The following is a 72,089-nucleotide window of genomic DNA, read 5'->3' as shown; positions in this document are numbered from 1 at the left end:
TTTACTTCAGAAAAGGTGTATTAATTCATATGCTCTGATTCTCTCAATGTTTCAACTTAATGGCAGTAATATTTTAAAGGTATCCCTGACTTTTCCTTTACTTTTCCCTTAGTCTGTTCAAATAAGTACCTGAGTATTTGAGAGGTCTGGCAGAGGCAGAAACACAGAGGCATATCAGTGTTTCTGCTGTTACACACTGTGCAAATAGCTTTGGAAGGAGTTTCGGAAGCATACCCTTATGTAGGAATACAACACTGAAATACAAATGGATGTAGCCATGTACTGGTAGCAACCAACTGTAACAATGCCATTGCTCTATTGCGGAAAAGATTTGTGTGGTGTACAGACAAAAAATAACAGGCTATTCTCTGGCTACCATGTGGATAGGTCCACAGTTGGGAGTTACGCAGACAGACTACTTGCCTTGATAAACTAACATGTACACAGCAACCCTGTAAGTCCAGCAAGATAAAATCCACATAATAATACTTACACTCTCTGTACTTTTGCACCCCCTACCCAAATGTAGAATATACCTGTGTGTGCAGGGTCTACCAAGGATGTAGGTAACTATACTCACAGTACTGAAATGTGCCCAGTTTTTCTGAGCAGCTTGTGCTAATGTCAACACTAAAAAAGCACAAACTGTTTAGAACTGAGTAAATGAATATTCACAGTATATTAGTTCACAATCAATTCTTGTGCCAAAGGAATACATCTCAATAACTAGCTTTGTATGGCAGTTAGTTGTAAAAGTTGAAAAGAAAGTAAATTTGTCCATGTATCTTGGGGTAGCATTTTGAGGGGTGAGTACATTTCTACACTGACAAGTGGGTACTTACTGGAAGCAGCAACATTAGGTCTCAGTACAAAATGTAAATCTCTAGCTACACCCCTGGCTTCTGATATAAGAACTATACCAACCTTCTGTCTTAAACAATGATGTCCACACCAAACAAGGATGATCTCCATCTTGGAAAGCTGAAAGGGCCACGCCTACATGAGTCAGCAATTTATAGTACTGGGTTGCTAAGACAGTGATTACTGCAATTACTACACAGCAGGCTGCATGCAATTAGCAAATGGTGGCCACTAATTGGTGCAGAGGCCATCACATGCTCATGTGCAAATACCTACAAAAGCAGGCTGCAATCTCTGCCAACAAACTCAATCACTCTATTGCAGAGACTGACAGAGAGAGACAGAGAGAGAGAGACAGAGAAAAGGAAAAAGAAAAAGAAATATTACCAAATCATACAAATGAAAGGTATGTGACACATATGTATTTACTGGCATGTAGTAGGTGTCATTGAAGAATAGTCTACATAATGTGAACCATTCATATGTGGCAGCAGTACTTATTTATGCAGAGATGTTCTGCTTAACTACTACTATGGACAATACAGTGTGTACCTGTGGGCAGTGGGACATACTTGTGAAATGTATAGCTCAGCATTAAATGTCAAAGATCTGATCCATGTTATCTGTGTTCTGTACAGTAGTGTGGCCAATGGCTGTTGGGGGGATTAACGCTGACATTATATAAACATGGGTGTGACAGAACAACACATGCATGATAGTCATATTAAAATGTAGCTTAGCACTGGCAACTGCTGTAACAGTCTAGTATGCTTATCTAGCATTTGTAGCCATATATACCCCCCCCCCTAATGTTAGTGTGTGTTCATATGTGACACCTGTTTGTGTTGCAGCAAGGCCCAACAGTTCAGCTGTGAGACCACACACATATGGAGAAATATATATGTGTCATATATATTAACATCTGTATATGTGCATAGAGCAGGGGACATATTTGCAACTGTTTGTGAAGGGTGGAGATATATATGTTGGTGAAGGTTAGTATGTGCATATTTGTATGCAGGTTTTAGTGTGTGACAAACAAGACAGCATACAGTGCTGGTATATGACATGTGGTGGTTAAACACTGTGTGTGGTTTGTTCAGTTTGCAGTGTTGAAGCCAGTAGGGCCTGCTAAAGCTACCTGGGCTGTGAACACCTTCAATGCATTTATCCCAAGACTGTGTGATTTTATTACATTACTGTACACCTCACATCCTTTGTATAATTGATATTATCACTATGAAAGGTGAAATGTATATGTGCCTACATATATATGTATATGTACACCAATGGATGTGTGTGTATATATATATATATATATATATATATATATATATATATATATATATATATATATATATATATATATATATATATATATTTATATATATCGCATACACACCTACATCTACTTGTTGCAATAGATTCTCTGTACTGTTAACTGACTGTGATGGTCAATGTGTTTGTGAATACGTCAAAGATATGTATCTGTGGGATAACTTAGTGGGAAACTGTTTATGTCATGGTATTATGGGTCCTTGCTTTGACCCTAGCAAAAGCTGTGTATTCTGTTGCTAGGCAGAAAACGTGCTATTGCATACAGTCTGATTAAGTCCCTTGGTTTTAACTAGGGTGTGTCATTGGAGGAAAAGCACTACATCTATGATTATTGATTGGTACTGATGTTGAATCCAAATCCTTTGTGTACTGTAATACTACTTGAAGCTCTGGGCCTGTACAGCAAAGTATGGCGTATGTCCACATTGCTTGCATCCACTGTTTTGTGTGGTCCTTGTATTCATCAAAGATTACATTTCTCAAGATTAAGGTTGTGTAAGTATTGACACACAGTACTGTATAGTACACACTGAACGCTTATCTGGGTTGTCATACCTTTGTATCCTGTAATTATGTCTGATGTGTGTATGGGTATGTCTGTAACATGTCCTTTGACATATGTGTGGTAAAACATATAACTGCGTATTTAGCAACATTCATAGTGTACTACAGCAGTATGAGACCTATATTCCCAATTGTGCACATATTTTGGACACAGGTTTGCCATTAACAAGTTGTGTGGTATAATAGTAATACATTTACTGGACCTTACACTCATTGTGATGGATGATATATTTCTTTACACATCAGCTTGATGTATTTCTGCTGTGCATATAGTGTGCCAGGTACTCTTGTATAGTCTTATATAGTGATTTTATTTTGTTGCTTTGCAGAAAATGGTTCATTAGACTGAGAGTGAGCCATGCACTTCCAAGCAGTTGTGGGATGAGCAGTGATAAGTGGCAGTTAAAGTGTTTCACTCTCGGTTAGCTAATAGGTTGCTATATATGGCAGTTCAGTGATATCTGTACTGTATAATGTTAAATGTGCCATATGACTTGCTCAGACATATTTTTGTATTTATGTCTTCCAGTAATCATGCCGCATCACAGGAACCCCAGTTACAGTAGTGCTGAAGATGACATAATTACTACCAGTATGATTCAGAAATACAGTCTCATGTTCTCACGAACCAGCCAGGACCAGCAGGAGCGTACTGCAATGTGGCAAGATGTTGTCCGCAGGGTAACTGAAGTAGGCCTGCATAACCGGACATATGAGCAGGTACGCCACCACTGCAGTGATCTTCTCAGACATGTCCATCAGCATGCTGCTGATGTGCGGAGACAACAGTTTGTAACAGGAGGTGGTGTTAATATCCATTCCCCCCTTGGAGGAGCTGCTCCTGAGCCTGGTGGCACCTGCCCAACAACAACAGCAGCAGACATACACCATGATTGAGGTTGGAGCCACCCAGCAAGCACACATGGAGCATGCAGGTAACATGGCATATCTGTAGACTACTGTTATCTGTATTGGTAGATCATGCATATTATTTTTTTAATCCAATTGCACAATATAAGGACATTGGGTAGTGTAATAATACATGTAAGGGACATATAATTGCAGTTAATAGGAATGTAGTGAAAACTAGAAGGATATATAAGCTGTTAATTGAGCTATCCTTTTCCACCCTACTGTATGTGCATAAAAAATGCAATTCCACACCTTAGTCGGTATGTCTAATCTCAAAACATTTCTTGGGAATATGTCCTATTGGTTTATAAATATTTGCATTTATTTCAATGCATGTGCCCTGTTAAAATACCACAATATTGGTGGCCTGTTGCCATCAATTCAACCTGCATGCTGTTGTAATGTCCACTATTGTTCTATATATGCATGTGTTATGCTTGCTTTTCAACTGTTGAAAATCTGGTGTGTTGGGTTAATGGGAATACTTCTGCATGCTGTTATAACCAATTGGGAATGCTGTTGACTGTTACTAACCCATATCTTTATTAAACCCTCCAAAACATAGTTTGTATGGGAAGGCCGGTCCCAGCGGTCCCACCTGTCCCACCTCAGCTGGCCATGGCACCTGGCACCAGCAGGTCCGGTGCCCAGCCTGGGACCTCTTCCTCCATTGGCCCTGTGTCACCTTTGGGTGGAAGTGCTGCAGGGGATGGGGCTCAGACCCCATGCAAGCGTGGGCAGAGGAGGGCCACCTATCACCCTTCGAATGGTTCGGGCTGTGGTGCGTAGAGAAATTGAATGTTCTGTTGCAAAACTTCTATGCCAGCCCGAGGCATGAGTGGCGCAACTCCTGGGTCAGCCTGTCCCTCCTACACAGCCCCCAGCACAGCCACCCTCTGGGCTGTAAAGGTGCAGTGGTGACTGCCCATGGGTGGGGACCTCAGTCCCACTGTTTCCATCTGTGGGCTCATGGGCTTGCGATTTCCAAACATCCCTCCCCATCAAAGGTGATCACCCCCTACATGTGTCATATACCGCCCCTGTATGTGTCTTGTTTGTCTTGTCTGTTTACCTCCCCAACCTACCTCACCAAATATACCTACTTCTCCTACCCCACATTCCACTCTCACCTGAAAAAAAAACAAAGGGCAATCTGCTCCCAAAAAGAAAAATGATGCCCCATACATAGCTGCCCATTTTGCACACATGTCCACTGGACACATACAATGTAATTTAATTGGCATTACAACATACTTTGTTGTCCTCACCCCTCTCTCAGGGGTTGAAGGTTTCATATCTACCTCCAAATTTATTCCATATGCACAGCTGTTGCTGTTAAAGAAATGGGCAGCTATGGAACTTCCCTACACCCATCCTGCACAGCCCAAGCTACTTTCCCTACTGCCTTTCCCTGTTTGTGCCCCTTTTTCACCACTTTCCTATCTCTCCATTTTTCTTTTCTTTCAAAGAAATGAGCGCAGAGGTTAGTGGGAGTAAGCACTATTAAGCAGTAGTTAGCTGGTTTGTCTGAGTGTGCATTTGTTGCGCTTAGCTAAGCATTGCTAAGCATCGTGCAATCCCACACAAACCCGCTTACAACTGCCTAAAAGTGCCTTAGTCACTCTGTATGTGACGGCCCTTGTTCTGCTCAGGAGCAAAATAAAACACCTCTGTCAGTCTCGAACCCCAGACATTGTACACATTACACAACATGAAGTACCACTAAGCCACAGTAAATATACAACAAGTTGGTGCTGAAATAAATATATCATGCATCAGAATGAGTGAATGCAAAGGAAAAATAGGAATGCCATACCACACAACTTGTTCTGCGGATCTTTACCAACAGTTGTTGTGGGATTACATTACATGACTGTGATAAGAGAAGCAGCCATTCTAGCAGGAAATAATGTTACACCATCACTTTACATCCCCACACAGTATCACAGCAGGACAAACACTGGCATATCTGTTTAGGGCAGAGGCCATACCTCCCAACTGTCCCTAATTTCAGGGATGTCCCTGATTTTGACACAAATTTTATCTCTGTCCCTCTGAATCCCTCCTAAAACTACTGACTTTGGCCAGAAAGGTGGTGAATTACACTTAATGAATAATGAAAATAATTAAGAGTTTAGACACTTCTTTTACTTCAGAAAAGGTGTATTAATTCATATGCTCTGATTCTCTCAATGTTTCAACTTAATGGCAGTAATATTTTAAAGGTATCCCTGACTTTTCCTTTACTTTTCCCTGAGTCTGTTCAAATAAGTACCTGAGTATTTGAGAGGTCTGGCAGAGGCAGAAACACAGAGGCATATCAGTGTTTCTGCTGTTACACACTGTGCAAATAGCTTTGGAAGGAGTTTCGGAAGCATACCCTTATGTAGGAATACAACACTGAAATACAAATGGATGTAGCCATGTACTGGTAGCAACCAACTGTAACAATGCCATTGCTCTATTGCGGAAAAGATTTGTGTGGTGTACAGACAAAAAATAACAGGCTATTCTCTGGCTACCATGTGGATAGGTCCACAGTTGGGAGTTACGCAGACAGACTACTTGCCTTGATAAACTAACATGTACACAGCAACCCTGTAAGTCCAGCAAGATAAAATCCACATAATAATACTTACACTCTCTGTACTTTTGCACCCCCTACCCAAATGTAGAATATACCTGTGTGTGCAGGGTCTACCAAGGATGTAGGTAACTATACTCACAGTACTGAAATGTGCCCAGTTTTTCTGAGCAGCTTGTGCTAATGTCAACACTAAAAAAGCACAAACTGTTTAGAACTGAGTAAATGAATATTCACAGTATATTAGTTCACAATCAATTCTTGTGCCAAAGGAATACATCTCAATAACTAGCTTTGTATGGCAGTTAGTTGTAAAAGTTGAAAAGAAAGTAAATTTGTCCATGTATCTTGGGGTAGCATTTTGAGGGGTGAGTACATTTCTACACTGACAAGTGGGTACTGGAAGCAGCAACATTAGGTCTCAGTACAAAATGTAAATCTCTAGCTACACCCCTGGCTTCTGATATAAGAACTATACCAACCTTCTGTCTTAAACAATGATGTCCACACCAAACAAGGATGATCTCCATCTTGGAAAGCTGAAAGGGCCACGCCTACATGAGTCAGCAATTTATAGTACTGGGTTGCTAAGACAGTGATTACTGCAATTACTACACAGCAGGCTGCATGCAATTAGCAAATGGTGGCCACTAATTGGTGCAGAGGCCATCACATGCTCATGTGCAAATACCTACAAAAGCAGGCTGCAATCTCTGCCAACAAACTCAATCACTCTATTGCAGAGACTGACAGAGAGAGACAGAGAGAGAGAGACAGAGAAAAGGAAAAAATAAATATTACCAAATCATACAAATGAAAGGTATGTGACACATATGTATTTACTGGCATGTAGTAGGTGTCATTGAAGAATAGTCTACATAATGTGAACCATTCATATGTGGCAGCAGTACTTATTTATGCAGAGATGTTCTGCTTAACTACTACTATGGACAATACAGTGTGTACCTGTGGGCAGTGGGACATACTTGTGAAATGTATAGCTCAGCATTAAATGTCAAAGATCTGATCCATGTTATCTGTGTTCTGTACAGTAGTGTGGCCAATGGCTGTTGGGGGGATTAACGCTGACATTATATAAACATGGGTGTGACAGAACAACACATGCATGATAGTCATATTAAAATGTAGCTTAGCACTGGCAACTGCTGTAACAGTCTAGTATGCTTATCTAGCATTTGTAGCCATATATACCCCTCTAATGTTAGTGTGTGTTCATATGTGACACCTGTTTGTGTTGCAGCAAGGCCCAACAGTTCAGCTGTGAGACCACACACATATGGAGAAATATATATATGTCATATATATTAACATCTGTATATGTGCATAGAGCAGGGGACATATTTGCAACTGTTTGTGAAGGGTGGAGATATATATGTTGGTGAAGGTTAGTATGTGCATATTTGTATGCAGGTTTTAGTGTGTGACAAACAAGACAGCATACAGTGCTGGTATATGACATGTGGTGGTTAAACACTGTGTGTGGTTTGTTCAGTTTGCAGTGTTGAAGCCAGTAGGGCCTGCTAAAGCTACCTGGGCTGTGAACACCTTCAATGCATTTATCCCAAGACTGTGTGATTTTATTACATTACTGTACACCTCACATCCTTTGTATAATTGATATTATCACTATGAAAGGTGAAATGTATATGTGCCTACATATATATGTATATGTACACCAATGGATGTGTGTGTATATATATATATATATATATATATATATATATATATATATATATATATATATATATATATATATATATATATATATATATATTTATATATATACGCTTACACACCTACATCTACTTGTTGCAATAGATTCTCTGTACTGTTAACTGACTGTGATGGTCAATGTGTTTGTGAATACGTCAAAGATATGTATCTGTGGGATAACTTAGTGGGAAACTGTTTATGTCATGGTATTATGGGTCCTTGCTTTGACCCTAGCAAAAGCTGTGTATTCTGTTGCTAGGCAGAAAACGTGCTATTGCATACAGTCTGATTAAGTCCCTTGGTTTTAACTAGGGTGTGTCATTGGAGGAAAAGCACTACATCTATGATTATTGATTGGTACTGATGTTGAATCCAAATCCTTTGTGTACTGTAATACTACTTGAAGCTCTGGGCCTGTACAGCAAAGTATGGCGTATGTCCACATTGCTTGCATCCACTGTTTTGTGTGGTCCTTGTATTCATCAAAGATTACATTTCTCAAGATTAAGGTTGTGTAAGTATTGACACACAGTACTGTATAGTACACACTGAACGCTTATCTGGGTTGTCATACCTTTGTATCCTGTAATTATGTCTGATGTGTGTATGGGTATGTCTGTAACATGTCCTTTGACATATGTGTGGTAAAACATATAACTGCGTGTTTAGCAACATTCATAGTGTACTACAGCAGTATGAGACCTATATTCCCAATTGTGCACATATTTTGGACACAGGTTTGCCATTAACAAGTTGTGTGGTATAATAGTAATACATTTACTGGACCTTACACTCATTGTGATGGATGATATATTTCTTTACACATCAGCTTGATGTATTTCTGCTGTGCATATAGTGTGCCAGGTACTCTTGTATAGTCTTATATAGTGATTTTATTTTGTTGCTTTGCAGAAAATGGTTCATTAGACTGTGAGTGAGCCATGCACTTCCAAGCAGTTGTGGGATGAGCAGTGATAAGTGGCAGTTAAAGTGTTTCACTCTCGGTTAGCTAATAGGTTGCTATATATGGCAGTTCAGTGATATCTGTACTGTATAATGTTAAATGTGCCATATGACTTGCTCAGACATATTTTTGTATTTATGTCTTCCAGTAATCATGCCGCATCACAGGAACCCCAGTTATAGTAGTGCTGAAGATGACATAATTACTACCAGTATGATTCAGAAATACAGTCTCATGTTCTCACGAACCAGCCAGGACCAGCAGGAGCGTACTGCAATGTGGCAAGATGTTGTCCGCAGGGTAACTGAAGTAGGCCTGCATAACCGGACATATGAGCAGGTACGCCACCACTGCAGTGATCTTCTCAGACATGTCCATCAGCATGCTGCTGATGTGCGGAGACAACAGTTTGTAACAGGAGGTGGTGTTAATATCCATTCCCCCCTTGGAGGAGCTGCTCCTGAGCCTGGTGGCACCTGCCCAACAACAACAGCAGCAGACATACACCATGATTGAGGTTGGAGCCACCCAGCAAGCACACATGGAGCATGCAGGTAACATGGCATATCTGTAGACTACTGTTATCTGTATTGGTAGATCATGCATATGTGAGATGTGGAGTGAGTCGTTAAAAGATGTGGAGACTGTTGTTGTGCAATACTGATAATTTGGAACATAATCTGTAGCACTGTGAATGTAAACTGTTGTACTGTAAGACTGCAAGATTGCAAACACGCAGTAGCAATGCCACAGTTGTGGCCACTGACAAACTGTCTCATCTCTATGTAGGTCCCTCTGAGGTGACATCAAGGCAGCGGACAGATGCTGGTGAGTGTGTTCTACATTTATTATAGTAAATAAAAAGTGCATGTCATAGTTAAGGTGCAGGCCATGTACACATGTAACACACCTACCCATAATGCATGCTGTGAATGTTTGCTGTAAGACCACACACATCTTACTAATGTGATTAGCTGCCTCAAACACATGCAGTACCCAGACCATCTCAAACAAATGTGGCTAGACTGTAGTGACCATTGGATAGGCACAGTTGATACTCAACATGCACATAACATACACATCTATGTCATCCACAGAGCATTTTAACATGCTACACATAAAGGATTCCCGAACCCTCTGTAAAGACACACTCCAGTATCCAAAATCTCATCCACACATTACACATACTATACCTGAGGGGTAGAGGCCTATCATGGGGCATTTAAGCACTCTGCAACACACTACACATTCATGTCAGGGATTGCTCCTTATTGGTCTCCTTACAAACTCATGTAACAACTGGTTGTGAAATGGTGAATTTAGCCAAGATAGTACAGTTCCGGTACAGCATGAGTAGTGCTGGTTTGGGAAACATTTGTAGCCTTGAGTGACTACATGGCGCTTCATGATGATGGCATATGGTACTATACTCCATCCAGTTATTGTAACCACAGCACTACATATAGCTTTCATTGCTATACACCTTGCTATACACCTTAATGTTGTGTGTGTGCACACATATGCACATCTAAACAATATGCATACCGATCACCATTTGCACAACTGACATATATATGTCTTGTGATGCTATTGAGTGGCTAGGTCATATGACACACATTGGGTATGTGTAGTGTTTAAATATGCAGTTGTGTTTTAGCATGCCATGTCATGGATGACACTGGCATGTCCACAATATGATCTACACTCACCATAAGTACCGTACATTGGGTATGTGGCCGGATGGTATTCCATCAATTATCCATGCACCACTGATGATGTTGTGTGAATACTCATCATGCATATGCTAAATATGTGTCTACAATTATTTGCTAAAGACACAGAGACTGTAATCAGCATTGGATACCTATATGACACACAGAAACACATCCAGCCATGGTATGTACACCTGTTTGTTATGGTGCACAGTACATTACAGAGTTTTGAATACCTGCACAGCAATGTTGTGTCCATGTATGCATTGTGTTCCAGGTGGAGGCCCATCACCTAATAACAAAACACATGCATCAAAGCCATGTATACTGTTAGTAACAAGGACTGTCTACACATGCACTGCATGTTGTTGAGCAACAGTCCTGCATGCTGACATTTGTGATATGTTTTGCTTGCGATACTGTACCCACCTATCACCTGCTATTGTGTATATTCTGAGATTGCTGGTGTTGTGTGTGTCTGCTTTAGGGAGGAGTGTATTTTTGTGTGTGTGCATGTGTGCATGTGTTAATGTGTGCATGTGCACATGTGCGCATGTGTGCATGTATGCATGTGTGCATGTGTGCATGTACGCATGTGCACATGTGTGCATGTGTGCATGTGCGCATGTGCACATGTGTGCATGTGTGCATGTGCACATGTGCGCATGTGTGCATGTGCGCATGTGGTCTGACATCATGTTCAGGTCTTAAAGTGTGATTACTGTTTTCCTCTCACAGGTGCCGAGGTGGGGCTGGTTCAGTACAGCAGAAAACCTGATGTCACTGAGACAGACAGTGATCATGAGGATAGATGTGTTGAGGCACAGGCAGGTTTGTCAGGGTCTGTTGTTGGGCCACCAATTGACAGTACACAAGTCTCCACCCCATCCATGCACACAGTCATACTGCCTGTACATCCATCATCACCATTCCCCTTAGCTGAGTGACAGTTTATGGTTGGCACTGGCCAGGACAGTGTGATATCTATGGCACATGTATCAGGACACAGCAGCCATAGCCAGATGTCTGGAATGGTACCACATAGGCAGATGCCCAGGGGTTCTTGTCAGAGCACTGCTGGTCATCATGCCCCTAGCAGACGTGCCACACCTCTTTCTAACAGATGCATGTTCCAGGCTGTCATGGAGGCACAGACATGAATGGAGCGGTACACCAGACAGGGACTAAGGGTACAGAGGGCTCATAACACCTCTGTAAATGACAGTATCCATGATCTAACATGTGCCATACGTAATTACACTGAGGTCATTGATAGACGTTGGGGTGAGACATTGGATGTCCTCCACAATGTCATGTCCAGGTGTCAGGACAGTGCAGGATGGTTGAGACGTCGACGTGGATGTATGCCAGCAACATCAGCAGCTGGAGGTCGTCATGGATGTCCAGCAAGTCACAGCCGCTCCCGTAGTGCCAGTACCAGCCCCAGCAATGTTGGGGGGGCTGTCCATAGACCATCCTAGAATACCACATGCCCAGCAGGGACCTGGATCCATTGGACATATGTCAACCTCTTCAGATAGTACCCAGTCTGGATTAGTACCTGATACTGTCTGTAGCACCCCTGCCAGGCACAGGTTCTGTATCAGTGGCCAGAGATGGTGATCTGTAAAGCCCAGCAGGTACAGTCTGTAGCTGTCTCACAAATCCCAGTATATGACAGCCACATGGTGGAACTGTGTGCATGCAGACACACATTCATAAACCAGAAACCTTTGGGCAAACACATACCCGCACACATTACATCAACATTGGCCCATAACAGTACTCATGGCCCTTACACACACACACTCACACACACATGTCGATTGTATGGCTCAGTGTAGGCCTCTGGCAAACCAACAACACACCCTGTGCATATAATGAAACCTGTGCCACCTCCTGGCATCTGTAACATTGATGCAGGAACAGGCTAACATGGTGCTGATGCACAGGGTGATTTTAATAAAGTATAGCAATGGTTGAATGTATAGCATGTTGTCAGCAGTAAAGTGTAATGATATTCTTGAAGGGGTAGCTGAGCAGGCATGATGCATTAAAGCTGTAATTAGCAATGTTGTATTGTTTCCACCAGTGTTTATTCCAATTGTGTTTTGTTTGCCCATGTGCCACTTGGCTGATGTGTGTAGTTGTGTCAGCATGTGTTATACAGTGGACAGTAAGTGTGGGGTGTGTGCAGCACAGGTTTGCATGTGTACATTTGTGAACATGGTGGAGGTGCACTGTCTGCATGTACGTGCATATTGGACACATGGGCAGGGTGACATGCCCTGTATTGGCCAGTGTTAACACTCCATACTTTCTATTGGTGGCCAGTATGCATTGTACTACACACATTTTGGAACTTGAGTACCCATGTGTGTGTATGCCATGAGTTGACACTGTGCTTTGGGTGATGCTGTTGTTGATATCTGTCATTGGTTTGCATTACTAAGGTTAACACTGTCCTAGCTGCAGAATCCTTTATTAATGCACACTGTTCACCTACAGGGTTGCATGGGCCGTGCTATCACAAACTCAAGAAATTCTCACTTATACAGTAAAAGCGCATTAGTCTCATGGACCCCTGCCATAAACTAAATATATAATAGAAGGTGTGAAGTTGTACCAAAAAAAGAGTTACATACCAAGAAGGGATAACCTCTCTGGTCAGTATCATTGGGGAAATACAATCCCTCAATAAACATACAAGGCAAGCTTCAAAATACAAAATGGCAAGGATTCCAAAGACAACACTAAAGCTTTCTTCAGTGTTGTTCATAATCTACAGGGGAAATCTCAGATCGGGTCACAGTTAATGTAAATGGTCACAAAGTATACTTATCTGACTGACATTACCAATTCCTTGTCAGACAGTTTGAATGCGGATTTCACCACCCTGTCATTACACAAGGGCCACATTTACAGAACTGAAGAATGTAAAACCTGATGATTCACAGACACTCTAGTTAAAACATCTCTTTAGCAAAGTACACACCACAGTGGCAATGGTACTGGACAGTGTCCCTGGCTGTGTCATACACAAGCTGACATATGAAGTCACCACTCACCTAAATGCTCTGTCCAGATACAGCCTCTATACATGTTACATACTTGAGGAATGACACACGGTAATGGTGTTCACAGTCCATAAGGGTTGAGCTACGTCTTCTTCTTCTTCTCCTTTCAGATGCTCCCATTAGGGGTCGCCACAGTACATAATTTCTTCCTGCCCTCTGCATCTTGCGCTGTCACACCATCCACCTGCATGTTCTCTCTCACCACAGCCATAAACCTCATCTTAGGCATTCCTCTTTTCCTGTTACCTGGCGACTTCATCCTTAGCATCTATTTCACAATATACTCTGCATCCCTCCTCAGCACATGTACAAACCAACTTAATCCTGCCTATCTGGCATGGTCTACTAACCTTCAAACCTGGCCTGACCCTCTAGTATACTTATTCTTAAACTTGTCCACCCTCATCACACCCGGTGCAAATGTTTACATAAATTGATTAAGGGTAGAACTACAACAGGTCCTGGAAACTCTCACCCTATAAGCCAGACCAATGTTATCTGGAAGGCTATGGAGCACAGCATTATGAACTTATTAACAGAGACATTATGAACCTGAAATGACTGCACCATACCCACTTAGGTTCTCTAAAGGCCAGATCATGGCTCCTACACCTAGTAGACTTCAAGCCAGTCAACAAGACTATAGGTGAGGGAGGGGAGGTCAACACAGCCAAGTTATAGCTTACCAGCAGTTCATACCCATCACACATACTGGTATTATACATAACCTCAACAGACTGACCATAAACGATTGTTATATGATGGCTTGACAACTGACGCACAGATGTAGGACACACAGTAACATTTGCAGCCTCCATGTACTATTCTATGCCAGTAACAAGTGGTATTCACCTGCACTCAGTCCTGGGACCACTCCTGCTTGGCATATAGCTTTCTTAGGTACAAGCAGACACAGTAGGAATATGTCTCTCCATGTTTGATGACAATTCATACTGTGGGCTATACTTTATTCTCCAGATGACACACACATCCTCCAAAAGGGTATCATACAGACAGATACCTGGTGTCAAACTCATGCTGTAAATCTATAAGCCAAAGAAAGCATAGTTATCCACATTTAGAAAACAAAATATCCCCAGAGTACCACATAGGTAGTAGCCCCCAAAATGTGGAACAGGTATTAATGTATACATAGAGCCATTTGTTAAGTCATCTCTCCTTTGATAATCACATTACCAAAGTGTTTTGGAAATCCCTCTGTGGAGCACATAAGCAATAAAGGGTTTGCATGCAGATCCACAGAGGTTGTTGCACACCTATAATGATTAGTCATCTTTGCCAGACTTTACTTGCTTTGGAACAGGTTTCAAATATACCTCAAGCATAAACCCTCACTCACACTCTTCAATAGAAACTGTGATGAGTGGATGTGAAATGGAAGATGTAGCCCAGGGATCACAGCAGTGGCTAAGTTTGTCACAAGCATACAGAAGTGACCTAAGGTCTGGAAAGCATCAGCATGCTCTGGCAAACATAACAGATGCGTTCATGGAGAAAGCAGAGTACCCACCTATGAAATACTTGAGGTCACATGTATGTATATGGATTTGCCCTACAGCTACCTTACATGTGTAATGCACAACACAGTTGTCATTGTGATATGTCATACACTAGAAAAATCAAAACCCACTCCACATTGGCCAACAGTGTCACACACCTGGAGAACACGCACAGTCAGCAAGTGTGAGATTCAAACTCTTTCCTAACTACATTATGATACTACAGCAGTATGTATTTATATGACACGCTATAAACATTACTGAGATTTCACCTTTTCACAGGTACATTTGTAGGATGGTGACATCATCAGACTTGACAAAGATGGGTATATAACTTTTAAGGGGTGTGAGTAGTCTCCAAAAAGATTGCTCCTTCCCAGGGAGACACATACACAAGTGCAGGATTCAAACCCCTACCAAACTACATTCTGATATTATAGCAGCATGCATTTACACAACACACTATACACATTACTGAGATTTTACCTTTCCACAGGTATATTTGTAGGATGGTGACATCATGAGACGACAAAGATGAGTATACCACTTTTAAGGGGTGTGAGTAGTCACCAAAAAAGTTGCTGTCTCCCCAGGGAGAGACAGACAGACACACACACACACAGTTGGCAAGTGTGATGTTCTTAATTCAAACTAGGTACGTCTTTACACTTCAGCAAACAATATGGAGATACAGGGTGCAATACAGACATTACTTGCTGACAGTTTGCACAAAGGTTTTTTCACATTTGCTAACCTCAGCAGGCTTATCATACCAGGTATATTGTTAGTGTATTGTATGCATAGGTCATGACCATATCATATATGGGTTGATGCACCACATGCTGGCACACACAGGGTCAAACCTTGAGTAGCATCTTACCTTCACCTACATGATACTGAAATATAACAGAAATATGATAAACTTCAACAACTGGCTGAGCTTCTGGTGTCATTCAAAGGGGATCCAGTCTCTGTCTGCCTGTGATGGCATGAAAGACAAGCCTTGTTGCTTCGCTACAGATGGTTTGCACCTGTCACCCCTATGCTTCTGAATACTGGCCAAGGCTCTTGCTGTCCCCCATATTACCTTTTTAGGCAAGGCTCAAAAGTTCATAGGTTCATAGGTAGGTACTAGGCTATCAGCCCTGGGGCCTATACAAGCCCAGCCAAAAAGATACCCTGGCTTTTGCCACCCAAGAAATTTATTTTCCTGTGCCACTGTCGAGCAGAGACACAGAAGTGATCCCCAGGGTGAATTTCCTGTTTCCCATCCAATCATCAAGATTTTTCTTGAAGAGTGCTAATGAGGAGCTTTGTTTGATATAGATATGTAGTTTATTCCTGAGTATGTGAAGTCTCTGGGACAGGAATATATCCCTCTGGCATGTTCTGTTTATTGTGGTGACAAGGTTTAGGTCCCTAGAGCATGTAGGTTCATAGGTTCGTAGGTAGGTACTAGGCTATCTGCCCAAGGGCATTTATAAGCCTAGCCAGAATGTGTTGGCTTTCGCCTCCCTTTTAAATTAGTTTCTTGGGCCTCTGTCTAGCAGGGCCACTGAAGTGATCCCAGGGGTAAATTTACAATTTCCCATCCACTCGTCAAGATTCCTCTTGAAGAGTGTCTGCGAGGGGCTCTGCCTAACATCAACTGGGATTCTAATCCAGAGCGAGGGAAGTCTCTGGGACAGGAATCTATCCCTCCAGCACGTCCTGTTTATTGCTTTGCTGAGGTTTACTTCACTGGAGCGTGTGGCTCTAAGAGATTTCTTTTTCTTGAGGTGGAGCATGTCCATTAATTCTGGGTTGGACATGGCCTTATATGTCAGGCATAGATCACCTCTGAGCAGGCAGTAAGCAACCGAGTAGAGCTGGAGTTTATTTAGTCGAGCTGCATAGGGCATCTCTTTGAGGCCCATGATCCTCCTGGTGAGGTACTTCTATGGTCTTACCAGCTGTTGCATGTGCCAATTAAGGTACATACCAAATGGGGCATTGTACTCTATTATGGGCCAAATGAGTGATGAGTACTCGGGGCACAATGACCTCTCTTGATCTAGAGGTGAACCCTTTCGTGATTAGGTGGGCTACATAGAAGGAATATCTAACCACTTTGGCAATGTGATTATCAAAGGAGAGGTTACTATCTACCTGGGTCCGCAGGTCCCTAATTACATTTTCTGTACCTAGTAGATTACCACCTATGTGGTAATTCATGGGCACTTTGTTTTTTCCAAAGGGGATGACTATACATTTTTTGGCATTCAGCTTGGGGCCATGGTTTTGACACCAGGTATCTGTCTCTGTAAGTCCCTTCTGGAGGATGTCTGTGTCAGCCGGAGAGTCGATTATGGTCCCCAGTTTGCAGTCATCTGCTAACTTGGTCAGCCATAGTCCTCCCATGCTTGCCTGTACCTCAGAGAAGTATATACTGAACAGGAGGGGTCCCAGGCCCGAGACCTGTGGAATGCCACTTGTGACTGGTTTAGAGTCGGACATGGCACCTGCAACTCTGACCATGTGTGATCTATCCGTGAGCCAGTTGGCCACCCATCTTGTGACATAGGGGTTAAGGTTCAAGCTGGTAAGCTTGTCTATGATGCCAGAGTGGGGAATGGTGTCGAAGGCCTTAGTGAGGTCCAGGTAGGTTGTGTGGACTACCTTCCCTTCATCTATGGCCTTGGTAACTATTTCAAAGAAGTCAACTAGGTTTAGGAGGCAGGATCTGCCTTTAACAAAGCCGAATTGGGTAGGGTCCAGTGTCTGGAGGTTCCCAATGTCTCTGTTTATGAGTTCCATGATAATTTGCTCCATAGCTTTGCAGACCAGGCTGGTCAGGCTTATAGGGTGATAGTTCCCAGGTTCTGTTGTGGCACCACCTTTGTGGAGCAGGATGGCTGTTGCTGTATGCCATTCTTTGGGTACATAGCCTGTGGTAAGGCTGAGTCTGAACAGTGAATTTAGGTGAGGGTTTAGTTCCTTTTGGAGCTCATGTAAGACACATCCTGGGACACCATCCGGTCCCATTGATGCTGTGTTCTTAGCTTTGGAGAGGGCTGTTTTTACCTGCATATCCATGATGCCTGGGGCTCTGGCCCTTTTGGGGGTAAAGGGGGGGTGAAGTTTGCACTAAACTTGTTTGCCAGGATGTTGGCAATGTCAGTTGGTTCAGTGTAGTTTTTTTTGCCATTTTGCAGTAGCTCAAAGCATATCTGAGAGTTGCCACCTAAATGTTTGATATAGCTAAAGAAGGCTTTGTGGTTATCTTTAGATTCCTTGGCAATTTTTCTTTAGAAACTGGCCTTGGATGACTGTATGAGCGATCGTAGTTTCTTGCCAATAATGATCAGTGATGCCTTTCCTTTTTGGAATTTTGCTCTATCATGTAGTAGTTTCCTCCTTCTGTTGTATAGCTTATTTATGGCCAAGGACCACCAGACTGGTTTCCTCTTTTTGGAGGAGTGAGTCTTGGTTTTCTTTGGGATGGCTCGATCCATGCATCTCTGTAGATGCTCATAAAATGCACTTGTAAAGGATTCTGCAGATTGGATAGCATTATCCTGTAGCAAGGGGGCTTTGAAACATTCCACTTTGGTCTTGAGAAGTGTGAAGTTTGCTTGTGAAAAGTTTTTCACAGTGGTTTCCATGACTGGGGATGGGGTTGGGATGTAGATGTCTAGTGTGATTACTTTATGATCTGATCTTACCAGCGAGGGGTTTGCCTCTGGTGTGGAACACTGATCCCCCATGTTGGTGATGATCAGGTCCAGTATGTTGTCACCTCTAGTGGGCGTAGTGACCAGCTGTTCCAAGGCGTTTGAGTTTATAAACTCTAGGAAGCATTGGGCAAAGGAGTTTGTACTTGAGTAATTCTCCCAGTCAATGTTTGGGTAGTTGAAATTTCCTAATATCATGGTGTTTGGTAGGACCTTTATATTTTCCAATGTTCTCGGGAATGCTGAGTGAGGGTCCTGAGACAAGGTAGGTGATCTGTAGCAGGCTACACTCTGATAAGCAGCTTTGCCCACTGTTAGTTGCAGTTGGATGGTCTCTGAGGCCTCGTGCTGTGCCACTAACCTGGAAGTGTGGGTATCCTTTATGAAAATGGATGCACCCCCCTCCTTTTGTATTTCGGTCCAGGTTTTGGGGCCGAAGCTCAGAAAAATTGGGATTTAAAGTGGAGCATGTCCAACAGCTCTGTGTTTGACATATATTTGTATGTTAGGCAGAGATCACCTCTGAGTAGGCGATATGCGACAGAGTAAAGCTGGAGTGTTTTGAGACTGTCTGTGTAGGGCATGTATTTGAGGCCGCTAATCCTCTTTGTGAGGTATTTCTGCGGGCTTTCCAGTTGTTGTAGATGTCTTGTGAGGTACATACCAAAAGGAGCGTTGTACTCTATAATGGATCTAATGAGTGATGAGTAGAGGGGAACAATGACCTCTTTTTTTCTGCATGAGAAACATTTTGTGATGAGGTGTGTCACGTAGAAGGATTTCCTGACTACTGTGGTGATGTGATTATCAAAGGAGAGTCTACTGATCACCTGTATCCCAAGGTCTCTTATCACACTTTCAGTGTTGAGTATACTACCACCTATGTTGTAGTTCTAGGTACAGAGTTTTTACCAAAGGGGATGACAATGCACTTTTTGGCATTGCGCTTGAGGCCATGGCTTTGACACCAGGCATCTGTCTCAGTGAGGCCCTTTTGTAGGATGCCCACATCATTAGTAGTTTCGATTATGGCTCCTAGTTTGCAGTCATCTGGGAACTTCATTAGCCAAAGACCTTCTGTGTTAGCCTGTACTTCAGGGAAGTAGATACCAAACAGGACAGGACACAGGACTGAACCCTGCGGTACTTCACTTGTCACTGGTCTGAAGTCGGACTTGGAGTCTGCTACTTTTACAGTGTGGGTTCTGTCTGTGGGCCAGTTGGCAACCCATCTTGTGACATAGGGATTTATACCTAGTTTAGTGAGTTTATCTATAATTCCAGAGTGGGGGATGGTGTTGAAAGCCTTGGCAAGATCTAGATAGGCTGTGTGAACCACCTTACCCTTGTCTACGGCTTTGGTGACTGCTTCAAAGAAGTCTATCAGATTTAGGAGACATGATCTGCCTTTTACAAACCCAAAATGGTTGTGGTCCAGAGTTTGGAGATTACCAATGTCTTTGTTTATAAGTTCCATGATGATATGTTCCATGGCCTTGCAGACTAGGCTTATCAGGCTAATGGGGCACTAGTTCCTGGGGTCCATGGTGGCTCCCCCTTATGTAGTGGGATAACCGTTGCTGTGCGCCATTCAGCAGGCACAAAGCCTGAGGTGAGGCTATGATTCAACATGGTACTTAGGTGTGGTGCCAGTTCATTCTGTAGTTCGTGTAGAATGCAGCCTGGGATGTAATCTGGTCCCATGGATGCTGTGTTCCTGGCTTTGGAGAGTGGTTTTTACCTGTGCAGCCGTGATGACAGCAACTTTGCATTCTTCCGGTATAGAGATGGGCTCTTTCATGGGTGAGAGGAGGGTAAAGTTAGCACTGATCTTATCTGCCAGGATGTTGGCAATATCATTTGGGTCTGTATATTTAGTGCCATTGTGCTGTAACTCAGAGCAGATCTGAGTGTTGCCATTGTGATTATTGACATAGCTATAGAATGCTTTGTGGTTGTCTTTAGACTCAGTGGCGATTTTGTTTTCGTAACTAACTTTGGAGGATTTTATCAGGGATCACAGCTTCTTACTGAGGCTGACCAGGGAGCTCCTCCACTCATGGGTTTTACCCTCTTTTGCAACAGTTTTTTCCTTCTGGTGTGCAGTTTGTTTATGGCAGGGGACCACCAGATTGGCTTCCTTTTCTTGGAGGATAGCATCTTGGTTCTGTTTGGGATAGCACAATCCATGCACTCATGTAAGTGCTTATAAAGTGCAATTGTGTAGGATTCAGTAGTCGTAACTGTATTGTCCATCTGCATGGGTGTCCTGAAGTTCACCACTTCTGTCTTAAGAATCATGAAATTGTCTTTGGAGATATTTTTAACATGGTTTCCTTAATGGGGGTGGGGGAAGAATGTGGATATGTAGGGTAATTAGCTTATGGTCAGATCAGACCAATGAGGCGTTGACTTTGGGTGGGGAACACCGGTCACTCAGGACAAACCAAACCCCATAACCAACACAAATAACCACAAAGTGAGCTAAATGCTACTCATTGCCAGATGTCTCAGCCTCCAGATGCACACACTCAAGGCACTTCTCCGTATGGAGAATATTGATATCTGTGCAGTAACAGAAACCTAGTTCAAGGCTCCAGAGAACACACCAGCACTACCAGGATACTACTCATTCCATACCTTCCAGCATCAGAACCTGGATCATAGCACACAGGGTGGGGATGTATCCATAGTCGTCAAGGATACCTACACCTCTCTACATGCTCTCTACAGGATATGTACCCATAGAATGTTGCACAGAAATGTTCTTCCCACTCCACAGGGGTGGGGCCACAAAAGACCCTTGACATTCACACTCTATGAACCTGACAAGTTTGATCTGCAAGGCAATGGAGCCAATCATAATGGAAGTCAACAATAAAGACGTTGGGAACCTTCACACAGTTGAGTACACCCAGTTTGGCTTCATCAAATGCAGATCACGCCTCCTGAACTGGGTGGATTTCTTTGAGACAGTTACCCAGGCTACAGATGATTGAAATGAGCTCCACACAGCGTATCTATACCTCGCTAAGGCCTTTGACACCATTCCCCAGTCAAGTATCATAGATGAACTCACCAACCTGGACATGAATCCATACATCACAAGATGGATTGTAAACTGGCTCACAGATAGATCCCACAAATTAAGAGTTGCTGGCCATATGTTAGACTCTACACCAGTAACAACTGGTGTCCCCCAGGGTTCAGTCCTGGGGTCCCTCCTGTTTGGTATAGACTTCTCAAAAGTACATGCCAACACAGGAGGGTTGTGGTTGACTAAATTTGCTGGGAACTGTAAAGTGTTTGCCATAATAGATTCCCTGGATGACACAAATATTCTCCAGAAGGGACTCTATGAGATGTGTGGTGTCAGAATCATGGCCTCAAGCTCAATGTGGAAGAATGCATAGTAATCCCCTTTGATGAAAACAAAGTACCCACAAACTACCAGATAGGTGTTACCCCTTAAAACTGACAAGGTAATAAGGGATCTGGGGACACAAGTAGATAGTCGTCTTTCCTTTGACAACCATGTTGCCAAAGTGATTGGGAAATCCTGTGTGGCCCACCTAATCAACAAAGGGTTTGCATCAGGATCAAAAGAGGTAGTGGTGACCCTCTACTCTTAAGTCATCAGACCCATCATTGAGTACAATGCACCATTTTGGATGTATTCAACTAAGCATATCCAGCAGCTGTAGACACCACATAGGTACCTTACCAAGAGGATTACTGGCCTCAAACAGTTGTGTTATGCAACACAACTGGTAAAACTAAATCTGTTATCCATTGCATACCACCTACTCAGAGGCACACTCTGCCTAACATACAGAGCTATGTCCAACACATAACTGTTGAACATGCTCCATCTACGATAACAAAATTGAGTCACACTACACACTCCTGGGATATGAACCTCATCACAACAATGAACACAACATGCTGGTGGGATAGAGAATCCTCCCAGACACTTGCCTTACTGTGGAACAGAGTACCAATGTACATCAGACAGAGCCTCTCGCTGACACACTTCAATAGGAACCTTGATGAGTGGATGGGAAACAGACAATTCACACCAGGCATCACATCAGCAGCCCCACTAGAAAGGGGCTTAGGGTACTAACTATTAGAACTAGGGCTTGGGAGACTACCCAATGGGGTGGTGAAAGCTGCACAACTTGCCTAGGCTAATATATGCCTTCATGAAGATAGTCTACTACATACCTATGAACCTATTTGACAGGTACATGTCTACAGGTAGTAGATGTGTACTTCATTGTACAGTCATGTTGTACAGCAGGCACATGGACCACATACACGGTAATGCTTACAGATACTGGTGGCTGTTATGTACAGTGGGTGAGATGTGCACCTCATGTCTTTTGTGCCATTGGGATGTGTGCTGGGTGGGACAGTCCTAGATTGCTCCCTGTCATGGCCATCCTCTTACACACATCTCTGCCCATCCATCTTTGGCTTATTATACTGTGTTCCCCTTACATATATATAGGTACATAGGTAGGTAATAGGCTATCTGCCTGAAGGCATATATTAGTATGGCCAGAGTGTGCAGCTATCACCACACATGAGGTTAGTTCCCTAGGCCTCTGTGTAGTAGATCTGATAAAGTGATCCATGGTGTGACAGTTCAGTTTCACATACACTCATCAAGGCTCCTCTGGAAGAGTGTCAGTTAGGGACTCAGCTTAATGTAGGTTGGGAGACTGTTCCAAAGCAAGGGAAGTCTGTGAGTTAGTAATGTATCCCTCCAACATGTTCTATTTATTGTTGTGATAATGATATCCCTAGAACATGTGGCACAGTGAGCTTTGGGTTTACTTCAGATAGCGCATGTACATCAGTTCTGCATTGGACATGGACCTGTCTGTTGGGCAGAGATCGCCTGAGTAGACAGTATGCATCAGAGTACAGATTGAGTTAAATTTAGTCTTGTTGCATGGGGAAACTGTTTGAGGCCAGTAATCCTCTTGTTGAAGTACTTCAGTGGTCTTTCCAGCTGTTGAAGGTGCCTAGTCAGATTCATCGCAAGTGTGCCATGATACTCTTTGATGGGTCTGATAACTGATGAGTAGAGGAACCTCCTTTGACCTACATGCAAAGACCTTGGCAATTTGTGGAAACACATACCATGATTTTCTAACCACTTTGTGAATGTGTTTCTGGAAGTAGAGATGACTATCCACATGTACCCATAGATCCCTTATTATTACCTCCATATTTAGGGAGTTGGTACCTATGTGGCATTTGTATGACTGCAGCTCGAGGCCATAATTTTGACACCACATCTGTCTGACTGACACCCTTTTTAAGGATGTCTCTGTTGTCCCAAACATTGATTATGACAACCTTTTTGCAGTCATCCACAAACTTTGCTAAACATAGCCCTCGTCTGTTTAACTGTATTTCTGAAAAGTATACACCAGACAGGAGGGTTCCCAGGACTGAGCCATGGGGGACAGCAGTTGTTACCAGCTTGAACAGGAGACCACAATTCTTACATGGTGGGATCTATCTGTGCCCCAGTTGGCAATCCATCAGATGACATACGTGTTTATGCACAGGTTGTTGATTTTGTGGATACGACATATGTGTGGGATGTTGGAAAAGGGCTTTTCAAGGTCTATGTAGGCCATGTGGAGCTCATTTCATTGATGTATGTCCTGGGTGATTGCCTTTAAAACTGTCTAGCAGGTTTAGGAACCATTATCTGCCCCTGACCAAACCAAAATGGGCATGGTTGGGTGTTTGTAGTCTCTAATAGCTCTGTTTATGAGTTCCATAATGATGGACTCCATGGCCTTGCAGATCAGGCTTATTAGGCTTATAAGACTATAGTTCCCATAGTCTGTTGTGCACCAACCTTTGTGGAGTGTGCCAGACATTGCTGTAACCCATTCAACAGTTTCATATCCTGTACAGAAGGTGAGTCTCAACAGAATGTTCAGGTGCAGGGTCTGTTTGTTTTGGAGTTCACGTATGACACAGCCAGGAAACGATGTCATTCCATAGATGCTGTGTTTTTAGGTTTGGATAGAGCTGTTTAGCCATTGTATATGTGATTTCTGGGTTTTCACAATCTCCAGGTATGGTAATGGGCCTTTTTGTCAGTGAGAGGGGGTAAATATGTATGAACCTGTCTGACAAGATGTTGGCAATGTCAGTCACGTACATGTATTCATTTACACTTTGCACTGACTCAGAACATATATGACTTTACATTGATATTTATGACATAGCAAAATAAAGCTTGATATGGACTCTTTGGCAATATTGTTGCCAGAACATGGCTTGGATAATGTTAGGAGTGCTCATTGTTTCTTGATGACACTGATCAGAGATTTATTGATCTTTGGATTTTCACTTTCTGTGACCAACTTAAGTACTGTTAGTACATAGTTTGATTATGACAGAGGTCCAATATATTATATGAGTCTGTTTTCATATCACTGTGTGCGCAAGGCAGGATTGGTGAATAGTGACAAGTGTCTGGAGTAATAACTGCAACTGCCAGATATGTGTGGCCCACTGCTGTACTCAGACATGGCCTAAGTGTGTGAGCATGCCCAGTATGACCTTTCAGTATGTTGTTGACTGACATTTGCTTCGTTTGTTTAAGTGTGTGAGCATGCCCAGTATAACCTTTCAGTATGTTGCTGACTGAAATTTGCTAAATTTGTTTAAGTGTGTGAGCATGCCAACTATGGGCATATAGGTTCATAGGTTCATAGGTTCATACTAGGCTATCTGCCCTAGGGCATTTATAAGCCTAGCCAGAATGTGTTTGGCTTTCGCCACCCATTTTAAATTTATTTTGCTATGCCCTTTTTCGAGGTTAGTATACTGTGCCTCTGTCTAGCAGTGACACAGAAGTGATACCCAGGGTAAACCTACGATCTCTCATCCACTCATCAAGATTCCTCTTGAAGAGAGTCAATGAGGGACTCTGCCTAACCTGGACTGGGATTTTATTCCAGAGTGAAGGGAGCCTCTGGGTTATGAATCTGTCCCTCCAGCATGTCCTATTTATTTCAGTGCTGAGGTTCAAGTCTCTCGAGCGCCAGGCTCGATGGGATTTGGATTTTCTGAGGTGCAGCATGTCCATTAATTCCGGGTTGGACATGGCTTTATACGTCAGGCACAGATCGCCTCTGAACAGGCGGTATGCCACTGAGTAGAGCTGGAGTTTCTTTAACCGGGCAGCATATGGCATCTGTTTCAGCCCTTTGATCCTCTTGGGAGGTACTTTTGGGGTCTTTCCAGTTGCTGCAGGTGTCTGGTAAGGTACATCCCAAAAGGAGCATTGTACTCAATTATGGGCCTGATGAGGGATGAGTAAAGAGGCATGATGATGTCCCCTGATCTAGATGTGAATCCCTTCATGATTAGGTGGGCTATATAAAATGTTTTTCTAACCACTTTGGCCACGTGGTTGTCAAATGAGAGATTGCTATCAACTTGGGTCCCCAGGTCCCTAATTACTTCTTCAGTATTTAATGGATTACCACCTATGTGGTAATTTGTGGGCACTTTGTTTTTGCCAAAGGGGATGACTATACACTTTTGGCATTTAGCTTGAGGCCATGGCTCTGGCACCAGTTGTCTGTTTCTATGAGGCCCTTTTGGAGGATGCTTGTGTCGGCTGGAGAGTCGATTATGGCGCCCAGTTTGCAGTCATCTGCGAACTTGGTCAGCCACATTCCTTCCATGTTGGCCTGTACCTCTGAGAAATATATACCGAACAAGAGAGGTCCCAAGACTGAGCCTTGTGGGACACCACTTGTAACTGGTTTGGAGTCTGACATGGCTCCAGCAATTCTAACCATGTGGGTTCTGTCCTTGAGCCAGTTTGCAATCCATCTAGTGACATAGGGGTTTATATTTAAGCTGGTGAGCTTATCTATAATGCCAGTGGGGTATTGTATCGAAGGCTTTGTGAGGTCCAGGTAGGCTGTGTGGACCCCTTCCCTCAATGGCCTTGGTGACTGTTTCAAAGAAATCAACCAGGTTTAAGAGGCAGGATCTGCCCTTAACAAAGCCGAACTGGGTAGGATCCAGTGTTTGTAGGTCCCCAATATCTTTATTTATGAGGTCCATGATGATCCTTTCCATAGCTTTGCAGACCAAGCTAGTCAGGCTTATGGGGCAATAGTTTCCAGGATCCGTTGAGGCACCACCTTTATAGAGAGGGACCACTGTTGCTGTACGCCACTCTTTGGGCACATATCCTGTAGTAAGGCTGAGATTGAACAGTAGTTTTATGTTTGGGTTTAGCTCTTCTTGGAGTTCATGTAGGACACAGCCTGGGACACCGTCTGGTCCCATTGATGCTGTGTTTTTTGCTTTGGAGAGGGCGGCTCTTATCTGAGCATCTGAGATGTCAGGGGGGCAGCACTCTGCTGGGATAGATATTTGCCCTTTTGGTGGGGAGGGGGGGAGAAGTTTGCACTGAACCTGTCAGCTAGGATGTTGGCAATGTCTGTGGGTTCGGTGTATTTTTGTCATTTTGGACTAATTCTGAGCATATCTGGGAATTACCACCAAGGTTCCTAACATAACTAAAGAAAGCCTTGTGATTATCCTTAGTGCCCTGTGCAATTTTTCTCTCGAAGCTGGCCTTAGACAATTTTATGTGTGCCCATAGTTTTTTGCTAATACTGATCAGTGATGCCTTCCCTTTTTGGGATTTTGCTCTATCATTTAGTAGCTTCCTCCTTCTATTGTATAGTTTATTTATGGCTGGGGTCCACCAGACAGGACGTCTGCCTTTGGAGGATTGGGTCTTGGTTTTATTTGGGATCATGATCCATGCATTCCTGAAGGTGTTCATAGAATGCATTTATAAAGGATTCTCTGTCTGGGCCGTAATTTCCACAGGCCCGGGCTTTGAAGGATTCCACCTCAGTTTTGAGGAGTGTGAAATTTGCTTTAGAGTTTTTCACTGTGGTTTTCTGGGCAGGGGTGGGTCGGGATGTGAATATCCAGTGAGATTAGTTTATGGTCTGATCTACCAATGAGGGATACACTTCTGGTCTGGAGCATAGAGCCCCCATGTTGGTGATGATCAGGTCCAGTATGTTTTCCCCTCTTGTGGGAGTGGTAACAAGTTGTTTCATAGCATTTGAGTTTATAAAGTCTAGGAACCTTTGGGCTAGGGTGTTGGAGCTAGAGTAATGCTCCCAGTCTATGTTTGGGTAGTTGAAGTCTCCCAATATAATGGTGTTTGGAGAGACCTTCATATTTTCCAGTGTTCTCAGGAAGGCCAAGTGGGGTTCCTGGGCTTGGGAGGGTGATCTGTAGCAGGCTATAAACTGGAAGGCAGTTTTACCCACTGTTAGTTGCACATGGATAGTCTCTGATGCTTCGTGCTTTGCCACCAACCTGGAGGTGTGGGTATCTTTGATGAATATCGATACTCCCCTCCTTTGTTGTTCAGTCCAAGTTTTGGGGCCAAAAAGCATGGTATGAGGTATAACCTGGTAGTGCTGGGGTGCTCTCGGGAGCCCTGAACCAAGTTTCTGTTACTGCACAGATATTGATGTTCTCCATGCTAAGGAGAGTTTCGAGTGTGTGCATCTTGAGGTTTAGACTTCTGGCGTTGAGTAGCATTACTCTTAGTTTCTTATCCCTTGTGATACCTATGGAGGTGCATTTGTCTTTTGAGCCTTGCCTAAAAGGCACTATGGTGCCAATATCCAAAGCCCAGGGGTGACAGGTGCAAGCCGTCCCTAGCGAAGCATCGTGGCTTGTCGAGCATATCATCCCAAGCTGACAGGCATTGGATCCCCTTTGAATGACACCAGTACTTAAGCTAATTGTTGAAATTGATCATCTTGTCTTCATATTGTGGCATCATTCTTGGTGAGGGTAAGATGCTACTCAAGGTCAGGTTCATACCAGCCTGGGCTACATGCTCAGAGAGCTCCTTTATGTCTCTTTTCATGTAGTCCAGGGAGGTACGTCTCAGGTCATTCACACCAGCATGGACAATGACTGAGTCATATTTGTACTTGCCTTGGAGTGACCTGAGTGCTTGTGTTATGTGGCAGATCCTAGCGCCCAACAGGCTGCTCACTGTGACCCTCTCCTTGTTCAGCCTGGTGAGCGGGACGTCAGTGTGCCTGACGATAGAGTCACCTATTACAAGTGTATCAGGTGTGTTGTTTAGTCTTAAGGGCTGCGACTGTTCGGCACACTGGCTTTGTGAGATATGTGTTGCACGTGTTTTTTTTGGGGTAGCGGCTGCTTGGGTGTCTGCTTTGGAGGTCTCTGCTGCTTCAGCAGATCTTTATTTAGAGCCTCCAAGTATGTTTTTGTGTGATTATGTGTTTGGTTTGCTGTCATGGTAGGTCTATGTGAGACTGAAATTGTAGTGAGTGTGGTTTCCTTCTCCTCCTGACTGGTTATGCCAGTACTGAGTTGAGAGAGCTTAGCCTCCAGTTTGGCTATATGGTTGCATCTCTCACATGTGTTGGAATTTGTTGGGAGGAGGAGAGGGTTGTCTGTGTACATGAGGCAGTTGTAACATTGCCTCAAGATTCCCAGATTCACCAGCTGGCCGAGAGAGATTGACAACTGACCTTTGGACATGCTAGAATAATATTGAATTCCTTAATAATTAAAACCAGGGCCAGTGGGGAGTGAGGGTGTAGTGCTTTTAATTTTTAGTGCTGACTTATATAATTGCTTTAGTGAGCAAGTGCCAGGTAACTTAAGTGCAATGTGTTACAGGTAACTTAAATGCAAAAACGATAAACAGTAACTTTCTTTCAAGTGAAACAAGGAAATAAGTACAGTAAGCTATGCAGATATCACTAGTGATCACAGAAGTGCTGAGAAGCACGTATTAGGTGGAATTAGCATCCCAGGGTAATAACAAGCAAACAAACAACAAGCATATAAACAAAGCTAGATTCAGCAGGCCTGGATCTAGTCTATGCTACAGCAAACAAGGTGTACCAATTTCAGTAAGATACAGTTCAAATATTCAGGCACTATAAACCTTTAACCAGAAATTCCCAGCTCAGAAGGGCAGAGTCCAGCCTCTTCTCCCACAAGAGTGCAGACCACAAACCTTCTTAATGTAAAATAACTGGCCTGAAGCCCAAGTGCTTAAACCAGAACTAATACACTTTAAGAATAACAGACACTGCTCTCTCAATCAGCATTTCCCAACTTAGAAGGATGAAAGCTACCTGTCCTGCCACCACAGAGCATGCCACAAACCTTCCTAATGTAAAACAACTGGTCTGAAGCCCAAGTGCTTAATCCAAAAGACTTAGAATGATAGCTACACTTTAATCAAGTTACTACCAAGCAGTAATAAATACAATTGAATACTTTAGAGAATGCCTGGATTAGTGCTCAAGTTACACAAACAAAGCTAGATCCAGCAGGCCCTAATCCAGTCTATGCCACAGCAAACAAGGTGCACCAACTTCAGTAAGAAGCAGTTCAGATATGCATGCACTATAAGCCTTCAACCAGAAATTCCCAGCTCAGAAGGGCAGAGTCCAGCCTCTCCTCCCACAAGAGTGCAGACCATGAACCCTCTTAATGTAAAATAACTGGCCTGAAAGCCCAAGTGCTTAAACCAGAATTAATACACTTTTAGAATAACAGACACTGAGCCCTCAATCAGCAGTTCCCAACCTAGAAGGATGTAAGCTACCTGTTCTGCCACTACAGTGCAGACCACAAACCCTCTCAGTGCAAAACAACTGGTCCTAAGCCCAAGTGTTTAAACCAAAAGGCTTAGAATGAGTTACACCAAGCAGTAATAAATACAACTGAGTACTTTTAAGATGACGCAAAAGTAAAAAGTAGGTAGAAACACAAGTACAGTAAAAGAAGATGATTTTTTTTTTTTCTGAGCAAGTGCTGAGATCAAAGAAACAGATTTGAGTGCTGAAACTAGAAAACTGGCTAGTTATAAGAAAAAAAACTAAGCTAGAAGGCTTCCTCCAACACAGAAGGGCTTGGGGGCTCAGAAGCCTACAAATAGTCTATACCACTTAACAGGAAAGGCAGGAAACAAGCTTAAATTTTTTTTTCTGTTTCCCAGATGCTCTCTTTGTACACAGTAGGAGTGCCTGAAATCAGAATATGATCTCACTGTACTCAGTTGAGTGAGCAAATGAGATGGGCCCAGAAGGAGTATTCAAACACAAATTTACAAGAGGGGCGGGCAGTTGCAAGGCCACTAAGATTAACACCAAAACAAAACCAGGGAGGCTGGGTGGGACTAATTGAAGAGCAGAGTGAAAACTTCAAGTTCAGTTAATATTCCTTCCACACAGTTAAAATCAATTTAAATACTGTATTTTTTGAAAAAAAAGAGCAGATAAAGGTACTTAAATTCTCTTATACATCCAGTTGAATACAACAAGTTCTTAGCCAGCCAAAGCTGAGGTTTTTAAGCAGAAAATATTTCACACTGTACCACTTAAATAGGCAAGGACAGAAAATCAAAGAATGTGACTACCCCCACACCTGTAATTACTAGCAAATAACAAAATTCAGCAAACACTGACTAACTTCCAGTTCAGTTAATATTCCTTCCACACAGTTAAAATCAATTTAAATACTGTATTTTTTCGGAAAAAAAGAGCAGATAAAGGTACTTAAATTCTCTTATATGTCCAGTTGAATACAGCAAGTTCTTAGCCGGCCAAAGCTGAGGTTTTTAAGCAGAAAATATTTCACACTGTACAACTTAAATAGGCAAGGACAGGAAATCAAAGAATGATACTATATGTATACTATATGTGTGTGAAAAATCAAGTTGGTCTTTACTTCAGGGCTCACTTTGTGTTGTACATCGACAGGAAGCATGCTGTGCCTACAGGGCTTCCATGAGTCAATTTGCATAGACTTATCAACATTTCTACATACAGGGGGGACAGCTATTATTTGTACATTTCTACCCGAGGGGGCACACCTGATTGTTACTGTGGGTGTACATAGGATGAGGGGTACACCTGAGACTTATACACATTTGCTAGGCCTGCACTACTATGTCAGGTACTCCATTTCAGTCTGTACTGTTGCCTATTGTACTAGCTTGAGGCATACCACTGTACTACAGACCTTAGCTTCCATTTACATGCATATTAGTTTGTGACTTCATAGCCTACCCAACCCACATCACACTGCCTGGCCTGCTGTTATCTGTCTGCATAGGCCTTGGGGGAGGTTACTCATATGCCTCTTCAGAGGGCAGGATACAGCATTTGGTTGTGTTTGCATTTGTCTACAATTGTCCTGCTGGCTGTGACTATTAGGTATGTGCCCCCCCCCAACTGGTATGTGTGAGTGACTTAAGTTGTGTGTGTGTGTGCCAGTGAAATGCTGTCATGGCTTAGTGGTTCAGTATTGTGACTATAGTGCACAGTATCCTGAGTTCAAACCCTGTCACTGCTTTTTATTTTCCTGCTGGGCAGACCTGACTGGTTAAGGAACAGTAAAGCAGGTGTGAGCGTGTTTACCCAACTTTGCTTGACTTTGCCCAACATTGCCCAACTTTGCCCGGCGTTGCCCGATGTTGCGCTGGTTAGCGAATTAAGCTACACGCAATTGTATTTAAATATGCTCAGTACTGCTAAAATTTGCTTAGTAGTGCTTTATATTGCTTAGAATAGGGACTCATGTCTCAGGTGGTGCTGCAAGGCTGCCTATGTCGGATGCACATATTACACTCCCTATACATGTTTGAAAACAGGTAGTGTCAAGTTAGGCATCTCTTTACTGTATGTGCGAGTCAGAGAGAGATGTCATTTCCAGGGTTCCTATTGAGTCAGTGTATGTGCTATGCGTTGCCTCTTTGCCAAGGCCAGGGCATACTGGGCACACCTCTCTCTGCCTACTGGGGCAGGCTCAGGTTGTTCCTCCTCCGAGTCACGCTGTGCTAGTGCAGGCCTTGGCAATGGTGGGGGGCTGCTTAGCCCTGCCCCATGGTTGTTTCTACTGCAGCTGTTTCCACAGAATCATATCGTGTAGCATGGCACATACCATGACAATTTGGGTACATGTAGTTGGCGAGTACTGCAAGGCTCCACCAGATGTGTTCAGGTACCGGTTTGTGGGTGTGCCTCATTATGGAGTTCTTGTTCGAGTGTGTGTGTGTGCATTTCTGATGGGTGTCATCAGCCACGGCTCCAGTACGTATATAGCACCCCCCACTAGGTGACCATCAGGGATGTCCCCATTGGCAAATCTCTGGTACAGCTGTGTCAGATGCCAGATGTGGGAATCGTGATAGCTTCCAGGGCAGCCAGCACACACATTCATTATTATGCCCTGGGCATCACACACAACCTGGCAGTTGATGGAGGGGAAGCCCTTGCGGTTGATGTAGAACCTACCCTGCTCACCGGGTGGTGCTTTGATGTGTATGTGTGTGCAGTCTATTGCACCCACTACCTAAGGGTATTCTGCTATTTGGTGGAAAAGATGCATATTGCTGGCCAATGTTTCATGGGAATAGGGGAAATATACGTGCTCATCATCATGTGCTGACATGGCATCCAGGAACTGGTGCAGTACCCTGGATGCTGATGCCTGTGAAATCCCCATCATATCACCATTTGGTCTCTGGAAGGTACCTGTAGCTAGTATTCTTAGGCCAACACATACCTTGGTATCCACTGGGATGGGTTCCCCTCTGTTGGTTCTGTGTGTGAGGTGTGGCCAGCACAGCTCAACAATTTGCTGCACGAGGTCTCTGTCCACCTATAGTGCTCCACTATCTCCAGCTCATGTAGCCCCTAGTAGATTACCCTGGGTCTGTACACTCTTCTTCGTCTCCTCACTGTGGGTTGCTAGCAGCATTCACAACATCACCACCCTCAGCACCTTGCATATGTTGGTTAATGATAGCAACAGCAGCCCTAGCATTTTGTCTGACTTTAAAGTTTGTAAGCTTTCCCTCTTTGTATACTGCAGTGTTGCAAAGTTATTGGGAAAAACAGGGAAGAATGCTGTTTGCAGAGTTTAAAATGCTGGGCTGGGCTAGTCTGCTGCCTGTGTAATTGGCTGATTCTGATATATTTCACCTGGCAGCTCTGCTAGCTCTCCTTGGTTAACTTTCTACTACTTTTCCTTCATTTTCCTTTCTGTTTCCCAGGGGCAGCACCGTGCAAACGAAATAGTTATGCACACACGCTGTGTGCATGTTTGTAAGAAATTTCAGATATTTCCATGGTGTGCACCTTTGGCTTCTGGTTTTCAAAAAGGACAACTGTAGACATGCCTCTTGCAATCCTGAGCAACTCAGGGCAAACACAAGACACTGTGCTCCAATAATCTTACAGCCTTTCTGACATACCACCTCATGATGTTACCTATATTTTACTCTACTACTCACCTACTCCTACACTTACACTCTTGGGACATGGCTCACATGCTGGGGAAAATTGGGATTCACTATCCTTATCCTCATTTGCATAGGATTGCCTACTAATGCATGGTTACATCTCTCGCACACTGAGCTTCCCCCCCTTAGCAACCAGTACTCAATGGCCATGTTGTCTTCCGCCTGCCATTCACTTGCATGGCAGGATAAGCTTTTTAGTGAAAATGGCTATTTTTGGCTATTTTTAAATTATTCTCTTGTTTTTTAAAGCGCTGCACGTTTGCGTGGTGTTGCACTACGCTTAAACATCGGAGATTGGGGGGAAAAAGTTAGACTTTAATAATTTTAAACATTTATAAATGCCAATGGCCTTATATTTGGCTATTGGCATGCTTCCTCAACTGTATGCATCCTTTATTTGGAGCTGTCATAGCTCTGTTTAGCTATTTGGAGAACGGTACTCTGTTACCAATGGAGTACATTTCTGCAGATAACACTAATCTTCCACGGACAGATTAGTGTTTCCTGGATTGCAAATTTACCTCATTTGCATAGCTTTCAGCAGCAAATGAGGTAATCTGCATACCATGACGCTGTCCATGCAAGAGTAGCTTTAGCAGCTCTCGTGCACTCCCCTGCTGGCTGTACTTGGATCGCACAGCAGACATATTGCCTCCACGAGCTCCTATACTCTTCTTGCACTCTGTGCAAGCTTTCATAAATCCGGCCCACTGTGTTTAGCTAATGCATTAGTGAGATTTTTAGACCTGATAGCACCCATGTGTTTTTTAATTCTGTCAGAAAGATGTCTAGTGGTTTTCCCAGTATAAAAACTAGAGCAAGATGTGCAAATCCCTACATAAACCACAAATGTAGAATGGCAATGAAAAGCTTTAGAAAGGTGCATTGTATAATTGCAATTTTTGAAAGTGTAATTGTCACAGATTAAAATGTATTTGCAGACAACAGTTTTTACAAATATGCATACCTCGTGTGTCACCTGTTTCATGTCTATAAGTGAGGAAGTGTGAGTCTCTGTTCTCTACAAGAGAACATATTGTTTTAGTGCATTTGTAAGAAAAGGCAGGTATGTGTCCAAGTGCATCATTAGCATGAGGTATGCTAGAAACAATATCCCAATTTCTAGTTAAAATATTTCTGTGTTGTCCGATGAACCATACATAACTAACTCATAGTATAAAGTGAGTACATCCAATGAAAGTGCAACAAAACAGTCCCGTGATCTAAAGAAAGCAATTCATAGATGCAATATGCATCCACTTAGTCGTATAGGCAGTAAATCCCTTATCCAGCAATCTTCTTCGATTTGGGAGGAAAGCAGACATAACAAGTGCCTCGTTTCAGATCATCCACATGGATTTGCTCTAGTTGTACAGCTTGTAAGATATCAAGCAAGTAAAGGGTTTTCTTCCCCAACAAACTATGTAATCTCCTGTGCCAACCCTCAACCGCATTCTGGCTATGAGGTAGACAATCCTACAGGTATCGTACTGATTCCAGAAGGTGCTATCAAACAAAGGAGGCACTCTCTCAGATGTATTACCTCATATACCATAGCAATGTGGCCTGCCATAAATGTATGTCTCCTTAAAAAAGGTACGCAATGGCTTAACCTCCTCTGGCATGTCAGATTCACTCTCAGCGAACATACTACATATATCCCCAGGTGCAATAAATGCCAATGCTGGTATTTCCCTACAACATTGCAAAAGATATACTGCTTTCAAAGTACCCTGCCAAATGTAATCTCTGAATATTTCTCCACACAATTTGGCATAGATGAAACCAACAACCCTTGGTTAAGGTGTTAGATAGATGCTTCTGAATAGAATTCACCGCAGCTCTTTCAAAATCTGTTAACACCATATTAGGCAATAATCCAAACTCATTTTCATTACACAATTGCAATATTAAACCCCAAAAAATAATATAACATTTCTCACTTTTACTGGGCAATATCCCATATACCACAGGTACCACCTTTCTGTTCACACCACCATTCAGTGCACAGTGTAAGGCATATATTTCTCTACATTTGGTGGTGCTAATAGGAAAGGTCCCATCCACCATCATGTATTCTGACTCACACAGGATATTCAAATTATCCCTTGGAATTATCACAACACTGGTTTCACCATCAGTATCTGCACTATGTTTTATAAGAAATGAACCAGTCTTCAATTGTAACATCTCTGCAGTCAACTCCCTCAGGGTCTCAAACCTTTGCACATAGCCAATTTTTTCCTGTTCCTCTGCCTCCCAATGGTTTGTTTCAGGGCACTAGTATTTGGTAACTCATTTACCACATCGGTAGATGAACAGCTAGGACTTCTGCAACTATCTTGCAGGGGTCCTTCACAGATTGCTCTGCCTGACGTTTCACTTCTTCTTTCATTCTCATTACCGCCGCTTGTACTACATTAGGTGCATGATAATGTGGCATGCTTTTCATCAATCTATAGCCATTTATATCTGCTTCAGTTCGCATCTACCCTTACACCTTTGTTTAGTTTTCGTGTGCAACACCAAAACTGCTTAACTTGAAAACACTTCTCTTGGTAGTACTGATAACCGTCTATTATCAACAATTTCTGTCCGTTTTGGGTCCTGCTTGTACTGCGCACTGAATTCAATTTACCTGGTCGTAGTCCTGAAAAGAACCTTCCCAGCCTGAAAGACATTTAATAGCACATTGACTACTCTGTGGTACTACAGTAAAGAACCATATCAGCAGATACACATTATATATGTTTGACTGCGATAGCACTTTCGTTTCCATCAACTATTACCACCAAGCAATATGAACAGCATGTATTACACATCCTTGTTAATCCATATATCCTACTAATGCAATAATATATATAGAAGTTCAGTGCTTACATATATCAGTAGACTATCCTTGCAATATAACACCATTTTCCCTTTCCATTACTAAATATTACACTAAGTCTTACCTCCATATTCCTTAGATTGTCCGGTTCACAGATTACTCCTGGATTAGGTAATGCCAATGTCAATGGGCAGATCAAATGCTATGGGTACCAGGAAATGTAACACAAGATGCGGCAATACGGTATTTAACGTGGCGACATTACATAAGGTCGTACTCTATTTATGCGGATGTGTGTAATGTGCTGGAATGACATGCTGTTGATGACCTTTACTCATTCGCACATATGTGGTTCAACTATTTCCTATTTTGAAAATGGGCTTTTAAACATACCACATTCGCCCGTTTGTGATCTGTGTTTATAAAGGTAAACATATATATATATATATATATATATATATATATATATATATATACGTGCAGTGTGTGTGTGTGTGTGTGTGTATATAAATATATATATATATATATATATATATATATATATATATATATATATATATATATGTATGTATGTGATGTATGTATGTGATGTATGTGTGTATATATATATATATATATATATATATATATATATAATATTAATATGTAATAATGTATATATATATATATGTAGAGCATATATATATATATATATATATATATATATATATATATATATATATATATGTGTGTATATATGTATATATAGATATATATGTATGTGTATATATGGATGTATATCGATACATGTATATATTTTATATATATATATATATATATATATATATATATATATATATATATATATATATATATATATATATATGTGAATAGGTGTGTGTGTGTGTGTGTGTATGTCAACACAGACCGGGTTTCGTCGGGGTCCCTCCTGTTTGGTATAGACTTCTCAAAAGTACATGCCAACACAGGAGGGTTGTGGTTGACTAAATTTGCTGGGAACTGTAAAGTGTTTGCCATAATAGATTCCCTGGATGACACAAATATTCTCCAGAAGGGACTCTATAAGATGTGTGGTGTCAGAATCATGGCCTCAAGCTCAATGTGGAAGAATGCATAGTAATCCCCTTTGATGAAAACAAAGTACCCACAAACTACCAGATAGGTGTTACCCCTTAAAACTGACAAGGTAATAAGGGATCTGGGGACACAAGTAGATAGTCATCTTTCCTTTGACAACCATGTTGCCAAAGTGATTGGGAAATCCTGTGTGGCCCACCTAATCAACAAAGGGTTTGCATCAGGATCAAAAGAGGTAGTGGTGACCCTCTACTCTTAAGTCATCAGACCCATCATTGAGTACAATGCACCATTTTGGATGTATTCAACTAAGCATATCCAGCAGCTGTAGACACCACATAGGTACCTTACCAAGAGGATTACTGGCCTCAAACAGTTGTGTTATGCAACACAACTGGTAAAACTAAATCTGTTATCCATTGCATACCACCTACTCAGAGGCACACTCTGCCTAACATACAGAGCTATGTCCAACACATAACTGTTGAACATGCTCCATCTACGATAACAAAATTGAGTCACACTACACACTCCTGGGATATGAACCTCATCACAACAATGAACACAACATGCTGGTGGGATAGAGAATCCTCCCAGACACTTGCCTTACTGTGGAACAGAGTACCAATGTACATCAGACAGAGCCTCTCGTTGACACACTTCAATAGGAACCTTGATGAGTGGATGGGAAACAGACAATTCACACCAGGCATCACATCAGCAGCCCCACTAGAAAGGGGCTTAGGGTACTAACTATTAGAACTAGGGCTTGGGAGACTACCCAATGGGGTGGTGAAAGCTGCACAACTTGCCTAGGCTAATATATGCCTTCATGAAGATAGTCTACTACATACCTATGAACCTATTTGACAGGTACATGTCTACAGGTAGTAGATGTGTACTTCATTGTACAGTCATGTTGTACAGCAGGCACATGGACCACATACACGGTAATGCTTACAGATACTGGTGGCTGTTATGTACAGTGGGTGAGATGTGCACCTCATGTCTTTTGTGCCATTGGGATGTGTGCTGGGTGGGACAGTCCTAGATTGCTCCCTGTCATGGCCATCCTCTTACACACATCTCTGCCCATCCATCTTTGGCTTATTATACTGTGTTCCCCTTACATATATATAGGTACATAGGTAGGTAATAGGCTATCTGCCTGAAGGCATATATTAGTATGGCCAGAGTGTGTAGCTATCACCACACATGAGGTTAGTTCCCTAGGCCTCTGTGTAGTAGATCTGATAAAGTGATCCATGGTGTGACAGTTCAGTTTCACATACACTCATCAAGGCTCCTCTGGAAGAGTGTCAGTTAGGGACTCAGCTTAATGTAGGTTGGGAGACTGTTCCAAAGCAAGGGAAGTCTGTGAGTTAGTAATGTATCCCTCCAACATGTTCTATTTATTGTTGTGATAATGATATCCCTAGAACATGTGGCACAGTGAGCTTTGGGTTTACTTCAGATAGCGCATGTACATCAGTTCTGCATTGGACATGGACCTGTCTGTTGGGCAGAGATCGCCTGAGTAGACAGTATGCATCAGAGTACAGATTGAGTTAAATTTAGTCTTGTTGCATGGGGAAACTGTTTGAGGCCAGTAATCCTCTTGTTGAAGTACTTCAGTGGTCTTTCCAGCTGTTGAAGGTGCCTAGTCAGATTCATCGCAAGTGTGCCATGATACTCTTTGATGGGTCTGATAACTGATGAGTAGAGGAAACCTCCTTTGACCTACATGCAAAGACCTTGGCAATTTGTGGGAACACATACCATGATTTTCTAACCACTTTGTGAATGTGTTTCTGGAAGTAGAGATGACTATCCACATGTACCCATAGATCCCTTATTATTACCTCCATATTTAGGGAGTTGGTACCTATGTGGCATTTGTATGACTGCAGCTCGAGGCCATAATTTTGACACCACATCTGTCTGACTGACACCCTTTTTAAGGATGTCTCTGTTGTCCCAAACATTGATTATGACAACCTTTTTGCAGTCATCCACAAACTTTGCTAAACATAGCCCTCGTCTGTTTAACTGTATTTCTGAAAAGTATACACCAGACAGGAGGGTTCCCAGGACTGAGCCATGGGGGACAGCAGTTGTTACCAGCTTGAACAGGAGACCACAATTCTTACATGGTGGGATCTATCTGTGCCCCAGTTGGCAATCCATCAGATGACATACGTGTTTATGCACAGGTTGTTGATTTTGTGGATACGACATATGTGTGGGATGTTGGAAAAGGGCTTTTCAAGGTCTATGTAGGCCATGTGGAGCTCATTTCATTGATGTATGTCCTGGGTGATTGCCTTTAAAACTGTCTAGCAGGTTTAGGAACCATTATCTGCCCCTGACCAAACCAAAATGGGCATGGTTGGGTGTTTGTAGTCTCCTAATAGCTCTGTTTATGAGTTCCATAATGATGGACTCCATGGCCTTGCAGATCAGGCTTATTAGGCTTATAAGACTATAGTTCCCATAGTCTGTTGTGCACCAACCTTTGTGGAGTGTGCCAGACATTGCTGTAACCCATTCAACAGTTTCATATCCTGTACAGAAGGTGAGTCTCAACAGAATGTTCAGGTGCAGGGTCTGTTTGTTTTGGAGTTCACGTATGACACAGCCAGGGAAACAATGTCATTCCATAGATGCTGTGTTTTTAGGTTTGGATAGAGCTGTTTAACCATTGTATATGTGATTTCTGGGTTTTCACAATCTCCAGGTATGGTAATGGGCCTTTTTGTCAGTGAGAGGGGGGTAAATATGTATGAACCTGTCTGACAAGATGTTGGCAATGTCAGTCACGTACATGTATTCATTTACACTTTGCACTGACTCAGAACATATATGACTTTACATTGATATTTATGACATAGCAAAATAAAGCTTGATATGGACTCTTTGGCAATATTGTTGCCAGAACATGGCTTGGATAATGTTAGGAGTGCTCATTGTTTCTTGATGACACTGATCAGAGATTTATTGATCTTTGGATTTTCACTTTCTGTGACCAACTTAAGTACTGTTAGTACATAGTTTGATTATGACAGAGGTCCAATATATTATATGAGTCTGTTTTCATATCACTGTGTGCTAAGGCAGGATTGGTGAATAGTGACAAGTGTCTGGAGTAATAACTGCAACTGCCAGATATGTGTGGCCCACTGCTGTACTCAGACATGGCCTAAGTGTGTGAGCATGCCCAGTATGACCTTTCAGTATGTTGTTGACTGACATTTGCTTCGTTTGTTTAAGTGTGTGAGCATGCCCAGTATGACCTTTCAGTATGTTGCTGACTGAAATTTGCTAAATTTGTTTAAGTGTGTGAGCATGCCAACTATGGGCATATAGGTTCATAGGTTCATAGGTTCATACTAGGCTATCTGCCCTAGGGCATTTATAAGCCTAGCCAGAATGTGTTTGGCTTTCGCCACCCATTTTAAATTTATTTTGCTATGCCCTTTTTCGAGGTTAGTATACTGTGCCTCTGTCTAGCAGTGACACAGAAGTGATACCCAGGGTAAACCTACGATCTCTCATCCACTCATCAAGATTCCTCTTGAAGAGAGTCAATGAGGGACTCTGCCTAACCTGGACTGGGATTTTATTCCAGAGTGAAGGGAGCCTCTGGGTTATGAATCTGTCCCTCCAGCATGTCCTATTTATTTCAGTGCTGAGGTTCAAGTCTCGAGCCAGAGCTCGATGGGATTTGGATTTTCTGAGGTGCAGCATGTCCATTAATTCCGGGTTGGACATGGCTTTATACGTCAGGCACAGATCGCCTCTGAACAGGCGGTATGCCACTGAGTAGAGCTGGAGTTTCTTTAACCGGGCAGCATATGGCATCTGTTTGAGCCCTTTGATCCTCTTGGGGAGGTACTTTTGGGGTCTTTCCAGTTGCTGCAGGTGTCTGGTAAGGTACATCCCAAAAGGAGCATTGTACTCAATTATGGGCCTGATGAGGGATGAGTAAAGAGGCATGATGATGTCCCCTGATCTAGATGTGAATCCCTTCATGATTAGGTGGGCTATATAAAATGTTTTTCTAACCACTTTGGCCACGTGGTTGTCAAATGAGAGATTGCTATCAACTTGGGTCCCCAGGTCCCTAATTACTTCTTCAGTATTTAATGGATTACCACCTATGTGGTAATTTGTGGGCACTTTGTTTTTGCCAAAGGGGATGACTATACACTTTTTGGCATTTAGCTTGAGGCCATGGCTCTGGCACCAGTTGTCTGTTTCTATGAGGCCCTTTTGGAGGATGCTTGTGTCGGCTGGAGAGTCGATTATGGCGCCCAGTTTGCAGTCATCTGCGAACTTGGTCAGCCACATTCCTTCCATGTTGGCCTGTACCTCTGAGAAATATATACCGAACAAGAGAGGTCCCAAGACTGAGCCTTGTGGGACACCACTTGTAACTGGTTTGGAGTCTGACATGGCTCCAGCAATTCTAACCATGTGGGTTCTGTCCTTGAGCCAGTTTGCAATCCATCTAGTGACATAGGGGTTTATATTTAAGCTGGTGAGCTTATCTATAATGCCCGATTGGGGTATTGTATCAAAGGCTTTTGTGAGGTCCAGGTAGGCTGTGTGGACCCCTTCCCATTGTCAATGGCCTTGGTGACTGTTTCAAAGAAATCAACCAGGTTTAAGAGGCAGGATCTGCCCTTAACAAAGCCGAACTGGGTAGGATCCAGTGTTTGTAGGTCCCCAATATCTTTATTTATGAGGTCCATGATGATCCTTTCCATAGCTTTGCAGACCAAGCTAGTCAGGCTTATGGGGCAATAGTTTCCAGGATCCGTTGAGGCACCACCTTTATAGAGAGGGACCACTGTTGCTGTACGCCACTCTTTGGGCACATATCCTGTAGTAAGGCTGAGATTGAACAGTAGTTTTATGTTTGGGTTTAGCTCTTCTTGGAGTTCATGTAGGACACAGCCTGGGACACCGTCTGGTCCCATTGATGCTGTGTTTTTTGCTTTGGAGAGGGCGGCTCTTATCTGAGCATCTGAGATGTCAGGGGGGCAGCACTCTGCTGGGATAGATATTTGCCCTTTGGTGGGGAGGGGAGAAGTTTGCACTGAACCTGTCAGCTAGGATGTTGGCAATGTCTGTGGGTTCGTGTATTTTTGTCATTTTGGACTAATTCTGAGCATATCTGGGAATTACCACCAAGGTTCCTAACATAACTAAAGAAAGCCTTGTGATTATCCTTAGTGCCCTGTGCAATTTTCTCTCGAAGCTGGCCTTAGACAATTTTATGTGTGCCCATAGTTTTGCTAATACTGATCAGTGATGCCTTCCCTTTTGGGATTTTGCTCTATCATTTAGTAGCTTCCTCCTTCTATTGTATAGTTTATTTATGGCTGGGGTCCACCAGACAGGACGCCTGCCTTTGGAGGATTGGGTCTTGGTTTTATTTGGGATCGATGATCCATGCATTCCTGAAGGTGTTCATAGAATGCATTTATAAAGGATTCTGGTCTGGGCCGAATTTCCACAGGCCGGGCTTTGAAGGATTCCACCTCAGTTTTGAGGAGTGTGAAATTTGCTTTAGAGAAGTTTTTCACTGTGGTTTTCTGGGCAGGGGGTGGGGTCGGGATGTGAATATCCAGTGAGATTAGTTTATGGTCTGATCTTACCAATGAGGGATACACTTCTGGTCTGGAGCATAGAGTCCCCATGTTGGTGATGATCAGGTCCAGTATGTTTTCCCCTCTTGTGGGAGTGGTAACAAGTTGTTTCATAGCATTTGAGTTTATAAAGTCTAGGAACCTTTGGGCTAGGGTGTTGGAGCTAGAGTAATGCTCCCAGTCTATGTTTGGGTAGTTGAAGTCTCCCAATATAATGGTGTTTGGAGAGACCTTCATATTTTCCAGTGTTCTCAGGAAGGCCAAGTGGGGTTCCTGGGCTTGGGAGGGTGATCTGTAGCAGGCTATAAACTGGAAGGCAGTTTTACCCACTGTTAGTTGCACATGGATAGTCTCTGATGCTTCGTGCTTTGCCACCAACCTGGAGGTGTGGGTATCTTTGATGAATATCGATACTCCCCCTCCTTTTGTTGTTCAGTCCAAGTTTTGGGGCCAAAAAGCATGGTATGAGGTATAACCTGGTAGTGCTGGGGTGCTCTCGGGAGCCCTGAACCAAGTTTCTGTTACTGCACAGATATTGATGTTCTCCATGCTAAGGAGAGTTTCGAGTGTGTGCATCTTGAGGTTTAGACTTCTGGCGTTGAGTAGCATTACTCTTAGTTTCTTATCCCTTGTGATACCTATGGAGGTGCATTTGTCTTTTGAGCCTTGCCTAAAAAAGGCACTATGGTGCCAATATCCGAAAGCCCAGGGGTGACAGGTGCAAGCCGTCCCTAGCGAAGCATCGTGGCTTGTCGAGCATATCATCCCAAGCTGACAGGCATTGGATCCCCTTTGAATGACACCAGTACTTAAGCTAATTGTTGAAATTGATCATCTTGTCTTCATATTGTGGCATCATTCTTGGTGAGGGTAAGATGCTACTCAAGGTCAGGTTCATACCAGCCTGGGCTACATGCTCAGAGAGCTCCTTTATGTCTCTTTTCATGTAGTCCAGGGAGGTACGTCTCAGGTCATTCACACCAGCATGGACAATGACTGAGTCATATTTGTACTTGCCTTGGAGTGACCTGAGTGCTTGTGTTATGTGGCAGATCCTAGCGCCCAACAGGCTGCTCACTGTGACCCTCTCCTTGTTCAGCCTGGTGAGCGGGACGTCAGTGTGCCTGACGATAGAGTCACCTATTACAAGTGTATCAGGTGTGTTGTTTAGTCTTAAGGGCTGCACTGTTCGGCACACTGGCTTTGTGAGATATGTGTTGCACGTGTTTTTTTTGGGGTAGCGGCTGCTTGGGTGTCTGCTTTGGAGGTCTCTGCTGCTTCAGCAGATCTTTATTTAGAGCCTCCAAGTATGTTTTTGTGTGATTATGTGTTTGGTTTGCTGTCATGGTAGGTCTATGTGAGACTGAAATTGTAGTGAGTGTGGTTTCCTTCTCCTCCTGACTGGTTATGCCAGTACTGAGTTGAGAGAGCTTAGCCTCCAGTTTGGCTATATGGTTGCATCTCTCACATGTGTTGGAATTTGTTGGGAGGAGGAGAGGGTTGTCTGTGTACATGAGGCTGTTGTAACATTGCCTCAAGATTCCCAGATTCACCAGCTGGCCCGGAGAGGAGATTGACAACTGACCTTTGGACATGCTAGAATAATATTGGGAATTCCTTAATAATTAAAAACCAGGGCCAGTGGGGAGTGAGGGTGTAGTGCTTTTAATTTTTAGTGCTGACTTATATAATTGCTTTAGTGAGCAAGTGCCAGGTAACTTAAGTGCAATGTGTTACAGGTAACTTAAATGCAAAAACGATAAACAGTAACTTTCTTTCAAGTGAAACAAGGAAATAAGTACAGTAAGCTATGCAGATATCACTAGTGATCACAGAAGTGCTGAGAAGCCGCGTATTAGGTGGAATTAGCATCCCAGGGTAATAACAAGCAAACAAACAACAAGCATATAAACAAAGCTAGATTCAGCAGGCCTGGATCTAGTCTATGCTACAGCAAACAAGGTGTACCAATTTCAGTAAGATACAGTTCAAATATTCAGGCACTATAAACCTTTAACCAGAAATTCCCAGCTCAGAAGGGCAGAGTCCAGCCTCTTCTCCCACAAGAGTGCAGACCACAAACCTTCTTAATGTAAAATAACTGGCCTGAAGCCCAAGTGCTTAAACCAGAACTAATACACTTTAAGAATAACAGACACTGCTCTCTCAATCAGCATTTCCCAACTTAGAAGGATGAAAGCTACCTGTCCTGCCACCACAGAGCATGCCACAAACCTTCCTAATGTAAAACAACTGGTCTGAAGCCCAAGTGCTTAATCCAAAAGACTTAGAATGATAGCTACACTTTAATCAAGTTACTACCAAGCAGTAATAAATACAATTGAATACTTTAGAGAATGCCTGGATTAGTGCTCAAGTTACACAAACAAAGCTAGATCCAGCAGGCCCGAATCCAGTCTATGCCACAGCAAACAAGGTGCACCAACTTCAGTAAGAAGCAGTTCAGATATGCATGCACTATAAGCCTTCAACCAGAAATTCCCAGCTCAGAAGGGCAGAGTCCAGCCTCTCCTCCCACAAGAGTGCAGACCATGAACCCTCTTAATGTAAAATAACTGGCCTGAAAGCCCAAGTGCTTAAACCAGAATTAATACACTTTTAGAATAACAGACACTGAGCCCTCAATCAGCAGTTCCCAACCTAGAAGGATGTAAGCTACCTGTTCTGCCACTACAGTGCAGACCACAAACCCTCTCAGTGCAAAACAACTGGTCCGAAGCCCAAGTGTTTAAACCAAAAGGCTTAGAATGAGTTACACCAAGCAGTAATAAATACAACTGAGTACTTTTAAGATGACGCAAAAGTAAAAAAGTAGGTAGAAACACAAGTACAGTAAAAGAAGATGATTTTTTTTTTTTCTGAGCAAGTGCTGAGATCAAAGAAACAGATTTGAGTGCTGAAACTAGAAAACTGGCTAGTTATAAGAAAAAAAAACTAAGCTAGAAGGCTTCCCTCCAACACAGAAGGGCTTGGGGGCTCAGAAGCCTACAAATAGTCTATACCACTTAACAGGAAAGGCAGGAAACAAGCTTAAATTTTTTTTTCTGTTTCCCAGATGCTCTCTTTGTACACAGTAGGAGTGCCTGAAATCAGAATATGATCTCACTGTACTCAGTTGTGTGAGCAAATGAGATGGGCCCAGAAGGAGTATTCAAACACAAATTTACAAGAGGGGCGGGCAGTTGCAAGGCCACTAAGATTAACACCAAAACAAAACCAGGGAGGCTGGGTGGGACTAATTGAAGAGCAGAGTGAAAACTTCAAGTTCAGTTAATATTCCTTCCACACAGTTAAAATCAATTTAAATACTGTATTTTTTTGAAAAAAAAAGAGCAGATAAAGGTACTTAAATTCTCTTATACATCCAGTTGAATACAACAAGTTCTTAGCCAGCCAAAGCTGAGGTTTTAAGCAGAAAATATTTCACACTGTACCACTTAAATAGGCAAGGACAGAAAATCAAAGAATGTGACTACCCCCACACCTGTAATTACTAGCAAATAACAAAATTCAGCAAACACTGACTAACTTCCAGTTCAGTTAATATTCCTTCCACACAGTTAAAATCAATTTAAATACTGTATTTTTTTGAAAAAAAAGAGCAGATAAAGGTACTTAAATTCTCTTATATGTCCAGTTGAATACAGCAAGTTCTTAGCCGGCCAAAGCTGAGGTTTTTAAGCAGAAAATATTTCACACTGTACAACTTAAATAGGCAAGGACAGGAAATCAAAGAATGATACTATATGTATACTATATGTGTGTGAAAAATCAAGTTGGTCTTTACTTCAGGGCTCACTTTGTGTTGTACATCGACAGGAAGCATGCTGTGCCTACAGGGCTTCCATGAGTCAATTTGCATAGACTTATCAACATTTCTACATACAGGGGGGACAGCTATTATTTGTACATTTCTACCCGAGGGGGCACACCTGATTGTTACTGTGGGTGTACATAGGATGAGGGGTACACCTGAGACTTATACACATTTGCTAGGCCTGCACTACTATGTCAGGTACTCCATTTCAGTCTGTACTGTTGCCTATTGTACTAGCTTGAGGCATACCACTGTACTACAGACCTTAGCTTCCATTTACATGCATATTAGTTTGTGACTTCATAGCCTACCCAACCCACATCACACTGCCTGGCCTGCTGTTATCTGTCTGCATAGGCCTTGGGGGAGGTTACTCATATGCCTCTTCAGAGGGCAGGATACAGCATTTGGTTGTGTTTGCATTTGTCTACAATTGTCCTGCTGGCTGTGACTATTAGGTATGTGCCCCCCCCCAACTGGTATGTGTGAGTGACTTAAGTTGTGTGTGTGTGTGCCAGTGAAATGCTGTCATGGCTTAGTGGTTCAGTATTGTGACTATAGTGCACAGTATCCTGAGTTCAAATCCTGTCACTGCTTTTTATTTTCCTGCTGGGCAGACCTGGCTGGTTAAGGAACAGTAAAGCAGGTGTGAGCGTGTTTACCCAACTTTGCTTGACTTTGCCCAACATTGCCCAACTTTGCCCGACGTTGCCCGATGTTGCGCTGGTTAGCGTGGTGCGCAGCTACACGCAATTGTATTTAAATATGCTCAGTACTGCTAAAATTTGCTTAGTAGTGCTTTATATTGCTTAGAATAGGGACTCATGTCTCAGGTGGTGCTGCAAGGCTGCCTATGTCGGATGCACATATTACACTCCCTATACATGTTTGAAAACAGGTAGTGTCAAGTTAGGCATCTCTTTTACTGTATGTGCGAGTCAGAGAGAGATGTCATTTCCAGGGTTCCTATTGAGTCAGTGTATGTGCTATGCGTTGCCTCTTTGCCAAGGCCAGGGCATACTGGGCACACCTCTCTCTGCCTACTGGGGCAGGCTCAGGTTGTTCCTCCTCCGAGTCACGCTGTGCTAGTGCAGGCCTTGGCAATGGTGGGGGGCTGCTTAGCCCTGCCCCATGGTTGTTTCTACTGCAGCTGTTTCCACAGAATCATATCGTGTAGCATGGCACATACCATGACAATTTGGGTACATGTAGTTGGCGAGTACTGCAAGGCTCCACCAGATGTGTTCAGGTACCGGTTTGTAGGTGTGCCTCATTATGGAGTTCTTGTTCGAGTGTGTGTGTGTGCATTTCTGATGGGTGTCATCAGCCACGGCTCCAGTACGTATATAGCACCCCCCATTAGGTGACCATCAGGGATGTCCCCATTGGCAAATCTCTGGTACAGCTGTGTCAGATGCCAGATGTGGGAATCGTGATAGCTTCCAGGGCAGCCAGCACACACATTCATTATTATGCCCTGGGCATCACACACAACCTGGCAGTTGATGGAGGGGAAGCCCTTGCGGTTGATGTAGAACCTACCCTGCTCACCGGGTGGTGCTTTGATGTGTATGTGTGTGCAGTCTATTGCACCCACTACCTAAGGGTATTCTGCTATTTGGTGGAAAAGATGCATATTGCTGGCCAATGTTTCATGGGAATAGGGGAAATATACGTGCTCATCATCATGTGCTGACATGGCATCCAGGAACTGGTGCAGTACCCTGGATGCTGATGCCTGTGAAATCCCCATCATATCACCATTTGGTCTCTGGAAGGTACCTGTAGCTAGTATTCTTAGGCCAACACATACCTTGGTATCCACTGGGATGGGTTCCCCTCTGTTGGTTCTGTGTGTGAGGTGTGGCCAGCACGGCTCAACAATTTGCTGCACGAGGTCTCTGTCCACCCTATAGTGCTCCACTATCTCCAGCTCATGTAGCCCCTAGTAGATTACCCTGGGTCTGTACACTCTTCTTCGTCTCCTCACTGTGGGTTGCTTAGCAGCATTCACAACATCACCACCCTCAGCACCTTGCATATGTTGGTTAATGATAGCAACAGCAGCCCCTAGCATTTTGTCTGACTTTAAAGTTTGTAAGCTTTCCCTCTTTGTATACTGCAGTGTTGCAAAGTTATTGGGAAAAAACAGGGAAGAATGCTGTTTGCAGAGTTTAAAATGCTGGGCTGGGCTAGTCTGCTGCCTGTGTAATTGGCTGATTCTGATATATTTCACCTGGCAGCTCTGCTAGCTCTCCTTGGTTAACTTTCTACTACTTTTCCTTCATTTTCCCTTTCTGTTTCCGCCAGGGGCAGCACCGTGCAAACGAGTGCACATGCACGCACACGCTGTGTGCATGTTTGTAAGAAATTTCAGATATTTCCATGGTGTGCACCTTTGGCTTCTGGTTTTCAAAAAGGACAACTGTAGACATGCCTCTTGCAATCCTGAGCAACTCAGGGCAAACACAAGACACTGTGCTCCAATAATCTTACAGCCTTTCTGACATACCACCTCATGATGTTACCTATATTTTACTCTACTACTCACCTACTCCTACACTTACACTCTTGGGACATGGCTCACATGCTGGGGAAAATTGGGATTCACTATCCTTATCCTCATTTGCATAGGATTGCCTACTAATGCATGGTTACATCTCTCGCACACTGAGCTTCCCCCCCTTAGCAACCAGTACTCAATGGCCATGTTGTCTTCCACCTGCCATTCACTTGCATGGCAGGATAAGCTTTTTAGTGAAAATGGCTATTTTTGGCTATTTTTAAATTATTCTCTTGTTTTTTAAAGCGCTGCACGTTTGCGTGGTGTTGCACTACGCTTAAACATCGGAGATTGGGGGGAAAAAGTTAGACTTTAATAATTTTAAACATTTATAAATGCCAATGGCCTTATATTTGGCCATTGGCATGCTTCCTCAACTGTATGCATCCTTTATTTGGAGCTGTCATAGCTCTGTTTAGCTATTTGGAGAACGGTACTCTGTTACCAATGGAGTACATTTCTGCAGATAACACTAATCTTCCACGGACAGATTAGTGTTTCCTGGATTGCAAATTTACCTCATTTGCATAGCTTTCAGCAGCAAATGAGGTAATCTGCATACCATGACGCTGTCCATGCAAGAGTAGCTTTAGCAGCTCTCGTGCACTCCCCTGCTGGCTGTACTTGGATCGCACAGCAGACATATTGCCTCCACGAGCTCCTATACTCTTCTTGCACTCTGTGCAAGCTTTCATAAATCCGGCCACTGTGTTTAGCTAATGCATTAGTGAGATTTTTAGACCTGATAGCACCCATGTGTTTTTTAATTCTGTCAGAAAGATGTCTAGTGGTTTTCCCAGTATAAAAACTAGAGCAAGATGTGCAAATCCCTACATAAACCACAAATGTAGAATGGCAATGAAAAGCTTTAGAAAGGTGCATTGTATAATTGCAATTTTTGAAAGTGTAATTGTCACAGATTAAAATGTATTTGCAGACAACAGTTTTTACAAATATGCATACCTCGTGTGTCACCTGTTTCATGTCTATAAGTGAGGAAGTGTGAGTCTCTGTTCTCTACAAGAGAACATATTGTTTTAGTGCATTTGTAAGAAAAGGCAGGTATGTGTCCAAGTGCATCATTAGCATGAGGTATGCTAGAAACAATATCCCAATTTCTAGTTAAAATATTTCTGTGTTGTCCGATGAACCATACATAACCAACTCATAGTATAAGTGAGTACATCCAATGAAAGTGCAACAAAACAGTCCCGTGATCTAAAGAAAGCAATTCATAGATGCAATATGCATCCACATGAGTCGTATAGGCAGTAAATCCCCTTATCCAGCAATCTTCTTCGATTTGGGGAGGAAAGCAGACATAACAAGTGCCTACGTTTCAGATCATCCACATGGATTTGCTCTAGTTGTACAGCTTGTAAGATATCAAGCAAGTAAAGGGTTTTCTTCCCCAACAAACTATGTAATCTCCTGTGCCAACCCTCAACCGCATTCTGGCTATGAGGGTAGACAATCCTACAGGTATCGTACTGATTCCAGAAGGTGCTATCAAACAAAGGAGGCACTCTCTCAGATGTATTACCTCATATACCATAGCAATGTGGCCTGCCATAAATGTATGTCTCCTTAAAAAAGGTACGCAATGGCTTAACCTCCTCTGGCATGTCAGATTCACTCTCAGCGAACATACTACATATATCCCCAGGTGCAATAAATGCCAATGCTGGTATTTCCCTGCACAACATTGCAAAAGATATACTGCTTTCAAAGTACCCTGCCAAATGTAATCTCTGAATATTTCTCCACACAATTTGGCATAGATGAAACCAACAACCCTTGGTTAAGGTGTTAGATAGATGCTTCTGAATAGAATTCACCGCAGCTCTTTCAAAATCTGTTAACACCATATTAGGCAATAATCCAAACTCATTTTCATTACACAATTGCAATATTAAACCCCAAAAAATAATATAACATTTCTCACTTTTACTGGGCAATATCCCATATACCACAGGTACCACCTTTCTGTTCACACCACCATTCAGTGCACAGTGTAAGGCATATATTTCTCTACATTTGGTGGTGCTAATAGGAAAGGTCCCATCCACCATCATGTATTCTGACTCACACAGGATATTCAAATTATCCCTTGGAATTATCACAACACTGGTTTCACCATCAGTATCTGCACTATGTTTTATAAGAAATGAACCAGTCTTCAATTGTAGCATCTCTGCAGTCAACTCCCTCAGGGTCTGGAAACCTTTGCACATAGCCAATTTTTTCCTGTTCCTCTGCCTCCCAATGGTTTGTTTCAGGGCACTAGTATTTGGTAACTCATTTACCACATCGGTAGATGAACAGCTAGGACTTCTGCAACTATCTTGCAGGGGTCCTTCACAGATTGCTCTGCACGACGTTTCACTTCTTCTTTCATTCTCATTACCGCCGCTTGTACTACATTAGGTGCATGATAATGTGGCATGCTTTTCATCAATCTATAGCCATTTATATCTGCTTCAGTTACGCATCTACCCTTACACCTTTGTTTAGTTTTACGTGTGCAACACCAAAACTGCTTAACTTGAAAACACTTCTCTTGGTAGTACTGATAACCGTCTATTATCAACAATTTCTGTCCCTTTTGAGTCCTGCTTGTACTGCGCACTGAATTCAATTTACCTGGTGCGTAGTCCTGAAAAGAACCTTCCCCAGCCTGAAAGACATTTAATAGCACATTGACTACTCTGTAGTACTACAGTAAAGAACCATATCAGCAGATACACATTATATATGTTTGACTGCGATAGCACTTTTACACGTTTCCATCAACTATTACCATCAAGCAATATGAACAGCATGTATTACACATCCTTGTTAATCCATATATCCTACTAATGCAATAATATATATAGAAGTTCAGTGCTTACATATATCAGTAGACTATCCTTGCAATATAATGACCATTTTCCCTTTCCATTACTAAAATATTACACTAAGTCTTACCTCCATATTCCTTAGATTGTCCGGTTCACAGATTACTCCTGGATTAGGTAATGCCAATGTCAATGGGCAGATCAAATGCTATGGGTACCAGGAAATGTAACACAAGATGCCGGCAATACGTATTTGCGTAAGCGACATTACATAAGGTCGTACTCTATTTATGCGGATGTGTAATGTGCGAATGACATGCTGTTGATGACCTTTACTCATTCGCACATATGTGGTTCAACTATTTCCTATTTTGAAAATGGGCTTTTAAACATACCACATTCGCCCGTTTGTGATTCGTGTTTATAAAGGTAAACATATATATATATATATATATATATATATATATATATATATATATATACGTGTGTGTGTGTGTGTGTGTGTATATAAATATATATATATATATATATATATATATATATATATATATATATATATGTATGTATGATGTATGTATGTATATATATATATATATATATATATATATATATATATATATATATATATATGTATGTATGTATATGTATAGATATATATAGATATGTATATATATATATATATATATATATATATATATATATATATATATATGTGTGTATATATGTATATATAGATATATATGTATGTGTATATATGTATATATATCGATACACATATATAAATATATATATATATATATATATATATATATATATATATATATATATATATATGTATGTGTGTGTGTGTGTGTGTGTATATAAATATCGATATATATATATATATATATATATATATATATATATATATATATATGTATGTATTTATATAGATATATATGTATGTGTGTATATATACACCCATGACTGGTATATTATGCAAACATAAGGCATGTGTACTGGACTGTACAATACACATTAACAGGATACATATGTCTTGTAGTCACCAGACAGTGTAACAGCATGATAGCTAATTGAAATGGAAGAGCTACTCAATTATTCATGCACAAAGGACATGTAATAGCATCATAGATTCACAGTTAGGTACTATGCTGTTTGGCCAAGTCCATTTGTAAGCCCTAATACAGTGTTGTCACTGGCAGCACCTCTCTAGGTTACTGTCCTGTGCCTTTGAACAGCACAGCCATTTGTTTCCTCCACCTGTGTACAGTACAGCCACTGCAGTAATCCATGGCATACATGTCTGTCCCCCATCCACCCATCGAAGTACCTCATGAAGAGTGCTAGTGAGGGTCCCTGTATGATGTACATAGGAATCATGTTCCAAAGCATGGTGAGTGTCTGTTTCAGGAATGTATCCCTCCAGCACTTGCTACTCATCATAGCATTTGGGTACATATCCCAGAGCATGTTGCTCTTAGTGGCCTTTGCTTATGTTGCTTATGTGGAGCATATCCATCAATATTGGTGTGGACATGGGCTTTGTATGTTCAGCAGAGGTCACCTCTGAGTATGCAAATTACTACAGTTGGGGTTCCAGTAGTTGTGCTGCATACGTCATCCTTTGGAGGTGAGTAATACTGTTGGTGTGTTAATGTTGTAGTATTTAAAGCCATTGCTGTCCCGTAAGGTACACCCCAAAGGGGGTGTTGTACCCCTGAATGTGTTTCATAAGTCAGGCGTATAGCGGTACAATGGCAGGCTTTGTACCGGCTACAAACCAGTACAGGTTACAGTTGCCATGTAGAAGGATATCCACGCCCTCTTGGCAAAAGGTTATCAATGGAGTGGGTGTATCTATGTATGTAGTACAATCCCTTATAATGTCTCATGTATGTAGGGGACCACCACCTATGTGATAGTCACAGGGTGATTGTTGTTATCCAAAGGGTATGTCTATGCACCGCCTGCCATGCTGCTTGAGGCCATGTTACCAACGGCAGGTATCTGTCACAGTGGTATCCATATGGAGGGTGTGTATATTAGCTGGTGAATCAATCATGGCCCCTAGTTTGCAGTCGTCTGGAAACCTATTCAGGGAAAGTCTTTCTGTGCTGGAATGTACCTCAGGGAAGTACATAATGAACATGAGGGTCCCTATGACTGAGGACTGGGGTATGCCAATTGTAAGTGATGTACAGTAGGAACTGTGGTATGCTACCCTCACAGTGTGTGTCCTGTCCGTGAGCCACTGTGCATAACATCCCAGGATGTATGGGTTGCTGTGCAGGTGGATGTGTATAGTGACAATACCAGAATGGTGAACATGTTGAAAGCCAATGAGAGGACAAGGTAGGCTGTGTGGACCCCCTTACCATCATCTACGACCTTGGTAACTGTCTCGCAGGACTCCACCAGGTTTAGGAGCCATGTTGTGGACCTAACAAATCCAACCTGGGTGGTATCAAAGGTGTGGAGGCCAACAATGTCTCTGTGAAGGACTTCTATGATGATGTTCTCAATAGCCTAGCAGAACAGTCTAGTCAGGTATATAGGGCAATAGTTCCTCTGGTCCATTGTGGCGCCACCTCTGTGGAGTGTGATAACTGTTGCTGTGTGCCAGTCAGGGTCCACAATGCCTGATACAAGGCTACTAGTGAATCTGGTGCCCAAGTGGGAATCCATGTCATTCTGAGGTTTGTGTAAAATGCAGCCTGGGATGTAGGATGGTCACATGGAGTGTGTGTTCCAGGCTTTAGAGAGAAGGTCTGAATGGCGTAGTTGTGACCACAGGGACTCTGCATTGATCCTGTATAGATGTGTGCCCATTAGGGTGTGAGAGGGGTGTAAAGTTAGCTGTCAGGTTGTTGCCAATATCAGTCGGTTCTGTAATGTGTCTGCCTAACTGTTGTATGTCAGAGCAGATGTGGGTATTGCCATTGAGAGTAGTGACATACCTCCATAATGCTTAGTGGTAGTCCTTTGAATGTGTTGCAGTAATGTTGATGTAGCTAGTGTTGGAGGATGTAAGAAGGGATCCCAGAATCCAGCTGAGGCTGACTAGGGAGCTACCCCACTCCTGGGAGTGTACCCTACTTTGCAACTGTCTCCTCCTGTCGTGCAGTATGTCCATGGCAGTGGACCCCCAGAGGGGCGTCCATTATGTGGTGGGTACTGTCATGGCTCTGTGTGAGATAGCATGATCCATGCAGTCGTGTAGGTGCTAATGAAGTGCAGTTGGGAATGTTTCTGCATTTGTAACTATATTGTCCATCTGAAACCAAAAAAACCACCTGAAACTCAGAATCCACAGAAAGCAGGCACACCGGAATAATCCGTAAAAGCAACTTTTATTGACTAAAGTGCTTTTCGTACGTACAATATACAAACTTCATCAGAGAAACAGAACGTTTAAATAAATCCATTTAAATACCCTGCTATAATCAGCTGATACTACACCCCCATTAAACATCTTAAAGGCACACCAGTTCATTTACATTCACTCATAAATCGACATTACAAAAAATTGTTCAAAGTGATTAAAACATAAATGTATTCATGTATATAAAAAATATATATCATTCATAAATAATTAATGTAGATATATATCTTAAAATATATATAAAAAACTTTTTAAAGAATTTTTTAAGGAATTTTTTTAAAGAATGTATCCCAAATTCATACCTCCAAACATAAATATGTTAAAACATAAAATACATATAATAAACTACCTCAAAATAAAAACATATTCAATTTCTATCTATTAAGACTTCTAAGCTTCAAAGGTGCCATAATAGAGCATAAATAATTCAAACCAGGCCAATTATAAGAAAATACCTTATCTGCCATATTAATTCTAATTTTTCCAACTGTAATTCCAAGGGACCACCCCTAATACTTGGTTTTAATTGGTCCAAAACCCAAAACTTAAGGATGTGTGTGGGATATTCATGCATATGTTTAGCCAAAGCATTATCCATTACACATTTTTTAATGTTGTAATTGTGTTCGTAGACTCTATCTCTAAGTCTCCGAATAGTCTTGCCCACGTAAAAACATGGGCATAATTGACATTTGGCCACATATACCACCATTTTGGAATTACAGTTGGTTTTAAATTTACTTTTCAAATCAGAATTATTAATGTTAATCAAGTTTCCAACCAACATAAATTTACAATATCCCCTTGCCTTCAACATCTACTAATAGTAGCAATAACAACGCTACTATAACCAACAATGACGAGGGTTTAAGAAGAAGTGAACGTTTGCTGAATCAGCCTAAGACTAATTTTCCTTCGAACAATGCTCAAGGGAAATTTAAACAATCGGGTTTTCGGAGAGGGAAGTCTCAGGGCAAATGGAACCAGAGGAAGAAATTCAACAAATGGAAGTAGGTGTTGAAAATTTAGAGACAGTCCCTCACATTATTAAAAACTCTGAGGGTGATTTCTCTATTTATAACTATTCCTCTGTTTTTGTTTCCACTGATTTGGCTAACCTTTTAGCAAAAGGTCTTACTTTTGTGCCTATGAGAAATATGAATATTAGCAACTGTATTTTGGACTTGAAAATGTATGTTCGGAAGTTAAATTTGGCAGTCTTATTAGGAAATGCAGTTATGCCAAATAGTAGTCAATATAAAGTTTCTAGTACTTTTAATCCACCGTTACATAATTCTTTATTTATGTTTGAATGTGAACTCAATCTTAGATATATGCAGTACATAGGAAGGAATAATATTAGTAAGAGTAATCTTTCTGATGAGGAAGTCGAATGGATTCAGGACTTAAAAGAAACTAAAGTACGAATAATGAAACCAGACAAAGGCGGTAGCCTGGTCTTTATGGACCAAATAGATTATGAGAATAAAATTGAGCTTATGCTATTATCTGATTTTTATGAATAGGTTTCCTTAAATGAATATAACCAGGCCATTAATAGAGTTAAATTGTATATTAATGATTTATTTATAGAACAGAGGATTGATATGGACTTGTACAACTATTTAATTATGCCTTCACCTATAGTCCCCATATTATTTGGGATACCAAAAATACATAAGGATCTGATTAATCCACCATTCAGACCAATTGTTAATGGTAAAAATAGTGCAACTTATGCTTGTGCTAAAGTGGTGGATGGGATGCTTAAAAAATATGTTAACCTTGAACCAACTATATGTAAAGATTCCTGGTCCTTTTTGCAAAAAATTAATGATTTTTCTTACAATGAAAATAACAACTTACTTACAATAGATGTAAAGGACCTTTACACTTCAATTCCACATGATATAGGAATTGAATGGGTTATCTTAAATTTAAAAGATAAAGGTGTCCCGTCATCGGAACTTTGGCTTATAGAAGAATTATTAAATATAGTTTTAGCCCATAACTATATTATTTTTAAAAATAATTTTTACCATCAAAAGAGCTGAGTGGCTATGGGCTCTCCCTGTGGTTCAAGTTTTGTCAATTTGGTTATGAGCTATTGGGAAAAACAACATGTTTTTGGTAATGAGATTGTAACCCCAAAAATTATTTATTACACTCGATATTTGGATGATATTTTCATCCTTTTGAGGGGTAATAGGGAAGTGGCCGAATCTCTTGTCGATTACTTTAATTCCAGCACTGACTTCCTTTATTTTACTTTTAATTTTGAAGAAAAACAGATTGCTTATTTGGATGCATTATTAATGAAAAATTATCTGATTCAAAAATACGAAACAAAAATTTATAGAAAATCTTCCTATTCTAACACGTTTTTGAATTATTCTAGTGCCCACCCCTTGTATCAAAAGAAGTCCGTGATTAAAGGACAAATGGTTAGGGCTGCATGGATGACTACAAGGGATGACGATTTTCTAGATGAATGTAAGAAATTAAAAAACATGTTTTTGAGAAGAGCATATCCCATTGAGTTCATTGAAGGAATTTTAGAAGACGTTTTTGTTGAGAGAAATAGGGGTTTTTACAAACCTATAGTTAATGGGCATGGAGCGGATGCTTATAATGATATAGTGTCACCTGAAATAGTTGTATTAGATTCTGAGAATTCACTGATTGATATGAATAACTCTCTTCCCTTTGAATACAGTTTGACTCTTACTTTCAATTCCGATTTTGCTTTTATAAAAAGTATAATTTTAAAGAATTGGAATATTATAAAAGAAAATAAAGATATAGTTGGTAAAGTAGGCATGGTACCTAAATTTACGATTAGACGGGACAGGAACTTCAAACAATTACTTTAAAGTATCAATAATAATGTTATGAACATTGTTAATAAAGGTATGGGCAGCTGTGGTTCCTGCCCTTATTGTAAATTTATGTTGGTTGGAAACTTGATTAACATTAATAATTCTGATTTGAAAAGTAAATTTAAAACCAACTGTAATTCCAAAATGGTGGTATATGTGGCCAAATGTCAATTATGCCCATGTTTTTACGTGGGCAAGACTATTCAGAGACTTAGAGATAGAGTCTACGAACACAATTACAACATTAAAAAATGTATAATGGATAATGCTTTGGCTAAACATGTGCATGAATATCCCACACACACCTTTAAGTTTTGGGTTTTGGACCAATTAAAACAAAGTATTAGGGGTGGTCCCTTGGAATTACAGTTGGAAAAATTAGAATTAATATGGCAGATAAGGTTATTTTCTTATAATTGGCCTGGTTTGAATGATTTATGCTCTATTATGGCACTTTTGAAGCTTAGAAGCCTTAATAGATAGAAATTGAATATGTTTTTATTTTGAGGTAGTTTATTATATGTATTTTATGTTTTAACATATTTATGTTTGGAGGTATGAATTTGGGATACATTCTTTAAAAAAATTCCTTAAAAAATTCTTTAAAAAATTTTTTATATATATTTTAAGATATATATCTACATTAATTATTTATGAATGATATATATTTTTTATATACATGAATACATTCATGTTTTAATCACTTTGAACAATTTTTTGTAATGTCAATTTATGAGTGAATGTAAATGAACTGGTGTGCCTTTGAGATGTTTAATGGGGGTGTAGTATCAGCTGATTATAGCAGGGTATTTAAATGGATTTATTTAAATGTTCTGTTTCTCTGATGAAGTTCGTACATTGTACGTACGAAAAGCGCTTTAGTCAATAAAAGTTCCTTTTATGGATTATTCCGGTGTGCCTGCTTTCTGTGGATTCTATATTGTCCATCTGCACGGGTATCATGGCATTTACTACTCCTGTCATACAAAGCATGAAGTTGGCTCTGTAGAAATATTGTACTGTGTTTTCTGTGAAGGGTGTGGTGCCATGATGTGGATAACAAGGGTGATTAGCATATGTTCGGAACTGACCAACGAGGGGATACCCCAGGTGTGTTACACTAGTCACACATGTTGGTAATGTGCAGTTCTACAATATTGTTGGCCTTGGTGGTGGTGTGTATATGTTGACCCAGCCAAACTGAGTTTATCAACCCATGACGGTGTTGGCCTAATGTGTCGGTACATGAGTAGGTATCACAGTTAGGTGTGTGGTAGTGTCAGTGTCACATCAGTAGTTCCTGTGTGAACCCTACTTTCCAGTACACCAAGAAATGAGGGATGTTAACCATGGGGTATGTTGTGGAATCTGTAGCAAGCTACAATTTGTACAGCAGTTCTGGCCACAGTTAGTTGCACTTGGATTGCCTCTGATGCATTGTGCTAAGCCACCAGCATGGAGGTGTGTACATCCCTATGGACACACCTCTGCCATGGATGTTGTGGTCCTGGTTACATGACTGAAAGGTGTGGTCTGTGTAATAGCCTGTCAGTGCAGGGGTGTTCTCCAGAGTCAAGAAGCAGGTCACGGTCACTGCAGAGACATCAAAGTGGTCCATTATAAGGAGTGCCTCAGATGAGTGCATTTGAGATGGAGATGTCTAGCACTGAGTAACAATACCCTCAGGTTTTGCGTGCTTGTACTTGTTCAGGTGGTGAATATGTGTTTCAAATGTGTCTAAAACAGGCAGTATAGGAGCAGCAAGAGCCTGAGATGTTACCCATAATCCCAGGGCCGACAGGTGCAGGCCATCTGTGGCAAAGCATTGAGGTTTGTCAACCAAGTCAGTCAAAGCAGACAGATACTGGATAACCTTGGAATGACACCAGACGCATAGGCAACTGTTGACATGAATAATTCCGTTGTTCCATTGTGTCATCAGTCTGGACTAACGCAGAATGTTTCTCAGGGCTAGGCCGATACCTGCCTGGGCTACAAGATCAGAGAGCTATTACATGTCCCTGTACATGTAGTCCAGGAAGTTACATCTCAGGGCATTCACACTAACGTGGAGAATGACAGCCATATTGTACCTGTTGAGGAGTGACCTGAGTGCATAGGTCACGTTGTGGATCCTGTTACCTGACAGCCAGATGTCAGTAACTATCACCTTGTGTGGCCTGCTGAGTGGGACTTCAATGTGACCGCCTACAGAGTCACCTATGACTAGTGTGTTGTGTATGTTATAACACCCTATTGGCTGTAGTTGATAGGAACACATGAGTCTGTGGCCTATAAGCAATTGGTGTTGTGTTTGGTGATGGGGGCTGCCTCTGTTGCCTACATAGAGTAGTATGGTGAGGCTCCGCAAATGTTGTACTCTTACTATGTGTGGCCTGTGGTGGTGGAGATCTACTGAAACTATGTGATGAGTGGTGTGTGCTGCAAATGTTTAACATCCCCACATGATTGTCAGGGTAAGTCTGTGTTGGAAAGAGCATTACCTCCAGCATGGCAATATATGTGCATCTCCCACAGGCTGTAGTGTCGTGTGTTAGGAGGTGAGCATTGACTGTGTACATGAGCCGATTGCTATATTGCCACATGTTGCCCACAGTCATCATATAGACAGGCAATAACACTGGCAATTGACATTTGGACATGCCTGTCTAGTCAACCAGTACTCACAAGATATGTGAGGTAAGTGTGTACAACAGCTGTTGTACTGCAAGCATGCTGGAAATGTAAGGACAAACAGTGTTTACCCATAGGAAATTAGTAGGTTTGAGTGATAAAGTAATTAGTAGCTCATGAAGTGTGTACATGTTCTGAAAAAGTGTTGAGCATGCATAAACAATACAGATAGGGTGTCGGGTAATTTCAACTCACTGCCCCCCCAATAGGTACACAATCACATATCCATGAACATGACAGAGCCCCTGAAACCATAACTATGATGGTACAAGGTACACTCTAAGTGGCTGCATGTGACCTGTCCAAATCCCTGGTCGTAGAATACACATATGGCAAAACAGTTGGCTCTACACATACACTGCCATGTAAAACAGGTTCATGGCAGTCTGTGAAAATACAGAATGGATCACACTAACAGTTATCACACCCCACAAAGTGGAGATGCCACTCATAATGGGAGGCACTATCATCCTGCTGAGTATGGTCTGATAGCCTATGAACCTTAATCAACGTAGATGTTGTTAGCAGTACAGATGTAGATGACAGTACTGATGTATACACACCGCAAAGCATACCTGTGACAGGTCAGAGGACATCATCACACATACTGTGTTCCACCTACACTCAGTATACTACATGTACCATCGTATGTCACAGGAGTGTTCTAGTAGTGGCCTGTTCACAGAGGCAACACTACAAAAGGTGTCTGAGTGACATGTGCATAGCAGACCAGTGGCAGCTATAGTAAACAGGGTTAATGTGTTGTACTCCCCTGTCATTGTAGCCCATACCACACAGACAAATGGGTGGCATCTGCATATGTGAGAATGTGAATGGCCATAACCTAGGAGCAATAGCTGACTCAGTGTTGTGGATAACATACAGCATGGGCTTTGTGGGTGAGGTGCGTGACATATGTGCAAAATCTGAGAGCAGCTTATTGCATTGTCACCGCTATGTTAATAACTGTGTACCCATTAACTACCACCTCAGCAGCGGTCAACATTATGGACACTGTGTGTAAGGGATAGTGCTGTGCAGTTTACCTCCCTGAGCTAGTGACATCACCAGGGCTATTAGGTAGTTATAAGAGGCAACCTAACTCATGACAGGGTGCCATCCATGAGCATGGAGATCATTGGACAGCCATACGCAGCACTCTCGTGACCAATATCGGATCACATATCACCTTTAAGGGGTATTGGTCATGCTGGGATGGGTGTCACCAGCCTTCACAATCCTCATCTCTACTAAGCAGCATGTTGCCTACCCTGCATAAAGACATGTGCAACACTGTGATGTTGGACATGCTACACGTACATATCCTGATATGAAAGACATATGTCATGGACAGTCACCGTCCTAGTACAAGGGTCGCCACATGCTGGACAGATCCCTGTGCCATACATGTGACATACCCCTGCCATACCATGCAACCTTGTCCAGCAAAGCTGTACATGTCATCTCTGTCATACATGGTGCGATGACCGCATGGTATATGTATCAGTGACTGTCTGGATCAGTAATGTGGCACTGATTCACCTGTCGCCGGGAACATGGCTGTCAGATACAGCTAGAAAGCCTGACATCCTATGGCCATACATGGCCCAGGGCATACAGGATACTACATGATCCTGGCCGTACATGCTATAGTTGATAACCATCCCTGCGAATACCATCCGGATAGCCATTGTCCCATGTGTATCACATGTGCAACAGCGGTGATATCTGGCAGTATGTTGAACTGTTTTACAGTGCCGTGTAGATGTATATGGCAAAACACATGCTTGTAAAGGTTTCCATGTGCATGTCTGCATTGTCACTGTCCATGTCCGTGAAGGCAGTGTATGTGATGATATGTGACATATACACAGCATCAACATCAACAGCATTCATGTGCACACATCCAGGCATGTGCTTATTGGTAGGAACACCAGTACAGGCAAACAGACATGGCCACATCATGACAGCATTCACATGGAGTATGAGCAATGTAATGAGATGACACACGTATATGGTGATAATATCCAATACCCATTGGCTGTTACATGTGTGTGAAATAAACATGTCAGTCATGTGAGTGTCATGACGATTTGCAAAGACAACTGTTCATAAGTACGAAATGTAATACACATGAATGTGCATCTGTGTCTCTGTGCATCTCTGAGATGTTGTGACCTGTCTCCATCATTATGTCTTACAGATAATGGCTCGATCATGACTGCCAGCATATAGCCGCATGGAGGATGTTGCACTCATACCATACCTCCATGATAACTATGAGGAACTGTTCAGCCATTTTCCTCAGCATGGCCAGCAGTGTGATGACCTGTGGCAGGAACTTCACAGGAGGGTCAATGATGTGGGTGGCCATAACCGCACCTACCAGCAGGTGTGCAGACATTTCACGGACCTGATCCAACATGCTAAACAGCGTGCCAAGGCAATCACCAGGGAAAAAGGTAGAACAGGTGGTGGGCCACAAACCCAGCCCACACTCACACCTACTGAGGAGCTACTGGCCAGCCTGGGGACCCCATCAGAACAGCATCCACAAACTCTAGCTGCCATAGTGGAGGTGGGTGTCTCCCAACCACAGAGCCTGGAGTTGCCTGGTAAGTCACTACTGCACATAGAAATATTATATCCCATGTAGGTGCATGTGTCACTGTACACTATGTAATGTAACATCATATGCAAGGCATGTTTACACACATGCTGCATACTATAGTATGCTACCCTGTGTATGCACACATGTGCATACTCCGTAGTATATGGTATTGTACTGGCGAATATGTTAACATGCAAAGTGCACCTTTTAGCTGTCATACAGTCATGGATAATGATCTAACTGCTGTGTCACCCCTATACAGGTACCTCTGGTGTGCCGCAGAGACAGCAGTTCATTGCAGGTGAGTCAGTTATCAGTATCAGGCATGTGAATGGACAGATCTATTTGCCGTGTGGCCAGTTAACACATGTACATGTAATGTATGGTCCAGTCACGATATACAGGTCGCAGCATTAATCAATCACACTGGTTACCCATGTGCAATATCTAAAAACAAAATGAAACAACAACATGACCTCACAGTAACTCTCATTGATAGATGTGTGGACAGCTGTCCATACAATGGTGGAGGCATTGTTTAATGTATGAATATGTACTATACATCATAACAAGACATGTGGGATACGCAAACAGTATTACACAGTGAGCTGGGATATGGGCAGCCCACATGATCCACCATTGTGGAATGTGCCCCTGCAATGAGTGCAGACATTGTGATGTGCCAGCTGACATGTCCCAGATATGTAGTGGTCCGGCTGCAACATTGTCACACTATCCAATAAAACATACCAAACATACAAATTTTTGTCTGTATAACCCTGTGGACATCTATGGGTGTATGTCATATGGGATAACAGACAGGTGACATAGACGGCCGTCACAGACTTCTGGCCAACACATGTTCACACATGGCCATGGAGGATGGCTAGAGACATGTAGTAACACACAGTAGATGTGATGTTTATGTGTGTACACCCTGTTGCACATTGTGTACACACGGTCCATTTATAGCCTTTGTTGAATGGTTATGTAGTAGATGTGGAACACTGGACATCCTAACAGCCTGTGCACAGCTTGTGGAGGTGTCACTTAATTTGACCACGTACGATATGTTGCACATCATGAGTGTGTCACAGCATGAAAGTTGTCACCTGTACAGCTTCCACATACATACACAGACACCACATCAGGCCAGAGATGCCGTACAGTTCCCTTGCTGCTGTCGGACATCACTGTCAGCCGTGCACCTCGTGTGTGTGGTACATACATGTCATGTTGAACATGGTGCATTGAGCAGTCTGCCATGTGTGGACACGGTTGACAGGCAGCTAAGACATGTTAGCAGTTGTGCAGGGCTGTCATTGGTATGTTGTCCGGTGACCTGTCACACATGACACAGCATGGTTTAGTGTGTATACACCTCAGCGACGTGGGTCACAATCCACAGTATGTATGTATTGTGTATGCACGCAGTCATGGCTATGCACTGTATGTGTATTCCACACTGTATAGCAATAGAGACACCTCAGGATTCCATGCAATGGCACTGTGTCTGTACTTCACACTGTATAGCAATATAGACACCTCAAACCATCCTCAATGTTCATACACATCTGCTAAAAGTGCATTCGATCTGTAGGGCATACAGTCAACACTGCAATGTGACACCATTACACTGCTGTACATGTGTCAGGACACCATTGTGTCAAACATGTATGCATGTCACTGCACACATCAGCAGATTACATGTCATACTACATGTTAATGTCAAGGACATACGCCTCACATCAGCTATGTGCACTGTTAACCTGTGCTGGTCCACATGGTGTATCACAGGGATGCATGCTTACTACCATGATTGTGTGAAATGCATGTCTTCTGCTATGACACATGCTTGCTGTTGTGTGCAACCTAGGGATGTAATCTAACACTGTTAATGTCTGAGATGCATGCCGTCTGCTGTATCACATGCATGCTGCATGCCTGCTGTCATATCACATGCATGGTTGTCTGTGTGTGTCTGTGCATGTGTGTGCATGTGTGTGTGTCTGTGCGTGTGTGTGTGTGTGTCTGTGCATGTGTGTCTGTGCATGTGTGTGTCTGTGCATCTCCATTGTAATGTAGAGTCTTTGTTTGCCTTCACAGGTGATGTAGGTGCGTTGCCCTCCTGCGGTCCATCTGATGTTAGTGCCCCCACAGACTCTAGCAGTGATGAACATATGCTTGAGGTACAGGCAGGGTTGTCAGAGGCTGAATCTGTGCCTGTGGTTGCCATCCCACCTATATCCCCCTCTTCCCCGCACACAGTTCTCATGCTAAACACATACCTCATCACCAGTGACCATAGAAGAAGGACAGTTACCATGTGTCAGCTCAGAACAGGAACGTGTGGTGGCCATGGAAGGTGTGTTGTCACACCATGGTGTCAGTGAACTGACCGCAGATGCACCAAACAGGCATATGGTCAGTGCTGCTCATAGGAGGACCCCTGGCCAACACGCACCTGTACGACAGAGTGCAGCAGCAGCTGGTGTCACCAGACACATGTTTCAGACTGTAATGGCAGCACAGGCACGTGCTGAATGGCTGAACAGAGAAGGGCAGAGGCTTCAGAGGGCTGCTATCCATTCTTTGAATGAAAACATCCAGACATTGGCAAATGCTCAACAGCAGATTGCTGACGTTTTGGACAGGTGATTGGGTGACATGGTTGGAATCCTTGACCGTGGCATGGCAATCCGTGAACATGAGCTGTCTGTGCTTGAACATCTGGTAGGAGTGAGGCGTAGGCCATGTGGACGTAGGCCAGCTAAACCACCTGGTGCAGGTCTATGTGAATGAGCCACCTCACATGCCTGCTCCCATAGTGCCGGTAGCAGCAGCAGTGCAGCTGGTGCTGCGTTGTCCACACCAGGACACAGCAGGCCATGTGGACATGTGTCATCAGACAGTATCCATTCTGTACTTCTGTTTGGTAGTGCCTGTGCAACCCCTGGCAGGCACAGGTCACATGGCCGTGGACAGATACAGTGAGCTGGACAACCTGGTCTGTACAATCTGGAGCTGTCAACAATACCCCTGTGTAGGCCGGATACATGGCAGAACTGTGTGCACACATACACGCACACACCAGAAACATATGTAGGGCACAGGCACCCTCATGCATAATAACCACACATGCCCAAGTAGATCACAAGCCCTAACCCACACACATGATGTCATCCACTGGTGCAGCCTAGGCCCCTGGCAAACATTATCACCCTGTGCATATGATGATGCCGGTGCCACATCCCTGTCATCCACACCATCGGTGCAGGGACATGCTCATATGGTCTGATGCACAGGGTGAACAGATTAGTGAGATAGTTGTATATTACAGTTGTGTACTGTTGGCACGCAGCAGATATACCATGTAGTACAGGATTAGACTGCATTGCTTTATGTTCACAGTATGTGTCTTGCTAACAGTCACAGCATGTTGGTAATGATGCCCTGCTTCCCTCCTTAAGGTCTCATTGCATGTGCCAGTGCGTGAAAGTGTTTGCGGTTGGAATGCATTGTTTTATGTTCACAGTATGTGTCTTGGTAACAACAGTAACAGCATGTTGGTAAGGATGCCCTGCTTCCCTCCTTAAGGTCTAAATGCATGTACCATTAAGCACCAGTGTTTCCAGTTACAGATGTGTACATGTGGAGTACTCAAAGGCATGGATGGCAATACCAGCATGCTGTACATAGCCTCTACCTCACTGTTAGTAAGGCTGGCATTCCATAGATCTCTACACTCCTAATGATCCAAGAGCATGTGAGCTGTGTACTAGGCTACGGTGGCTAGAGACAGGACATCCATACCAGGTGACTTCACAGGTACAGCTACATGGTGCGGGAGGTTTACACAGTGGTCTAGCTGATGTCAAGGGTGGGGGCCAGTTGATAGCATGGGGACTCACTGTGTAGCAGTAAAACACTGTCACATTACAGTATGTGAACACACACAGACATACACAGAAACACACAGTAAAATGCCCACACTCACGGGGTCAATGACACTGTAACATACACTGGATAGTGTTGAGGTGAGGACCCCTGCCTCTGTGCTAATCACCATTACAGTACAGTGCACCCACATGACGCAACACAGAGAATGAACATGTACAGGTAGTCAGTAATGCGTAAAACTGACAGCATAAACAGGGTAGTAGGTTGCATCACCTTGAGGGGTTGGGGCCCTATCAGTTCTCAGTGGAGGCATACATCCCTACTCCATGCACCAGATAGCCATATATACATGCATACACATACACACACACTGGAGTCCACATGTCATGCACATACAGATAGCTGACGTGTGTGATACACACACCACCCCTGCCTATGTCTTGCTGTCTACACTGCAGTATGTACAGATCTCTACAACAGTGTACAGGGGTGGTTAACAACTGGGATGTGTTCCCCGCCATACGTGGCATATATGGTCACACAGGCAAACACACATGGCGGTACTGTGAAACAAACACCTGCTATCTTTTGATACGTCTGACAGACATGCAGCAGGATTGCCTGCATAACAACGCTACCTTCGGCAAGTGTGCTGCTATATGAACACGGGAGGACTTAAGTGTTACAGGTGTCAACTGCTTTACAGTCAGTGACACCCTGACCACTTTGTAGGTTGTATATGTACACCTTCAATTACCGGAAACATAGCCTACTGTTTGCATATGTTTTGGTAGGACAGCGTGTGACACACCTGTGAGCTGTCTCCAGCAAACATCTACCTGCAGAGGTGGCCCACCACTTTATGTACACACATCCATCCATACCTGATGTACATCTTACTGTTATGTCAGTATTTCACCATATACAGGTGTCAATGATGAGACTGCATTGCAACTGCACATTGTAGTCAGACACAGATAAACTGCAAACATCAGCTACTGCTCATGCATTGCAGCTGAATGCACCCCACTGCATGTACATGTGTATAGGTCCTACATTCCTGTCATGTAGCCGTGTTTGTATGCATTGCAATTGGTGAACATGTGACATACATGACACATGGACTGTTGTATGCTATGATATTTATCATGGGTAACCAGTACAGAGGGAATGTTAACTCAGTTAACATTGCTACCTTATGTACTGTTAGCATTGAACAGCCATGGACCTACCTTCCATGTGCATGCGTGTAATCACTGTAGCCACGTGTCTGCACAAAGGACAGCATTAGCTATGCTATGTACATATGTGCTGTGTATGTGTGTGTGTGTGTGTGTGTGGGGGGTCATGTACATATCCACGATGGTTACATGTATGTCACATCCAAACATGGGTGTGTTGCCTGGTGTACAGCAACAGTTATCTGTTACAGCTGTATAAGACCCAGGGCCCCTGTTATGTGTACAGCTGACCTGGTTAGGATTAGTGGTATCACTGCATTGAATAACACATGATGGAACCCTGTCAGTACATGGGTAGTTTGCACAGTTGTTGTACAGCTAGGTACAGTACACTGGTCATGAGTAACATGGTGTTGTACTAATGTATGGATGTGTGTTGCTGGTCCAAGGACACGGTGATGTGTGAGGGCTACATACTACAGTGTGGCATTTACCACTGTGATCTGCACCTGATACATCTGTGATGGCTTTTGAGAGTGCACTGGTCAGTACATGTGAGTGGCCTTCATATATGTGGGGATACTAACACCTGGATTGGTTCGTAACGGTCTTATGGCACACATGTCAGTATCTGAGGCATACAGTGGTAGTGCTATTGTGCACGACTGAGCCTTATGCCAGGTGTTCCTCACTGCACAGATGTCAGTATTCCCCATTGTTGGATCTAGATTGACAGCTATGATTACGAACGCTACACATCTAGCACTATTTGGCATACACATACAATGCAGTTGTCCTGTAGGTGTCAGGGTGTTTACCTGGTCTCAGGTTCTTTGTCTATGTATGGTACTACATGTGCAAAGTACCCACTTCTGCCAGGACAACACCACGGGTGGTATTAGTGTGCCAGGTTTGGATTGGTACAGCTAAGGTGATGGACAGCAGCAGACATTGTGTACACGACCAGTGTCAGACATATGTCGTACAGCATTCATGCTAACAATGATGACTATCGACACACTGTGCCCTTCCCTGTTTAGAATCTGTGTGCATACAAGACAGCCCTTCGCTACTAAGTGTGTGAGCATGCCCAGTACGATGTTTTGTAGATGGACACATAGTGCATTCCAGACAGACGTGTGCTACTAAGTATGTGAGCATGCCCAGTGACACCTTGTGTCAGTTGTGTGCCCCTGTGTATGGCCATGGCCATTGTTATCCTGTATAGTGATAGTTGTCATCCAAGCATCAGATGGCCATACCCCACTTCAGGATGGATTCCTAAATTCAACACAGTGGTTCACATGTATGTACACCGTAACTGCCAGCATCCATGTTGATGTCTGCATTCCTAGAAGGTCATATTGACTGTCTTGAAAGGTGTACTGTCTGTGGCGCATCTCGTATGTATGTAGTGTTGTACTACTGCTCCGTAGATAGCCAGTTGTCTTGCTCACACCACTGCCGTGTGTTCATCTCCAGTCTGCCTTGGGACACTATTATGCTTTTAGACTGTTCACACTCCATATAATCCCTATCGGTGTCTTTACCTCTGCTGATGATGTCACCCACTGGAAGTATGCCTCTGGGAGTGCTATGATCCAGTAATCTTGGTAGTGCGTTCTGTAACTGCGTAATGCTGTAGTGTGATAAGGTAGTCAGTTCTATGTTCTAATTCCATCCCTGCCGCGTGTGTGTTTCCAGCTGCCTGGGGACAGAATAATGTTTTTAGACAGCTCACTCTCCGTACACTCCCTATCGGTGTCTTTGCCTTTACTGATGATGTCACCCACCTAGAAGTCTGCCTCTGGGAGTGTTGTGATCCAGTAATTTCGGTAGCGTTGTGATCCAGTAATCTCAGTACAGTGCTCTGTAAACACGTAATGCTGTAGTGTGATAAGATAGTCAGTTCTACATTCTAATCCCAGCCCTGCCATGTGTGTGTGTGTTTCCAGCTGCCTGGGAACAGAATAATGTTTTTAGACAGCTCACTCTCCATACACTCCCTATCGGCGTCTTTGCCTTTACTGATGATGTCACCCACCTAGAAGTCTGCCTCTGGGAGTGCTGTGATCCAGTAATCTCGGTAGCACGTTCTGTAAATGTGTAATGCTGTAGTGTGATAAGGTAGTTAGTTCTATGTTCTAATCCCAGCCCTGCCCTGTGCGTGTGTTTTTAACTGCCTGGGGACAGAATAATGTTTTTAGACAGCTCACTCTCCGTACACTCCATATTGGCGTCTTTGCCTTTACTGATTATGTCACCCACCT

This window comes from Protopterus annectens, chromosome 12.part0, assembly GCF_019279795.1.
Source record: "Protopterus annectens isolate FY-2018-M chromosome 12.part0, PAN1.0, whole genome shotgun sequence".
Lineage (NCBI taxonomy): Eukaryota > Metazoa > Chordata > Ceratodontiformes > Protopteridae > Protopterus > Protopterus annectens.
Note: the sequence above shows the minus strand (reverse complement) of the source record.